The following is a 72,089-nucleotide window of genomic DNA, read 5'->3' as shown; positions in this document are numbered from 1 at the left end:
GATAAAAGTAGGAAATTTTAAAATTAGTTCAAAGTTAAGAAATGCTTTATACCAATAGAAAATCCCCCTCCCTCAGCGCTACCAAGATTTTTTATAACTCTCTTTGTGTCACTTTCTTAAAGGCAGACTTATGCTTACCATACTTACTAATGGTTATCCCAACAGGTAATGGCAGAATCACAAAAATGAAACCCTCAATTTCAAGAAATATGGAATAAATACAGTAGAGGATACAGTTTTCATCCCCTTTTCTGTTTTTAGGAGGTCCAGGCATATTCAGGAGAACTAGCTGAGCATGTTGTGATTTATTAAGCACTACTCCGTTGAGCTTCACAGCAGTGTGCATTCTTCTCACATTTGACTGATTTCTAGCATGCAAAGAAACATTTTTAAGCACTGTCATAATACTTATGTAATTGAATCATATGTTATTTATTTGAAATTACAAGTATGTAAACCAAGCTATTTTCATGGACACTAATATTTGTACATATTCAAAATAAATAAGAAAATTCAATACCTTTGACAAGAACATTTAAGTCTGAAATTCAAGCAGTTCTAAGTAATTTGTCAGAATGCACAAATCTTCCAGTTGTCAATTATCTTTTACCAAGATGAATCAAAACTTTGGTTTCAATAGAAATTAAAGTTCAGACAAGAACCACTAAGAATCCAGTTTGAGTTATATAAAAAAGTAACTGGATTTATACAAGAATTCCCAGACAATGAAATTACAGGTATGCAATGGAAAGATCACAGTATTTATGTTGTACAGTACAAGGTTTTATTCACGCTCCTTTGGAAACATTACAAAATTCTATAAGCCAGTGAAGAAAATTCAGAAACACCACAGAATTTTGAAAAAATTACTAGCTTCTCACACCGTAAGAGTAAGGCAGTAAGCAGTGAACTGAAATTGAGCCTATTCCCTTACATTATCAACATTACCTAATATTTTCCTTGATGCATCTACAAATGTAATTGTTGTAGGTTTGTGCACAGGAAGAAAAAACGGCTAGGATTTAAAAAAAAGTCCTTACTGTAGTATTTCACTTGTATGGTTTAGTTGCTTTTCAGAACAAAATAAAAGAACAGTTTCCTTACAGTTCCTGAGAAACAGCTATCTGTGTAAAGTTAGCCATGGCTGGAAATGAGTCATATGCTACAATGTGACCAAAATATTCAAACTCTAACTTAGTCCATTTATCCAAAAGATCTGCTGCCCAAAAAGAGATTTCTTTTTTTTTTTTTTTTTAATAAATAGTTAAAATGCATTTGGCCTGAAATTTAGTGGCCAGTGAAAAACAGCCCTACCAATTCAATTGATTCTCTATACTCTGCCACCCCTAATCTTCCCCCTACAAGAGAATGACATTTCTAAAACTGAGTTTATCAGTCCCTCCTGGGGGATTTTCTATCACGATGCCCATCTATCCTAAGAACCAACTGCACAAGAACCATATATGGAACAAAGGAATGCTTGAAGCTCAGTTTTTTAGAAGCAGAACTGCATTTTGAGATGACCAAACAAGAACTATGAAGAAAGGCAAGATTGTATAATTGAGATGTATAAATATTGAAGCTGAAACATTGTTAAACTAAAAATAACACGCAGGGTGTAACTTTGTGACAGTGGGCAAAAAATTCAGCACTGAAATAAAGGCTTGCATTGTGTAAAATGTGAACTGAGGCTTACTAACATCACTTATCCTTCAAACATTGGTAGAACTGAAATCATACTTAGTAGACAAAGTAAACTTCCCAAATTTTCAAAAGAAGCTCAATTTGTTAAGCAGATAAAATTAAGAAAATGCTGAACTCTAAAAAAAAGCAGAGCAGTCAAGTGAATTTCACTCAAGAGAGGTAGTATCCCATTTTTGTGTGCTGTCATATATGTCTGAACTTATGTTATTTCTACACATGCATGGGTTGGTAGAAGGCAGGCAAGAACTGACTTTTGATGAAACATGAAAGCTCCCTTTGTGAACAAATATTCCTTATTGTGCAAGTAGTTATAGCACAATGAGAGGCTATTCTTCCAGAATAAAAATATATTCAATTTTAAATGTAGTTAATTAGAACACTAAATACTATGCTGGTGCAGAGGAGTACTGTCAATATTTATATTCTTACAGAAACTAAAACACATGTTTTGTGACTTAGCTTGAATAGAAATTTGATAATACTTAAGAGAACATTAACAAGTCACAATGATGAATATTTTTTCAGCACGTGCTATATCACATTATATTAAAAAGGAACAAAAGAATAAATGCATTGCAAATTATGATTTAAAAACATGCATAAAATGTAAAAGATCACAAGAACCAGAGAACCCAGCCTATGTTGTTTAAGTGAAGTGAAATTTAGACTTACAGATTTCCCCATTCTCTATGTGAAAGGGAAGCAAATGCATAGAAAGAAAAAATTATGCCATCAGGTACATTATTAAGTCAACGATATTAATATACTGTACAGGCACACCAAGTTTGAACTGTAATTTCTACCCAACTACACATTGTAGTTTTAAAATAATAATATCTGAAATCAGTGTCTTGCACAATTCTAAAGTAGTGATAAGAACTATTTCAAAGATACTAATTTTAAAAGCCCTTAAAGATTAGAGTATAATGCAGCCCAGGACAATGCTTTAGAGCATGAGCACAATAATTTTTGGAATCTGCAGAAGGCAAACTGTTTCTAAAGAGCTCAAAGCAAATCCACAAACCAACTTAGGATTTTAGGTACTGATTTTAAATATGCTTTCTAACTGCATTGCCTAAAAGTCCTAGATTTAAGATATGTTTTCTTTAGATATTAAGATTTCCCTTGACATCCACAGTTTTGGTTTGGTCATGTGCAGAAAATAATTTAAGCTATTCTTCTAAAATCACAACATGAGGAAACAAACAAACTGATTTCCTTCTGTAATTGTTTTTGTGTCTACTACATTGGTTTGACACAAGGAGTAGCTCTTATCTATCTAAGAAGAAGACATTAGGGAATATTTAAAACAGGAAATATTTAATATAGCAAGACATACATATTTAGACAAGTTTTATATTGCTTTAATTTACAGGATGAGCACTGAATGTCCATTAAAAAGCCAACCAACCAAAAAAAACCCCCAACTCCCCCTCTCTTCCTTTGTTCAATAAAACACCCCCCACACCCAAAAAAACATGCACCCAAAATCAAAAACACAACCTAAGTGTCTTGAAAGACTATCTGCTTCTTTGGTACTCCCTCTAGTACCAAACACAACAAAAATACACTAATTTTTCACACAGAGGGAGAAAGAAGAAGTTATCATTAAGCTTTTTAACATATATGCTTTCTGGTACAATCCAGATGTTGAGTTTACAGCTTGAAGTCTGCTATATTTAAACTTCACTCAAAACATTCTCTTTACAGTCATTCGACCCATAATGTACCCATAGTACATACTATTTTTATAAGGATGCCATTTAAGTGAAGTGCATGAAAAGATTATTTTTGTATTCAAGTTTAAATAAAGCAGAATCACTTAAAAAACAAAACCCAGATAAAACAACCAACTAGAACCCCTCCCCCCATTAAAATAAACACAATGAAATAAAAAGCTCCACATACCACATGCATACTTACGGCTTCATGTTGAAAATATCTTTAAAGCCAGACACATTTGAATCCTTGTTTTTATGCTTTTCCGCTACAAACTTTTCTTTAGTCCAGGTCATTTGCACTTTCTCTGGCATAGCAGCAGCCACACTTGCTTCAACTGCTGGAGCGGAGTGTGAGGCAGTGTTTCTATCATGGATCAGCTGGGCCTGGCCACAAAACAAATAATCACCGCAAGATTCAGTCAAAACTAGCATTTTCAAATTACACATTATTAAAATTTTGAAAAGGAATTTCATAGCAGGAGAACCAAAGAGGTTAAAGAAAAATGCACCTTACTTTGTGAACAAATATGAGACTATTGTGACTTTAGCATGAAGTGAAATTGCTTGTAAAAATGTACTTAATTGTTCATATTTGCAAAACTACATCTTACCTGGAACATTACTTTTGTAATGAACTCAAGTGAATTTCAATTTCACCAGAGAGTACTTTATTAACATCAGGGCATTTTGCCAATGAAAAACTTGAAAGCCAGTACTCTCATTGTTCACGAGTTACATTATTTCACAGATACTGTTGTAAACATTGTCCATTTCCCATGCCTTTAGCTGAACTACCACATGACTCTCATGACGCCAGTATGGGACTGGCTGAATTGAAGGCTAGCTGTAGATTTAAATTATTAAATTAGATTATTTATGCCTGCAAGAGTATAACATAACAAATTATGAATATTACATAACAAATCCAACCAATCTAGCCATGAAGGGGCCTTCTCTTCCCTTTTAACAGTAGAAAGTCAAATCAACTTCAAGAACACAAAAGCGCATGTCGGAAGAATATTGTGTTTTCTATTTTCCATTCCCCTTGCTTCTTTGGAGAAAAGAAAGATTAAATATTTAGCACATTATTTACTTACTTTCCCTCATAATACTTTGTCCATAGACTTCTCTATTTCCATCAAATGCAACACAAATACAGTAACTTAAGACTCTGAAAATTATAAATGAATTGGTATTTGGGGGCAGGATTCTTTTTGTGCTTTGGAGTTTTCTGTTTCGGAGGAGGTATTTATTTTTTTCCTGTGATTGTTTGTTTGTTTGTTTGTTTGCTTTTTGTTTAACAGTTCTGAAAGCTATTCAGAGACTTGTTAAATCATGAGTTGAAGGTCCTGTTCTGTTTGGGAACCCCAATTATTCACGTTAGACATCATCATGGTCCCTCCACATATATGTTGATTAAGAATTTCATGCAGGTCAATAAAAAGCACGAATAAAACCCAAGCAGATGAGAATACTACTTTTGTCTCAGAAAAGCAATTCCTCTAGTGGTTCACAAATTGTAATTGCAGGTGGTTTTAAATGCCTTTGAGCTTCTGTATATTCCCTAAATTATTTCCTAGTCCTTATCCTCCAGGATTCCCAAATTCTTGAGTTAATTTCTGAGGTTCATATAAATATCTCTTAGTCTGATGGTCTTCCTATGTTCACAGATGATTAAACGATGATTCAAGGCCACAAATCAGAAATTCCTATGAATACAATTAATTCTATGACGAGAATGAAAAAAGCTAACAAATACATGCCAATATTATAAATACCATGGAACAATAGCTGATGGACTAAAATTTCAAAGGAACACTGTAAGATGAGTTCAGTTCAACTATACTTCAATGGAAGAAAATTTGCCATGTTTAGAAAGACAGTGAGACCAAGAGAAATTCTGGACCTATAATACACATCTATAAAAATGCAAACACAACAAAAACACATTCTTGTTAGTGCTATTTTGATACCAAATTCAATTCATGAAACACAACACTTTGCTCTCTCACTCCATGATGAAAGGGAAATACAATGGTATACAGCACTTCTACAAACTAGGCTACACATTTTAGATATGAGCAACGCTTCAAGTGCACACTAAACTCATTGATTAAATCAGTCCATTTCCTTTCACTGTCACCATGCAGAAAGCAGTAATGACATATATGGGTTAATAATGGCTTGCAAATAAGCATAGAAATCTCCTTAAAAGACCTAGTATATCAATACAGTCTCTGCGAATCTTCAGTATTTCAACAGAGAAACTATAAAGGAAGTCAATGGTTGGTGAAAACATGAAATATATTTATTAATGTAACACCCTGCTTCTGGCTCTTAAGAAAACAGGAAATCTCAGAAATGTGTTTCTTTTACGGAAAGTAAGTTTGAGAAAGAGAATATAGTTCATGTCGCAGAAGCATCATCTAGAGACAAGAAATACAGGTTAAGATAATGAATGTAGAAAAAATGACTAAAAACTCCTCCATAACAATGAATGATTAAATTGTTCATGTGTAGTTCAGTTTGCAGTAGTGGCACTTCAAATATTGCAATGGAAAATATGTCTAGTCAGCACTATGTCCAACTACCTCTTCCTCTTGGTAATCATTAGTCAGCAGTGCCTGAGCATCTTGGACAACGGACAATGGACTGGAGTAGCTGTTTCTTCTAATTGAGCCTCGAGATTCATCTGTGATGCTCTGAATCTGGGACAAAAATGTTACCAATGACAAAAAAAAAGTCTACAGAAAAAAGCAGATATCATATTCTTCTTCATTTCAGTAGATGAGATGTGGTATCAGCTTATAAGGCTCTTTTTAAAATGTTTAGTAGTTAGTTATGAAGTCCCTTTAAAAACATTTGTGAAAACATGAAGCCAGTTGAATCTTTCAGTCTCTATGGGAAGCTCAAATATTCACTTCTTTGTGAGGGTCACGTCCTTTTGTATACGTACATATTCAGGTGAATTTTTTTACTCAATTACAAACAAAAGCATGAAAAAAATTAAAGCATGTGAGAAAGCTACTTTCCAACTCTAAAAACCTAAAACCTTAAAAATCTAATGATTCACAAACTATAATTTTGCTCCTCACATGCATGCACCCAAATTTCTGCCAATGTTACCTAACAGCACAACCCAACACAATTTGGTGGGGAAAGGATTATTACCTTCTCACAGGTCCCATTACCACTGCCTGGCCCAAGAGTCATTACTGAGGGTTAACCAGAGAAAAAAGCCAAAAACCACCAAAAAGGGAAGCAAGAAAGTGAGCGAGGCTCTACATTTTCCTTTCCCTTTGTAGCATGTTGCAATGGGGTCTCCTGCAACATGCATTAGACAGCGAGGCCCGTGGAAAGAAATAGGGAGCGATTCTTGATAGAAGTTTCAGAGATCTTTATTCTCCAGCCACATGGCCGGGGGACTGCCGAAGAGCTGAGCAATCACAGGACAACCAGGGTCCTCCCTGGGCAGGGGAACACAAAATAACCAACGGGGAACAGGATTAGGGTACATGTGACCAGGAGACCCCATGCCTAGGCCATGCCTCTACCCCAGGGTCCCCTCTCCCAGGACCCCATGGCAGGGGGGAGGAACCCCAACAGTAGCGCTATTGACAAAGTCAAATAAATAAATGTTTGCCAGCTAAACTTAAGTTGCCTATCTTATGCTTTGCAGGCACATGTTATATTTACACCCAAACAGAAGCAATTTGACCAAGTTTTCCAAGAAAGTAAACAAAAATCTGATGAGTCCTCGATGCCCTGTTCTACAAGAAAACCCAGAGGGCAAGATCAAATCAGTTCTATTTTTAAAAAGTGACAGAAGAAGGAAGGGTGAGGGTGATTGCTCAGGGACAAAAGCAGGCCTATGAAACAGCAAAAGAACACTGTACAAAACCAAATGCACCTCTTTGAGAAGGTCTTGGCTTCATTTGAAGGCATCCACTTCAGGTTAAAGTGAGGTTAAAGTACTAATCTTTGTGGTAACAGGAAACCAAATTACACTCACCATTCAAAGCTGGAATACCAGGTTATATTTGAATGCCTGGAGACAGACAATAAAAAGAAAAGCAATGCTAATTTGAACTAGAGATACTAATAAATGAAATGTTTTGGAGGTCAGCAAAAACATGAAAAGAATGGCTCAGCTCATTTAAGGAAAGATGATCAGAGTAAGAATAGGCCTGAGTACATCTGATGTACACTGAGTACATCTACTCATCTTGTAGCTCCAGAGGACAAAAATTATCCACATTTTCTTATGAAAATACAAAAGAACAAGGTAGATTTAGATATCCTGATCAGAAACAATACATAGGTATGACTTTTAATCTTGGACAAGTCAGTAAATACTAGGGGTTCTTGGAATTATCAAGGGTTTTACTTCAGACCCTGAAATAAATTCAGTGATATTTTGAATGTCTCCACCAAAATTGTTGGGGTTTTGACACTGACTAGAAGCCAGGCACTCACAAAAAACTATCCACTTATTTTCCTCTGCTATAGCTGAGCAGAGGAGGGGAAATTAAAACAAAAACTTCATGAGTGAGATAAGGATTAGGGGAAAAACTAAGGCAAAACAGGTTCAAAACTCAAACAGTATAAAGAAGACTTATTGTTAACAGAATTAAAAGTAAAAAGTAATGAGAACTAAAATAAACCTTTAAAACACCTTTCCTTCCCAATCCCTCCCTCTTTCACACTGACTGTGCAAGGAGACAAAAACATGGGGTTTTGGTCAGTCTTTGTCACTTCCTAAAAATCTTCCTTCAGTACGCTTAAGGAAAGGAGTTTCCTTCTTCTGCTGTGCCGTGGGATCCTTCCCATGGGGATAGTTCTCTGTGAACTTCTCCAGCATGGTTTTAACATTCACGAATAGCAGCCCATCCGACCTGTTGTAACATGGCTCCCTCCCACGAACGGTGCAGTCTTCCCAATGCTGCACATCGTGGGTCATTTTAGTTCATGGGGTTTAGTCTTTTAAGGATAAGCTGTTCTAGTTTGGAAGCAAGGGCTCTCTATCTCTGGAAGAAAGGGTCTTCTCTCTCTCTTCGAGTTCCTCACTAGATTACAGCTTTTCAGCATCCACGTGCTCCAGCATGAGCACTTTTCCTCATGGGCTGAGCGTGGATCTCTGCATCCCCCCCCATGCACTTCATGAATTACAGGGAAATAATTTGTTGTATCATAGTCCTCACCACAGCTTGCAGAAGAATCTCAGCTCCTATGCCCGAAGCACTTCCTTCTCCTCCCTCCTTTCACTGACCTCGGTGCTGCCATGTTGGTTCTCCTCACATGTCCTCACTTTTCCTCTTCTCTGACTCAGAAGAAAATTTTTGTCCATAGGTAGTATTGTTCTCAAGTTTTATCAATTGAAAAGTTCTTATTGAGCTTCGCTATGCCAAAAAGGTTGATCTCGACTGTGTTCCATGTCGGGGAATTGTTTGCCATGTTTTTGTCGTTGGCCACGTGGTCCCTGCCGGCACCACATGGGTGGCCCTGGGCACGTTGCTCCTGCCCTCAGGAGGGCTTCGGCCTTGGGAGGGCCCCAGCCGTGCAGCCTCCCCTGGCCCCAGGAGGGCTCTGGCTGCACATTTTTGGCCATGCCACCCCAGCTGCACGGGCATTCCCAGTGCTGGTCACAGCACCTGCCCATTGTCAGAGCCTTCAGCGCTTGGCTCTGTGCCAGACATAGTAGAAGCTTTGAGCAGCTTTCTCCTGCCCACAAAAAACTAGACTGTTTTTTTAAACTAATACACTCAGGTTTTACCCTGCTTGATAAGAAGGAAGAAACTGAAGCTATAACGGTGATGGTAAAGTTCAGATAAAAGTGAGTAATAAAGAAAATTATATGGAGGGAATAGAAAGAAATAAAAACTTCCAAGCAAACAACTCTGAAGTATAGTCCAGATTCCAACCAGCTCAGAGCTGAGGAGAAATTCTTTCATCTCCTCCGCAGTTGATGTGCCATAGACTACAGAGCATTATTCATGTGGAAGTTAAATCCTTCAGAATCTCCAATAGATAAATCACTCAAACTCCACTTGAAAGATACTACTGTTCAATAAAGAAACAGTAAGACTGAATAGGATGTACAGAAAAGTTTGGTTTGTTACTGAAAATATGTTAGGCAGGCTCAAATTGAAAGAAAACTACCATGACATGGATAAGAAAGAGGATTTACAGTATCACATCATTGTAATAATAGCAGGCATCTTTAGGAATCTTTAAAAAATCCTGTGAGGTGGAAAAATGAATAGAGAGAAGAGGAGAAATAAAAGGAAAAAAACCATTAAAACCCCAAACTGCTTGGACTTGTACGATTAACATCAAAAAAGAAAAGCCACAAGAAAAACAATCTAGCTGTTTTACAAATGAGCAATTAAACACAGTAGAGTTCTCTTATTTGCCGTGGGATGGAAATAATTTTTGTGATGGCAAAGCCAGAGAATTCACTACCTTCTACATCACTAAAAAATCTTGATAATACTGAAAGAGTTAGCAGAATATATGAGGGGGTAGAAGCACAAGCCAAAAGGAAAGGACTTATAAGTTACAAATATTCATAAAATTACAGCTGAACGAAGCTTGTTACTAAATATGCAAAATAGTAAGGATAGGGGAGCAGCAAAAACAGCATTTCCATATTGATACTACAGGATTATAGTTTGTTGGCCTAAGTTTCCTTCCAGAAAGAAATCAGTTGATTCATAAAACATTCAAAATAATGCAGAAACTAAAAAAAATATTCAGTGCGATTTGAACAGATTTGTATTATATTGTGTAATATGGTGTATTTGTAAGTTATATGAGGAGTGGCTGAGGGAGGTAGGCTTCTCTAACATGGAGAAAAGGAGGCTCAGGAAGGTCTTTCTCATTCTATTCAACTACCTGGAAGACAGTTGTAGTGAGGTGGGGATTGGTCTCTTTTCCCCAGTAATAAGTAACAGGACAAGAGGAAATGGCCTTAAGTAGTACCAGAGGAAGTTTAGATAGAACATTAGGAAAAATTTCTTCACGGATAGGGTTATCAAGCATTTGAATGGGCTGTCCTGGGAGGTGGCTGAAGTTGAGGTACTGGAGGTATTTAAACAACATGTCGATATGGCACTTAGGGACATGGTTTAGTGGTGGATGTGGCAGTGTTAGGTTAAAGGTCTTTTTCAATCTAAATTATTCTATAATCCTAAAACCAAATCACAATCAAAGCTAATCAGTCCAGTTGTATAATCATGAATCTTATCTACTGATGCCAAGTTTGGAAAGGCTGTGAATATATTCCACACTGATGCTCAAATGTTTTGCTAATTAACACTTGCACTCAACAAGAACCGGAAAACTCTTCAAATCTGTTTAAATAAAAAATTATTTCTTTTCCCACGTAACTTTAACCTTGAAAGTTGTCTTGGGGTGACTTTATGATGTTGTATCCCATATCTCTGCCCTATGCCCAGAAAATAATTTCGTGCCTTTCTATGCCTTTAAACTGAGCCTGAGAGGGGGAAGAGAAAAAAAAAATGAGCAAACTCTTCAAAGCAGTTTACAGTTTGTTTCAAGGACGCAGAGATAGAGACAGTTCTCTGTGTTCAGCTGCGGCAGCAGAGGGAGAGTGGAGGGAAGCACTCTGCTTGCTTTCACAGCCAGTTTTCAGCCAGTTTTCAGCTACTTTTTCTCCAGAAAGAGAGACAGAGAGTTGAACTTTGCTTTCCTGGGACTTTGGTTTTTTTTCCCCTTCTTTTTTGGACTGTTTCAACATCAGAACACATCGGGACCTTTTCCACAGAAGTGGAGGCCCTAGAGGAGGGGGCCCCACCCTGTCCCAGCTTTGAGGAGGAAGAGAGAGTCTACCTATAGAAGGACTCTGAAATTTTCCCAGGTTTTTTTCTCCACAGTAAGAGGTTTTACTATTTAGCATTATTATCCTCTCTGGTGTGTTTGTTAAATAAATAGTTTTTATCTCTTTCACTTTCTTCGAGGAAAATTAGTTTTTTCCTGAGCCTGGTGGGGGGAGGGGTGGTTGTAACCTGCCTTCTCTCAGAGGATATATTTCCAAATTTGTCCAAACTGGCACACAAGTAAAACTGGTTGTAGAGAAACACAGAATGCAGTTACGAAAGTTCTTAACTAGTTAGAAACTGATAAGAAGCCACAGCCCAAAGATAGTACTTTCAGATTTTTCACAGAACATCTTGTCAAGTCAAAGTTCCTACCTCCCTTTCCCTCTCATTCTTTGATAGCTGCATCTGTTTTAGCATCTGAGATCGCTGTTCCATCATAAGTGTCTTCTCATACGTGAACGCAGAAATATCATTTTCAAACTGCAAAATAAATTGGCATTAGAAACACCAGAAGAAAAGTACTACTTGGAAGAACAACATTTAGACAGTGTATCTCATACCTGTATTCATTCAGTGGTCCTGGATGTTTTCATGGCAATAGAGTAATCCTAAGCATATAATTTATCAATCACTTCTGTCCTCATTCTTAAAACTTAATCTTCGAACAGCAATTTCATACAGTGACCTATCCTACTGTAACAATACTATTGTTGTTTTATCTAAATTTTAGGTACTTGGAACAGACTTTCCACTATTCTGTTCCAACTAGGCTGCCGAAGTGAGAGTTGAAAGCAGTTATTTAAACTGGGCCTGCATTGCCTCCACCTAAGCATGTGTGTACACTTGTTTGCTTAAAAACTGTCCAGAGGCACAAATAACACATTATCCTTGCATCAGTGAGAAATGTCCATAAACAGAAGCCATTAGGAAAAAATTCTGAAATATATTCTCACATTGGCTCAAAACTAAAATGCAACACAAAAATCTACAGCAGTCACCTGTGTTGTCACTGACTTGTAAGGTATCTCTTATCCTCTGGAAGATTCCCAGAATTAAATATTACCCACAGCAGAAAAGAATAAATTGTATTTCTGTAGTGGTTTAACACTAGCCAGCAACCAAGGCTCATGCAGACTCTCACTCACTCCCTCACAAGTGGATTTGGGAGAGAATCAGAGGGATAAAAGCTAGAGAACTCATTAGTTGAGATAAAGACAGTTTAATAGGAAAAGCAAAAACTGTGCACACAAGCAAAGCAAAACAAGGAATTAATTCAATGCTTCCCATGGGCAGGTCCCCATCATGCATAATGGTTACTTGGGAAGACAAACTGCATCACTGCAAACATTCCCCCCTTCCTCCCTCTTCTCCCCACCTTATATATTGAGCATGATGTCATATGGTCTGGAATATCCCTTTAGTCAGTTTGGATCATCTGTCCCAACAGTGTCTCCTCCCAACCTCCCCTAACTTCCTTGTCAGTGTGGCAGTACAAAAAGAAGAAAAGATCTTGGCTCTGTGTAATCCCTGCTCAACAATAACAAAAACATCTCTATATTACCAACCCTGACATTTAATCAAGAACAAATCCAAAACACAGCCCCATACCAGCCACCATGAAAAAAATTAACTCTACCCCAGCTGAAACCAGCACAACTTTCTATACTGTCTTCTGCTCAAAATCCAACCAAGGCTGAGCCTTTTTATGGCACTCTGTGTTCATTCAACTGTACATGCCACAGCTTTTTAGACTTTCATATTTAGTAGTCTAAGCAAAGAATAGTAAATCTTTCACATGTAAATTTTTCCTAAGTAATTAAAACAATTCCTAAAATTGTTTTATGATTAATTAGCATGATAAATCTTTTTAATAAGTTCTGGTGATTCTAGAAACTAGTGGTGGTAGAAGTTTTGAACCAGTTTACTCATCTTCATCCCACTTCAGAATGAGCAGAAGTTTTGGTTGGTTTTTTTTTTCCATGCGCCTTACTTTGGGCATTATGCTAGTCACCTTTTAGTGCTGGAAATTACATCCTTAGTTTCCAAAAAAAGTGGACCTAGACAGAGTATAGCTTTAGTCCTTTCCTCTTAAACAGTTTATGACCCATATTTAGAAAAGGAAAAAAGTTACAAAATTCATTTTGTCACTACCTTGACTTGTGAAACTGTAGCTATACTGTCTTGCTGTTCAGTGCTGGCTGAGGCTGGTGATGCCAAAAACAACTCTCATTTGAGACTAGGAATTCCTTATTCCAGAGAGGTATTCTTCCAGCAGTTAGAGACATGGACAAGTTCATCCTGTCCCATACCATCTGTCATAGCTTATTAGATTAAGCACATTCAGCCTTCCATTTCACTGCTTGCTAAAAAGTCAAGCTTTTTCCTTCCTGAATGAACCAGCTCTATGGACTAGTCCTCATAAATAAAGTAAGAATTAACACATCAAACATCTCAAACTCTGCTTGACAAACCCATTAAACTCACCACCATGTACACTAGCATTGTAACACGGTAAGACAACGATGCTTATCTTCTTGTTCTCTGTGGGTCTGGAATCTTTCAATTTCTGTATTTGGGCTAATGTCTCTTTATTTGAAAAAAGCTAAATCTGTTTTCCCAAGTTTAGTCCCAGTATCACCTTAAAAATATTTAGTAACAAACCATTTCAACAACTTCCACTTGAGCATTCAGTCTAAGATGGTATAAGAACATCTGAAGATCCTTCTTCATTTGAATACTATTATCATCCATTTGAGCGACGGTGAAGATACGCATTTTACATTTTCTCCAAACCTACCAAAAAGATACATTATAACAGTTTGTAACACGGTGATTGCTACTACCATGCATAATTTGAACAACGTGAAGGAGTATTGAATTAGATATGCTTAGAACCATTCAGTGCTAGAAAACTAAATCCCAGCCATTTTCTGTTGTCCTTGCCTTGTGCTGTCGAAGGAGAAAAGGCAGCAACATCAGCATACCACCATCATGAACAATCCACCACACATCTGTATTTCCTTCAGTAAAACGTTCTTGATTTGTTGGAAATAAGTCAATGTTTTTAGCCACCAAAAGTGCTTGTTGAGCTGCAGTTGTTTCTCGTACAGTATCTGTAAGGGAAAACAAGACATTTAATCAAGAACTCCTAGTTTTCATTTACAGATTTTGCTTTTGTTTATAATTCAAAAGTTTCAACCCTCCCAGATTTTGCTGAGGCAAAAGAGGAATATCCTAGGTGTCTTGGCAAAAGACCTGGGTGTCTTGGTTCCAGCGGTTATTCTACACCACTTCATGCCATTGCTGGAAGCAAGGGGGAGTATTTTCCCAAGAGAAGGGGTTCCTTCTGGTCAAATAAACATGGTGCTGATTCCAAGGTGGAGGGAGTGGTTGGGTGGCACCAGTTCCAAGGCAAGTAATAAACAACTTTGTTACTTCCACCAAAATAGTTGATTAGTTTAAATTCAATTTGACTCATCAATTCTATTCCTCACTTCTGTTGTGGTCTGTCTCTCCAGCAATAACACAAGTCAGTAGAATACAGAAAACAGTCTTCTAAAAGTTATAAAGAAAGAATGACTAAGCTGAAAAAATTACAGAAGTATTGCCAGACTTAAGTCTGTATGCCTGGTTTGCCCACACTTATTATCAAGTATAGATGTAAATAATTTCAAAATGGACAGTTTTGTGTATACTTTTAGTCACATACAACCTCCCAAATTCATTTTCACCCAATTTCCAAATTAGAGTTAGCTTTGACTATATCGACAGAGTGTCAATAGACCCAAGTTTGGTTTGGTACCTTTAGTTTGCTTCTTTAGTACATTGAGTTAAATTTTAAACTAAGGGAATGCTTTCTACCAGTTCTGAGCACAGCAGTCTTGTAGTTAGTCTAAATAAATAATAGCCGCTCTTTTATGTCTGAATTAACCTAAGACTCTACTTTCGCTCAAAAAACAAAATGCCATCCCAATTGCAGCTGAACATTCCAACACCTGCTTTGGCTAGAAGTAGTCACACAGTGAATCAGCTGCCTCACGGATGTCTCTGAGAAAAATATAAAAATGAATTGTTGCCAAATGCATGTATCTGGAGGGTTAGGTGTCAAACTAGTATGTAACTACGGAGCAGATTCAACAAGTTTTTTCAAAGCTAAAACTGCAACATTCCATTTTCACTCAACTCTTTGAAAGGAAAAATCATAAGCAGCTCTTACATCCTAAAATCACAGCAGCTTATCTACTAAATGCTCTAGTATTTAAGGTTATATTAGCAGTAAAATTTCTCAATAGAATTACTTTAAATTAAATTATGTACTTTTAACATACAGTTAAAAAAAAAATAAAGCAGTTTCCCAATCTTAGTTTGAAATGTTTAAACTCTTAACATAATTAAAAAAGACTAGACAAAAACCCCACACTTTCACCTTTTGTGTTATTGATCTTTACTCACTTTTTAAAAGGTTGACTTCAGTTACCAAATGCTATGTCCAAAGCATATTTTAAAACCAGTCATCACATAATCAATGAGCCAACTGATGTATATTGAAAGAGATTTTTTTTCTGTAGAAGTTTTGGGTTTGTATATTTTTTTGCACAACCAAAATCAAAATTGTCCTAACCTTCCTGAACACTTTTACCAGTTCTCCTTAAGTATATACACAATTCAGATTTTATGGTTTTTCATCCCCATTTTCACACAGAAGATCTCTTGGCTTATAAGCAGAATAAAATGTCATCCTGTAACCCCTTTCCAAACCAGCTACACTGATCATGAAAACATGTGGCTAATGTTATTACTATGGTGCTATTCCAAACACATGAAAAAAAATTATGCTCTAACTCATTTAGGTCAGAAAGGAGATTTTGTTTTATTATTGCAATAAAATCAACAATTTAGGGTGTATAGTTAGTTTTAACCCTTTTGAATGAAGAAATATTCCCTACCAGTGGTAATACTTGAAACGAGGTCTCCAGTTGGGAGTTCGCAAAAGTGTCTGAACTGCGCAAGCCAGATTTACAAACATATAGCACATAAGGAAAAACCTGTTAAGAAAGGAAGAGCATTTTCTAATAAGAAATGTACTAGACAAATGTGCTTTAAAATGTAAACAGAATCCAAAAAAGGGAAGAAATGGATCCATTTTCCTGTGCACTGTGTTTACAGTGGCCAAGAGAACACAAGACATACATTAAGATTACTTATAGAATATTAGGCCTCAAAATATGGTATCACATGTATTTTGGAAACAAATGCAGCAAATAACTGACAATCATGGTGTATCATTTTTGGCTGGGACAGAGTTGATTTTCTCTTTCTATAGTAGCTCAGATGGTATCATGTTCTGGACAATGTCAATAAAATAAAATTCTATTCATATTCTAAAATGTTGAATTGTTTTTTCTGTCTCTGTTAGATGCACTTTACTTAAATAGCAGTAATTGTTATTTGAAAATCCAAGTTTTTTTAAAAGTGGAACATACTTTTATTAGCATTCAAGACCTCTGTCATGGAAAAAATTTTTTGGGCCTAGAAATCAGTTCAACCAAAACATTTTGTTGTTTTATATTATCTGTGGGATCAAATAGAAATACAATTTGCTAGAAAACAAAGTCTAACGTATTATTTCAAAAAGAAAAATAATTACCTACTTAATTTAAAAATAAAATACTATTTAACTTAAGAACACAAAACACCGCACTCATACTTACATTGAAAGAATTGGTGCTACACTGTCCAATGAGGCTATCAAAATTCCTATTTCACAAATACCAGCAGTGAGGAGCAGAGCCCAAGTTGGTTCTCCATTTGCTTTTCCATGACCAAATATCTATTTCAATTCAAGATTAGGGAAAGCTGTTCATTATACAATTATGAGCCATGGTACAAATCATGAACTAACTTACTTAGTTCTAACTGGAACTAAAAGTAGACATTGGTTACAAAGGAAAATGATGCAATCTATACTGTGAAAAATCAAAACTAAAATTGCAGAACACATATTTCCAATATTAAATATGCTTACTAATGTAAGCAATGACTACATAACATTAAAGTACTATTGCAGCTGTTGTTGAAATATTCTTAAATAAATTAAAAACCATATGGATAAGAAATTTATGCCCAGTAAAAAGTTAATACAGTATTTTTTGTAACACAGAAATGAGGTGTCAATTCAGTCCTTATCAACATAATAACATAAGGAGGACTTGGATAAGACTATGATCCTGCACAGAGCCCTACCCAAAACCATTTTGCATGTGGCAATTTCCTTTGTGGAGAATTCTATCCAGCTATACTGGTGACAGATAGCAAAATGCTTTGCCTGAAGTTCCAGTGGTATTTATTCTCTTCTGTATTTCTCCATTCAATTACAGAAATTAAGTCCTTATTCATTCTCCATACTGTCTTCTGTAGCTTCCTGTCCTCCATCAATTTTCCTACCATTATATTAAAATCCCCCTTTTTTCTACTCATGTTTCAAGTATTTTGGTTTTTTTTCCTCAAATATGTCATACTCTTGCTTCTATAATAATCTCCTTTCATTTCCTTGATTGTCCATGCAGTAGCCATATCACTCCAAAACTGCAAGTGCATCCTCAAGTGTCAAATCCCTCTTTAAATATACTGCTTCTCTTCAATTCCCTTTCTCTCACTTCCCAAACCACAAATCTTTTCCTTTTGATTCTTCACTCCTTTCAAGTCTAACTCTGAAGACATGTAATTATAATGTCACCCTCTCTGTACCAAATTTTTTCTTCAGGCAAAAGTAAATTTTTCTTGTTTCTCTTTCTCTATACTACCCAGCACTTACAACTTATTGCATTATAACCCCTTTGTGTTGACAAATCGAACTCCACCACTACTCAGTCCCTCCACCCTAGCATACTTAGTGTATTTACTTCCCATTACAGATACTGATACTCTTGCAAGTCTTGAGGTAAGCTTTCAAACTCCAAACTTCACCATAGAGATCACAGCTTTACTCTCCAGACACTATTATCTTTCCGAGCCTTATTTACTAATTTTTAATTCAAGTGTTGTTGTTTAGGTTTTGCAGAAGCAGCCAGCAAGAATTCTCTCATCATCTTCTGTTTGCCAGCTCCCTTACTTTGAGAAAAATCTGATTTATTTCTTCTTAAAACATGCACAGAGGTGTTGGAACAAATCTTCATGTTTGGAGTAGTGGGATAGAATTCTACTGTTATATCTTTGCTGACTTCGTTTACCTTACAAAAATGAATAAAAAGTAGGTTTATATCTCCATAATATGAGAAGTATTATGCATTTCCATAGTGAGATTAAATAACTGTTCACAAATACAAGCAGTAAACACAGCGTGGAGTCTAGAATTTCAGTTATTAGTTGCTTCTTAGTTCATTTATTTCCATTTATAGAATACTATATTCTCAGTTTGGAACCACTAACTTTCATGTGTAAGAACAAACATAATTAAATTGCACTGCACAAAAGTACTGAAGCTCAAACTTTGTCCTACAATAGCCTGATCTATTATTCTACACAAATAGAACTGAGTTCCAAATCTTTTCTTCACATTCTACAGGAACAGCAGAAATAATGCCTCATATTTTTTTGTCAAAATAGAAGTCACATTGGAAGTACTGTAACAACAAGAACAAAAGAAATCTCACTTGAATAAACGGTACAATGCCATCTCTTGCAATGGCCTGCAACAGCCGGGGTGCACCAGTGAGACTCTGGAGACCAGCGCCACATGTTGAAAAGAATGAACCAATCACAATAACCCATGGAGAAGGCCAGGCCAGTGTACCAACCACCAGATTTCCATTAACTGCTTCTCCAAACCTTAGGAAAGAACAGGGGAAACAAAAATAATTAAAACAAAACAAAAAAGAATCAGTAAGCATTAAAATAACTTTTAATATAGTTTCAACACCCACATTTCAATGTTTTTGGACAACAGCACTTTTTAACAATAAACACTATGTTACAGTACACACTATAGGATTTCCCAACCAAGCAATCTCTCTTTACCGTGCTGTTTTAAAGACAGTAAAATTGCTTCACATTAAGTGCTGCCTCTAAGCAGTTATGTAGCAATTACCAAATATCTTGGCAAACTTTTCAGAATTAACAGCAATAGCAGGAGTATGTACATATGTATCTTACAGATTCTTGTGACAGCTAGGAACTAGATGGCAGAAATCTGTTCCACTAGTAATACAAGTATACCCTGGGGCATAAGCAGGAGATTCACAAAAAGTATTAGCCCTTCCTTTTAAAAGTGTGACACTGACAGACAACAAGTAAACAGAGAAATTACTAGACACAACGATTTTGAGTTTTCCACATCTTCTGGCTGTTTTGCTACCTGATGCAATTTTTAATTTACTACAGCAAACAAGTGGGTAGAAGTCAGGAAGAGGTGCTTTCATCACAGTCCTGAGTGTCCCATCCAATACTACCGCCACTATTTTTTTTGATACTTAACTTAATGTTAATTTAGGCATGACTTGAATAAACTACAAAAATGTTATTCCTTGCTCACCCCTCCTTCGAATTGACAGTTTTGTTTTAAAAGCAAGTAAGGTTCTTGTAGTTCAATCTTACTGTTGTTAGTAAGCAGCCAAAATTTATTTTAAGGCTATCTCTACCGTATATATATATATATATATATCTCACTATTATGTTTTTCCAATGAGTTCAGGTTTTCCAAAATAAAAGGAAAAGTCTACAGAAATGAAAAAAGATAAAAACTAAGAAAAATTAAGTGCTTTTTATCTTTTCAGACCTGCTATTAAAATAGGGTCAAGAAACACAGCAATAAAGTGAATAAAATAAGTCAGTGTTCAAATTCTTGCTTATGCCCAAGTTTGGATGCATGACTACATATATTTTCAGCAGAGGGGAAATGAAAATGTAAATCACACTCCTCAAAATTATAGGACAAAACCCATAGTGTGCTTCTATATCAAGATTTATATAACTACACATTTATTCTTTGTTCAAATTCTAATGCCTGTTTTTTTAACTAAACACAGGATAGGAATAACTTGAAGAGATGTAAGAAACAGAAAAATGTACAACCTACTTTTTTCCCATTGCAGACATAACAATCATAATGAAAAAAGCCTCAAAACCCAGTTTTTAAACCAGACTAAAAATCCATACACTTTACTATTCTGATGGATTTCAGCCACATAAAAACTGGCAGCAATGTAAATGAAAGTTCATGGATTCAAGGCTCTTGCTGCTATGCAACCTGCTCTAATGATAGATAACAGCTTGGAAAATTCCCTTCCCCTCTGCCCTGTAAATTTAAAAAATGTGAGTTTATAGATATTAGCTCTGCATTAATTTCTTATTTCAGAATTCATTTACTATTTCCTAGGCAGTTTGATTTGACTTTTATATTTACTTTGAAGAAACAATTACCAGGTATTTTCACTGATGCGGCAATATAATTTTAAAGTGAAAATCACAGAATCAAAGAACGAGTAAGGTTGGAAGGGACCACAGTGGGTCACCTGATCCAACCTCTCTGCTCAAGCAGAGTTATGCCAGAGCACATTGCATGGGATTGCATCCAGATAGTTCTGTAATATCTCCAATGAGGGAGACTCCACAAGCTCTCTGGACAATCTGTTTCAGTGCTCAGTCACCCGCACAGTAAAGAAGTTCATCCTTGTATTCACGTGGAACTTCCTGTGCATCAGTTTCTGCCCATTGCTTCTTGTCCTGTTGGCTGGCATCACTGACAAGAGCCCAGGTCCATCTTCTTGGCACCCCTCCTTTACTTACTTAAATACATTGATGAGGTCCCCTCTCAGTTGTGTCTTCGTAAGGCTGAACAGGCCCAGTTCCCTCAGCCTTTCCTCGTAAGAGAGATGCTCCAATTCCTTTATCATCTTCATAGCCCTCCACTGGACCTCCAGGGACTCCATGTCTCTCATGTACTGAGGAGCCCAGAAATGGACACAGCAATCCAAATACTGCCTCACCAGGGCTGAGTAGAGGGGCAGGATCACCTCCCTCGACCTGCTGGCAATGCTCTTCCTCCTAGTGCAACCCAGGATTACACTGGTCTTCTTGGCCACAAGGGCATACTACTGGTCCAGTATAGAACCCTGGGGGACACAGGCCTCCAACTAGACTCTGCCACTGACCATGACCCTCTGGGATTTGCCAGTCAGCCACTTCTCAATCCACCTTACTCTCCACACTTCTTGAGTTTACCTATGAGGATGCTGTGAGAAACAATGTCAAAAGCCTTTCATGGAAGAAACCTGCTGCTTCTTGTATTAGTTTGATTAGAAACCAGCTTTTAACTTCCGGTTTTCCTTCTAGACTAATGAAATAAGTAGTCTCAGCATCAACTTCACCACCTTTTAAACAATACCCCACTGCCACAACCAAAAGCAAACCTGGGCCTCAGTAGAAAAGAGAACCAGACACCAGCAAGAAAACAAATGTGAAACCTGACAAAAATTTCATCTTAACCAACTTCTCCTAATGGAGAAATTGATAAAAATCTGGAGATTTTCTTCATGCTCATATCCATCACATTTATTCCCTTCATCCTTCATATTATGCCTTAAATTTGTCAGGCAATTACATGCTTGAAAATCAAGATGACTCCTGATGTACAACTGAGATTTTAAAACAAAAAATAGTCATATGTCTAGAGGAAATCATGATGGTGCACTGCAGTCTTATAAAGTCCCCTTGTCACATAACTCCCAAATTTTTTAATTGGTCTTCAAAAGCCTATTACTTCTCCCAAAGTAATATCCCCTTATCCCCATGCATCAGTTCTGCAAATACTAATTATGAGTTTCTTTGTCAAGGACATTTTATTAGGCTGGTTCAACTTCAAACATTTATCTTAGGTTCTGCTTCTGCTTCTTGAAGGCATACAGTCTGGTAACCTGACCAGTTTTTGCAGCCATCTCAGTTTAACAGACAAGCTTTCCCTCCAGTTTTAACCTAAGCAAAATAAATATATACCATATGCATATTTCACAGAAGAGCCATTAATAAGTCCTATTAATGTAACTTATGATTATACTCCCTGTAATATTAGAAGTTGAATACGACTTACTTATCTCTTAATATCACACCTTCTATACAGGCACCAAACAACACTATACAGGAGAGATCTGTTACTGAGACTGAAGGAAGATTACTCTCTAAAAAAATCACATAGAAAAAACCCCACCACTTTTCACCTAGGTATGAAATGAAAACATCCACAACAATGAAAGTATGTGTGTGCATTTCCTGGTTGCTTTTTGTTTGTTTTTTTTCGTTCTTCCATGCTACAATTTTTTAGTTTATGTTCTTCATGACTGTATTCGACTCATAGCGATTTGTGAAGTATTGGAAGTAGCCAGTTCATATATCATGCAACAGAACAGGTATTTTCTCATACAAATAAGCAAGTACTTGTGTACATTAGGTTTTTGAAGGACCGACAATTTCAATTGCTGGTTGTTTGGTTTAAGATCTGGTTATACTGAGTATAACAACCACCTGCCAACTGAAACATAATGCTAAAAACTGTTGGATCGCTTGACTAAAACCATCAATTATATATTGGAATTTGAAGCACTAGTAGAATATAGAATACATATATTTGTTAATAAATTTTGACATATTTTAATAATATTTATAAATAATACTGATATTTTAGACAAATATAAAATATTTCTTTTCAGTTTAGATTTCATTCATTTTATACTCAGGGAACTCTAACGACTTTCCGGTAAAAATTCTGTTGCACCTACAAAATGTAGACTAGAAAAAAGGATACAAATAAAAGATGTAGTTGAAATAGCCAAAATCGTTCCAGTAGGAATAGATTTCTGAGCATCCTTTAGATCTCCAGATCTGTTTGAACCTGCCATAATACCTTAAAAAGAGACAAAATTTATGTCATAAAAACAATTAGCAATAACTCCCTGTTACTAACTAATAGAATATGAACATCTAATTTTAAGCCAAATTTAACTCAGGGATTACCAATGGAGCAGGCTACAAAAGTATAATATAATCCTTCACAAATAGTCAATTTATAGCTTCATTTTATTCAGAAATCTGTGTTACTACCCACTTGAATAAGCAAATCCTATAAAGGTTAGTAAAAAGACAGATTAAAAAAAATATTTTTCAAGCATAACCTCAGAATAATTCTTGAAATGAAGGAGTAGCAAAATACTGGGGATGGATGTTATAAATTAATAGGGATTTAGCAATTTTAGCCAGTGTGACCTAAGGCACTGACTTTCTACTAAACAGACCATCAAAATAGCATATGCAAGCAAATCAATAAACTAACAAAAAAAAGCTTAGAAGCAAAAAAGAAAAGAGCAGGCAAGAAAAAGAATGGTTAGAAAAATCACATGTACACATGTATGTGAATCTAAAAAGAGAACAGAAGTACTTTGTAGAACATACTGTCATAGGAGGGAAAGAAACCCATACAATAACTATTTCTGCCATCTCTCCTAGAACTGACCTGACCACTGGAAGCAAAAACATAGAAGCTAATGTCAAGATGCTCCAGTGCAAAAACACTGTCAAACTCCATGGAATGAAACATTAACCATGGGTTCAGATATGATGAAATGTTGGTAAGCATCTGAAGTAAAGAAATGGGAGCAGTGGGGTTCAAACAATGAATACAAAGGGACACTTCCACTTGATAATACTAGCAAACAGTGCTGCAGCTTCTTATTGGAGTTCTGTTCTGTTACTTGATATTACTTCAGCTGGGACTTGAGAAGAAAAACATGTCTGGCTGTTTCAGTCAAGCGTGAGCTGAGGAAAATGAAATACAACTAGTTTAAGCTTGACAAAAAAGTCTACACAGTTAGTGTAGCAAAAAAATATTGGACGTTTAAACAAAGCCCAGGCAGTTAACCAGGCAGCTTGAATACCTGCAGAATCATTTGAATATTAAACTGTTCTCATGCCTTTGAAGATTAAAGTATTATAAAGGTATGCATCTTATTTTGAATAAGCATTTAGTAACCCATAAGGATTTTGCCTTCTTTTCAGACATAGAAATGGCCCTTAAACAGATTTCCTGTTTAAGTCCTATAACCTCCAAAAGTCATCAGCCATGACCCATGTCTCCCTAGCACCAGAAGGTTTTAGGTATATAAACTTGGACACAGAAACTAGCAACAGAATGAGTCACCAATAAGATTGGTGAAAATGAAAAATTTTCACATGAAATTTTTTTTTCCAGGTATAAGTACACATTCTCAGGCAAGAAAAATAATTGTATCTACCTGTCACAGATGGGAAATAAATCCCTACAAGCATTGTGAAGTAGGTCATGATGTCTGTAAAAACATAAGGAAGTCCACCCATTTTTGACTCTTCTGATCCAGCAACTGATGGCTGATCTTTTTTCTCAACTATTGATCCTTTTTCTGAATAGGCACTCCAGAGATTATCTACAAGGTCGAGGAAAAAACAAAAATCAGTGTCATCTCTCTGTTTCAGGATATCGACTAGTGAGAATGCAATAATCCTAGGAATCAGATGCCTTTTTCTTACACAAAAATCATTACATTTCCCAGTATGATTAATACCAATAGTAACTGGTGGGCATTCCAGTCCATGCCAGTAAAAATGCAGTAGTGTGAGATGCGTCCTGCAAAATTTTCTCCTCCTTTAAAGGAAAATATAGAATTAAATTCTAATATATTTGTAGAACATACATTTCCATTGCGCAGGCACACAGATGTACTATTGTGAAAAAATAAGGAAACTTACTGTTTCTCAGGAACTGTAAGGAAACTGTTCTTTTATTTTGTTCTGAAAAGCAACTAAACCATACAAGTGAAATACTACAGTAAGGACTTTTTTTTAAATCCTAGCCGTTTTTTCTTCCTGTGCACAAACCTACAACAATTACATTTGTAGATGCATCAAGGAAAATATTAGGTAATGTTGATAATGTAAGGGAATAGGCTCAATTTCAGTTCACTGCTTACTGCCTTACTCTTACGGTGTGAGAAGCTAGTAATTTTTTCAAAATTCTGTGGTGTTTCTGAATTTTCTTCACTGGCTTATAGAATTTTGTAATGTTTCCAAAGGAGCGTGAATAAAACCTTGTACTGTACAACATAAATACTGTGATCTTTCCATTGCATACCTGTAATTTCATTGTCTGGGAATTCTTGTATAAATCCAGTTACTTTTTTATATAACTCAAACTGGATTCTTAGTGGTTCTTGTCTGAACTTTAATTTCTATTGAAACCAAAGTTTTGATTCATCTTGGTAAAAGATAATTGACAACTGGAAGATTTGTGCATTCTGACAAATTACTTAGAACTGCTTGAATTTCAGACTTAAATGTTCTTGTCAAAGGTATTGAATTTTCTTATTTATTTTGAATATGTACAAATATTAGTGTCCATGAAAATAGCTTGGTTTACATACTTGTAATTTCAAATAAATAACATATGATTCAATTACATAAGTATTATGACAGTGCTTAAAAATGTTTCTTTGCATGCTAGAAATCAGTCAAATGTGAGAAGAATGCACACTGCTGTGAAGCTCAACGGAGTAGTGCTTAATAAATCACAACATGCTCAGCTAGTTCTCCTGAATATGCCTGGACCTCCTAAAAACAGAAAAGGGGATGAAAACTGTATCCTCTACTGTATTTATTCCATATTTCTTGAAATTGAGGGTTTCATTTTTGTGATTCTGCCATTACCTGTTGGGATAACCATTAGTAAGTATGGTAAGCATAAGTCTGCCTTTAAGAAAGTGACACAAAGAGAGTTATAAAAAATCTTGGTAGCGCTGAGGGAGGGGGATTTTCTATTGGTATAAAGCATTTCTTAACTTTGAACTAATTTTAAAATTTCCTACTTTTATCTTTTTTTGTAGGTGACTAGGGAAAAACTAGGAATTTCCCCCAAGTTAGGCCTCACTTCCACTTGAATAACCAGTAATGGGACAGTAAAGGGTGACACATAAAAACTCTTTGATGAAATTGTTGAACTCTATTTTCGCATTATATGTCAGACTTTTTGAGAGATTACTAGCTATTTTGTTTCTCTTCTGAATAAATTCCTTGACCAGATGGTATTTCAGACATGGAATTTCTGGAAGTTCTGACAGAAGGTCTGGATAGAGTTCTCCTAGTCCGAGGCAGTGGACGTGAAGTGATCACCATTTATTCTTAATCTGTTTGCATGTGTTTTTCAAACACCATACACCACCACCATAAGAAGACAAAGTTTTTTGCTATAATTTGAGCAACTTCATTGTGTTCTAGTGCGTTGAAAATTACCTGCAAACTGAATCTTATGATGATGTATTCTTTTTTTCCTAGTAAGATGTTATATTTAAATAATATTTTAAGCAAATTTATGTAGAAAATATTTCTATGGGGAATTGATAAATGGTGGATGGGTTAGGATATTTATGTGTGTGTAGCATATTCTGACACTTCTTAAGCTGTGGTAAAACAAAAAAATTGGTAATGCAATCATATTTTTAAAGATATAGAAATATAAGCAACTTCTGATTATTTTAATCTTTGTTCTGCATCATAATAAAAGGGAAGGGTTGTAGGAAAGGTTGTCTTCTTTCTTTACCAAAATGCTGCTGTGTTGCTTCTGTTGGAATTAGTCCTGGTTCAGGAACCTTCCTTCAGAGAGATATATATATAGCCAGTCAAATTTGTCTATGACATGCATAGAGTGTTTCCCTGAAGTTCATGATTTGCCATACCTGTTAAAAATAATATTTCTGTATTTAAAATACTTAGGTAGCTGAAACCACCAGGTGATAGCAAATAGACAAGCTGTGTGGGTTCTTTTCTATGAGGTACTGGCAGTTAACCATTATCTTACACCATTATACCAATGATGAAACATGAGAGCATCCAACTCATAGGAAGGCGATGGTGCAGAAACTTCACCCGGTTCCAAATATAATTTAACAGTTGATAAACCACAGCAAGGTGGTTAATGAAATGCAGTCTCTTGTTTTCAGATATGTATATTTTGAAAATGTTGTATGTATGCTGCTGTTTGAAATAAAATCTGCTTTTCTCAACTGAACTAGCTCCTAAGTGTTTTTCACTTGAAATTTTTGAACAGTTTAGCTTAGGTGTTCAATAGAAACTTTTTGCTTCTTTTATAATTCTGTTCCTTTCAGGCACTCTTTAGCTTTGTAAATGTTGTTTAAGATCTAAAGTGTATCAGAAGATTGTCCTGCTGTAAAAAGAATGGGTCTATTTAGACATATAAACACTTATTTTGGTTTTTCTTTTTCTTATTCCTTTGTAATACAATCAAGACATCTGTTGCTCAGCCTAGAACAGCAGTGATGCAGTGCCCAAGTACCTGGCTAGGCTCAAGGCCAGGGTTTTTATCATAACACTCTCAGCTGAAGTAAGACAAAGCTATAAACAGCAAAAGCTGAAAACAGCCATTACCTGTCCCTGTGGTTTGATGCACAGGAACAGAGGGAACAAAAAGGTAATCAGATGACCCAGTGAATTCCTGATGACTCAAAAACACTGCTGGGTTACATCAAAAGGCACTTGGAAAGGCATGCTGCACACCAGAATGCCCCCATATACCACTGAGTGTGACTGCAGCTGTGTGCCTTGAGTTTGGAATAGGTTTATGCATAGTCGCTCAGAGGTACCTTGGGGGTGCACCAAAGACACTGCAGGGGCTCTTAGGTGCAATGAAAGGCACATGGAGGCCCTGTGGACAGATGAGAAGGCATATGAAGGTTCTAGATTTGCACAGCAGATCAATTGAATTAAAAAGCATTCTCAGACCAGTGAGGAGAAGAAAAACATCAGCAGATGCCCCTACTGCACTCCAGGTGGCTGTAGGCTTTTCATGGGACATATTAAAAGGCACTCCATGGGCTGTTGTGCAGGGCCATCAGCAGGCATTTATAGACAACTGTAGATGGCTTATAGTAAAAGTAATGATAAAAATTTAGAGATAAGCTTTCAGAGCCATCAGGGACCTACCAAAGGCTCTATGAGTGCCCTTAGGTGCAAGGCAAGACTGACAGGGGTTTCTGTGGGCATAACAGAAGGTATTTGATAAACTTACGGAAGCGGTAGAGAACAAACCTTCAAGCTGGAAAGTACAAAACATCAACTTAGAAAGGAAGCTTTCAATGATCCAACAGCAGATGGGCTTCTGAGACTTTTATACATCCTTATGTGTTACAGGGACCACCCATGCTGTGATGGAGGAGGATGTACGAACACTTCCATGTCAGCTTCATTTTTTTGAGATTTGCTTGTAGGTGCACAGTATTAAGAATTATGGGCTATAAGTTATCAAACACTATGATTTAAAGTGGTGGATAGGTGAATTCATGTGCAAGACTAGTCAGGGCAAAATGCCATTGAGGCCTTATTTCTGGTGATAGTTTGTTATATTTCTTAATGACCTCATAAGAAAAAGCTACAGGACAATTTTGCACCTGTTCTCACCTGCAAATTGCTGTCTCCTGCAGCCTTTAAATATGTTAGGAAGTTAGGTAAAAATCCATTAACTTATGGCAGTAAACATAGACTGCAGATCCAACAGCTGCTGAACTCCTGAGGCTTTCATGCTTTTTGGTGTCAGGTAGTAAATGCACCCATGATGCAGGAGGACGTATGAGTGCACTTGTCTGTTGGGTACGTAATTCTTTTGGATTTTGGTCATAGGTGCACAATATTAAACCTTACGTGTTATAAGCTATGAAATACCATTACTTAAGTGGTGAATAGTTAAATTCACACGCTAGAATGGTCTAGAGAAAGAGATTGTGCCCATCTTTGTCATTTGCTTTTTGTGGTATTTCTTAATGAGTTTGTGAAGTTAAAGCATAGAGTAGGTTGTCCTGTAAATTTGAGAGATGCAAAGGACAGTGGCATAAGATTTAGGTAGTAGAGCAAGCTCAGAGTTCCTGTGATGCTAGGATTCTAAATGGGCTGCCAAGAAGCTTTTGGATCTTCAAAAATTAGAGCTAGAAACACCTTTAACTCCTGCTCACTCCTGGAGCTGGTCTCTCTCAAGAGTCAGGGTTAACTGCTGGTGAAGCTTAGGTGGTAGAGCAAGTGCCGAGTTGCAGTGTTTGGTCAGCAGCTGAACTAGGCCATTGATGTAGGTTTATTCCAAAACAGCTTCCCTCTCTCTTTACCTCAGAACTCAATGACATTGAGTAACAATGAGACCATTATTTGCCTGAAATACCAGGGGGTTTTCAGTTCTAAAAACTCTTTTAAGGACACAAATCAAAAAAGGTTGCAAATGGAAACAGGATTATATTTTATGGTGGGGGTTTTGTTCTTTTTTTTTCCTGTATCTTTTTCAGAACCAATGCTCACAAGCATTAACACAATGCACACATGTAGGCAGGAGCAGGCTGATGTGTTCGTCAGTTTAGCTTGAAAAAATACCCTTGCGGTCTGGCAAAGAAAAGCCACTAAGACTAGCAGCAGGAGTACAGGCCAAGCAGTCCCTGTTTCCTGAAGAGTGAGGATGTGGAGAATGAGGATCAGTATTGAACAAACACAAATGTAGAAGAGGTATGTAGTACTGTAGAATATTTTCAAAAGTATGACACAAGTCAATGACAAGCACACCTTGTACTTTTCAAAACTTGCCCAGCTGTGCTTCTTGGCCAGGGATGTATGAGAAGTGCATGCAGGGACAGCTGAGAAGCAATAGATCCAGATAGTGCAGCAAACCTGGAGTCCTTTTAAAGCACAGGCTCTTTTGCATAAGCAAGATCCCCTGAGGAAATGGAGCTAAGGGTAGTGCAGTGCTCGCTCCCTCTCTAAACTTCCACTGAACAAGAGAAACAGGACATAAGTGGTGCCTTGATAGTGCAAGAGCAGCAGGCATGCACTTGCCTATCCACAGTGGAATTGGTGCTGTTGAAAGCCTGCAAGAGCAAGGTGAGGTCTGCCCTGGCACTTTCTGTATGGGAGAAAGACTCTGGGGAGAGTGAGAGAATGCACTGGCACAGTTCATTGGTAAGACAAGCACATAGCCTCCGGGTTGGTGGTTCTGTTGAAAGGCTGGCAGGAGAAGATAAGGGTCAGCTTTCTGTCCTGACTCCTTTTGTGTCAGAACAGGTGCTGGACGTTTTCAATTTTGGAGTTGCATTTGAAATGCGTTTGTGTGATGGTACCTTTAGCTGGCAAGGCAAGGACATAGCTCTATCTAGTGGTGCTGTTGAACAGTGACAGGGAGGAGGTAAAAGCAACAGCTTTTTGTCCTGGCTCCTTTTGTGTAGGGTCCATTGCTGGATATTTTCAATTTCACAGCTGGGCACTGTGGAGACTGAGAGATAGTGATGGTGCCTTTAGTTTGCAAGAGAAGTGAATAGCAGTAGTATTGGTTATGCTATGGAAAGCCCTGCCAGAGGAACATCAACAGCTCTCTATCCTGGCACATTTTGTGTGGGAGGAGTTACTGGCCATTTTCAGTTTTGGAGCTGGACTCCCCCAAGAATCTGATGGTACCTTTAGTTGATAAGGTAAGTGTACAGCACCAGTGTTGGTGGTGCTATTGAAAGGCTGCCAAGGGAAAGTGAATGCTCTTCAGAAAGCTCTTTTACGTTTTTTACAAAGGGTGTTTAAAAATTTGCTGGTGTCTACTAACATTTGTGTATGTCAAGTTTGGGGGTTTACCTGTGATACTACCACTGTTTATCCTCAATGACACACTTTTCTTATTGCTGCTTAATTTTGTGCTGTTAACAGATAAATAAAATGCTTGGATCCCAATTTGCTTTAAGATGCATGGAGTGGGTTTTCCTGGCAACACTCAAGCAAAATGACAAAATTGTTTCGATCAGTTGAAAAAAAACCAACTCCATTAAATATCGCTAAAGGAAAGGGTAATGTATTGAGTGTAGAAATTGTCAATAGATCACTCCAGCAAGTTTGTTTGTATCCTTGGAATGCCAAAGGCTTTCTCTCTCCCGTAAGATTTATTTCTGGAATTATCTATCAGGGTAAAAGGGAAAACCACACAGTTTGGAGATATTGCTGTAGGCTGAAGTAGACAGCCCTGGCTGTGTTCCTCACTGAAATGAAGAAAATTTTATGTCTATCTGAACTCTTTTTTGCCAAAACTATTATTCACATTGGGCACAACAGTACAAAACGCCACTACCTCTGCCCTCTGTTACCAAGTGAACATAATCACCTCTTAGAAACAACTGGGAAAAAATAACATGCACACATATCTATACCACTACCTATATGTATGCCTATAGGCCTGTATTTATTCCTAGCTCTTTATGTATCTCTATACCCACTTCCTGGGTTAGTGCAAACAAACCTCACATCACAGCTGACACAGATCCGTGCCGTAAATCAAATCTCTCCTGATGGGAGAGAGTTTTTAAAGTCCTTGCCAGGAGTTAGTTCGAGAGACAAACGGAGACTTTCAGCCTTCACTGCTGCTAGATAGTTGTTTATTAAGTCTTATCAGAGAAACAGAGTCACTAGCGTGACCCAGAGCACAGAGCAGAGAATGCAGGAGAAAGCATAATTATCAAGATTTACACAGCTTTTTAAAGATAATTTAACCAATAGTTACTAAAAATGTATATTATTTTCACTTTTCTACCAATTATTCAGTAACACAGCCAGGAACTGCAGAATTTTTGTCCAATCATCCCAAATTACTTTTACTGCAGAATATGGAGTAGTAGAAGAAGAAGGTTTAGAGAGCAACAACAATCCTCCATTTTGATGGGTTTTGCTCTTATCTATTTACTACAAAGAGAAGCCCAAAACCTCTAAGTTTTTCACCCTGTGGCAATCTTACATAGTAGTCTATCACCTAATTCACACCACTGTATTTTCTAGTTCTTGTCCAATAGTTGGCAATTTTTTCCATGGTCGAAGGTCAAAACAGTGTTGTTCAGGGGGGTAAAAACCCTTCAAAACAGGCAGAGAAATATTCTCTGCACTCTGGGTTCCTACAACAGCTGTACTTGTAAGTCCAGTGGAGGGCCTGTACGGAAGGTAGCAGTTGGAAACAGCAGAGCTGCATCCAGGGTAAACAGACTCAAGCTGGAGGGAACAGCAGCAGCAATGCTCTTGCAAGAGCTGCTCATAAGCTGAGGCAGGAAACTGTGAAGGGACAACTTGTTGCTGATTCATGGAATGACCTGAGTTGGTACTGAAAGGGAGGGATCCGTTCTAGAAGTAAAAGCTCAAGAAATAGTGACCTCCTTACTCAGGAAAAGAGGCAGGTCATGAGGAAGAAGAGGCATCTCTTTTCTGTGTTAGAGAAACTTGTGGTGTGTGGCATAGGCTGCCTTTCAGAGAACTTTTCAGGCATCATCTCTTTTCCTGACCATGTAAACCACCTCTCTTCTTGCTATGCCTCCCAACATCTCTGTTAACATTGATGCCACACACCGATATATGCTGATAATGCGTTGAATTGCTACAAATCGTTCCCATTATGCTTGATTGTAAATCACTGGTTTTACTTGTCAAGCTAGTGAGAAATTGGGATACAAATATTTTCTCTGCCTATGTTCTTCCACAAAAAAACCTCTCCAGCAAGACCTGAACCATAAGCTTTAAGCATATAAATGCGGAAGGAAAATCACAAGCTTGTCAGTATTTGAGCATATTAAGAACAATCGGCTCTCTTGCTCCTTAGAGACTTTGTACTTGGAGAAATTCTGTGTACAGTGGCCAAACCCAATTCTGATGAGAGAGAAACTAATTTGCCTGCAAGATAATATGTCCTGTGAAGCATCTAAAAAGGATCAAGTGAAGGAAAGTGAGCCTTGAAAGGTCTGCAATTTCAGCCTGAGAAAGCTTGCAGGAAGGACAAACTTTAGTTTTGAATCTGCTGAGTGTGAAAAATAGAGCTGTGACTCACAGAAGCGTGCTCCTGTGAGACTTCTCTTCCTTATTCTCCCCCCTTCAGGTAGAAACATTGTGAGAGAAAATTTCACAAGATAAGGTAGAGAAGCAGTGTTCCTGTATAAAAAATACTCATTCAGCACATCAGTTTGTTTCAATAGACATGCTGTGGACTCTATAAACCTCATCACATAATCTCACAGCACTGCAGAAAACGACAACAAAAGGATTACACTTCTACTAAGCATCCATTAAGCTTATAATTCTGCTTCCTTAGGAGCAGGTTAGCTGGTGCTCAAAATGAAAATGGAAATAATAAGGAGGACAACCAAGGTTGTCTTTCAGCCTGTGAAAATCCCAACAAAGAAAGAGCTCTAAGTAAAACTGAGGCTGTGTGATGGATCTCAGGCTCAAGAGAAACCTTCAGTCCAATGAAGCAGAGGATGGAAAAAGACAAGTCAGTGGCTCTATGCATAATTTCCCACAACACACAGCAGAAACATTAGCAGAAAGCAGAAAGAAACCATTTCTGACTGAAAGCATTTATTCTAGAAATGATGGAGAAGGAAAAATAAAGATCACCACCATCATCTTTTCATCACAACTTCACAGAACAGATGTGCCTTTAAAAGTGTAAACAAATATTCTCAGTTCTGGAATTGGGAATAAGGTGGAGATTTGGTCATCTACAGAGAGGCATAATTCATCTTCCTGGGGTCAGTTCCATTTAATACTTTTAACCAATGATCTGGACTCTTTCCCAAGATTGCAAAATTGGGTGACTTCAGCAGCCACAGCCCAAAGGAAGGCTAAAGTGTAACCAGAGCCATAGACTAGGAAGGACAGTGACAATAGATCACCATGGAAATAACATCAGCTTTGAAAAACAAGGGGACATAGTTTACGCTGGTGTAATGGAACGGCTAGTCATTTTCAGATCCAGTGTGGGATAATAATGGAAGATTGATGTAGAGGATTATAGACATGCTCCAGTGACATGCAGCTGGGGTGTAGAAAAAGATGTGTATCATACAAATCTTTCTTTAGCTTCCTATATTTGACAAGTAGAACATCTCTGTTTAGATAACACAGGCCTTTGGTAGATTCAGTGGTGCTCTGCTGCACATGATTGAGATTACTATATTACCACAGGCCTGGGCCCTAGGGTATATCACCGTGTCCCGCAGCCATAGGGAGGAGGAGGAGAGAAGATCCAACATGCAGGAATTGTGCACCAAGATTTATTCATTTAATTATTTCACAAACTCTTTTACAGACTTTTTTCTTCATAGTCTAATTGGACAAAGGATCAGCCACCCCTTGGGGTGATTGGCTAAAATCCTAAAACATCCATTGTCAAAATATTTTTCTACTATACCATAAACAAGACTTTTTCAAGGTTGCAGGTGGCTTGGTTGTTTACATACTCTGCTACCTCTTCTGTGAGAGAGAGAAGTCTCTCATGGACTTAGAAAATAGCAAGAAAATCCTTGCTAGCAGCATTTTTGTATCTACATTACTGCCCTGCTCCAGAGAAGCTCAAAGCACAGTAATAAAATACGCCTGCACAAATCGCTGACAAAGAGATGAAAACAGCAGGGTTGGTGATCCCCTAGCATGAACTGAACTCAGAGGTACCTGTATCCCTGGATGTCTCTTGTCTGGGTGTTGTTTTGGGGATGTCCCAGATGGTAATAAAAACGGATTCACTCTTTGCATTCCATCTGAGGTTTTCTGGTGGTTCCAGTGTCCTGCCTGTGCTGACTCATGCAGCCATTATAACTATCCCAGCTATCACTTCACAAACCCTCTGCTCAAGGGAGTGGCAGCAGCCCTGCAGTGAGTCCATCCAGCATTACATCTCTGCTCTGCAAAGGACTCCTGTGTGGAGTCCAGTGGGGCAGCAATATCTGCTGATTTCAGAAGCTGCATTTTACTTGGGAAGGTCCAGGTGTTAGGAGATACTTAACAACTTAGCACAGCAACTTAGCACTTAGCAACTAACCAAATTTAAGAACTGAGTTAGCAGCCCTGTGATACCTGTGTATGTTACACCTCTGGAGGCAGCACCACATTCCTCCTAAGAGAGATGCTTCAGTCCCCTAATCATTCTTGTAGATCTCTGCATGGAGCTTCAGGAGCTCCATGTCTCTTTTGTACTGAGGAGCCCAGAACTGGACACAATAATCCAGATGTGGCTCACCAGGGCTGAGCAGAGGGTCAGGATCACCTCCGTCGGCCTCCTGGCAGAGCTCTTCCTAATGTACCCCAGGACACCATTGGCCTTCTTGGCCACAAGGACACACTGCTGGCTCATGGGTAGTTTTTTGTCCACCAGGACCCCTAGGTCCTTTTCTCAGAGCTGCTTTCCAGCAGGTCAGCACCCAGCCTGTACTAGTGTTTGGGTTATTCCTCCTCAGGTGCAGGACCCTGCATTTGCCCTTGTTGAAATTCAGAAGGTTCTTCTCTGCCATCTCTCCAACATGTCGAGGTCCCTCTGAAGGCCCACACACCCCTTTGAGGTGTCATCCACTTCTCAGTTTTGTATCATCAGCGAACTTGCTGAGGAGGTATCTGCCCCCTCATCCAAGTCATTGATGAACAAGTTAAACAATACTAGACCCAGTATAGAACCCTAGGTGACAGGCCTCCAACCAGACTGTGCAATGGATCATGACCATCTAGGATTTGCCATTCAACCAGTTCCCAGTCCACCTCACTGTCCACTCCAACCCACACTTCTTGACTTTGCCCATGAGGATGTTGTGAGACACAGTGTTGAAAGTCTTGCTGAAACTGAGGCAGACAATATCCGCTGCTCTCCTTTCATCCAGCCAGGTGGTTGTTTCATTGTAGAAGGTCATCAGGTTGGTCAAACATGACTTACATTTAGTGAACCCATGCTGACTACTCCCTGATCACCTTCTTGTCATCCACATAGATGAAGATGGCCTTCAGAATGAGGCACTCCATCACCTTTGCAGGGATCAAGGCAAGGCTGGCTGGCCGGTCAGCTGACTGGTCCTGGGTCCTCCTTCTGGCCCTTTTTGAAGACAGGGGTGACATTTGCTATCACTGAACGTTTCCAGTCCACAGGCACCTCTCCTAATCGTCATGACCTTTCAAAGATGATCATGAGCAGCCTGGCTATGATGTCCACCAGCTCTCTTAGCGCTCAAGGATGCATCCTGTCAGGGCCCAAGGACTTGTGGATGTTGACTTTGTTTAGGTATTCTCTGACCCAATCCTCCTTAACCAAGGGAAGGTGCTTCTCCCAAAATTCATTTACCCTGGGTCTCCTGGGTCAGAGATTCCTGAGGGCTGCTCTTATCAGTGAATATTGATGCAAAGAAAACATTCAATACCTCTTCCTTCTCTGCATCCTCTGTTACCAGGGTCCCCTTCCCATTAAATAATGGGCCCACATGATCCTTTGTTTTCCTTTTGTTATTGATGTATTTGAAAAAGACTCTGGGCATCCTTGGCCAGATTTACTTCCAGGTGGGCCTTGGCCTTTCTAGCCTCATTTCTACTTACTCTGACCATTGCCCTATATCCACTGCAAGTAGCCTGACCCCCCTTCCATCTCCTGTGTATTTCTTTCTTGTACTTTAGTCATGACAGTAGTTCTTTATACATCCACAGAGATTTCGTGTGCCCTTAGACTGATTTCTTCCTCACTGGGATTGTCATTGAGCCTGAAGAAAGAGAACCTTGAATATCAATCAGCTCTCTTGATACTTCTTCCCTGCAGGGGCTGCTCCCATGGAATTCTTCCAAGATCCCTAAAGATGCTAAAGTTAGCTCTCCTGAAGTCTGTGGTCATAATCTTGCTCTCTCTCCTGCTACTTTGTTCAGTACTGAACTCTACAATCCCATGGTCACTACAGCAAAGGCTGCCTGCAAACTTCATGTCATCAAGGCCTTCCTTGTTGGTTAGTATAAGGTCAAGCAGCACACCATTCCTTCTGGGAATCTCCACTACTTGTGACAAGAAGTTATCAGTGCTTTCCAGGAACCTCCTAAACTGTTCATGCTTGTCTATGTTGCTTCTCCAGCAGATGTCAGAGTAGTTAAAGTCCCCCACAAGAACCAGGGCTTGAGACTTTGAGGCTGCCCCAAGCTGCCACACACTTCCTGCTTAGGTGGCCTGTAGCAAACATCCACAACAGCATCACCCTTACTATTCTAACCCTTTTATCCTAATTCTCTGTTCTGGGTTTGTTTCTTTCAGTGATTTTTTTCCCCATCTGCTACCTGGAAGAAGGACAATGGAGTGGGGGTGTGGGGGTGTGATGGTATTGCCTAAGAGACAAATGGGGCAATTAGGAAAAAATTATGTAGCTAGGTGTCACAACATTCCATTGAAATGGCTCTGGCTGGGGGCAAGAAAAAGGTGAGGGGGGTACCCCGCAGGTTTTGGCCAGGGTTTTGCTGAGTGTGGTTTCTGAGTTCAGGGGAGGAAGGGGCTGTTTGCCTGCTTCCCTGCCACCTGACTACTCAGCGCTCAGAACCAGCGTGTGTGGTGCCGAAACATTGGAACCGGCTCTTGCCAAACCCTCTGCCCACGATACATTGCCGCAGCCACTCCTGTGTGTTGGACTCCAAGATCCCGGTCTGCTGTGGTTTTCCTGCACTGCAAGTCTGCTTAATTTTTTGGTTGGTTGGTTGGTTGGTTTTTTGTTTTCCAGCTGTTGGGAGAGGGTCCAGAGCCAACGTGTGGGGTGACCCCTTATGGGCCACCTCTGCAGGGTAACCCTGCAATCATGACCAACTGGCACCCATGACTTCCCAGCTCAGCCAAGCTGCCATTTAACCTCGTGGTCTCCTATCGTGCACCGGAGCACCCCCTGCAGCTGCAGGGGAATCATCGCACCTGCCCTGCCCAGACGGGAGCCAACAGCGCCCCTGCCAGCTGTGGCCGCAACTATAGCAAAGGGGAAATGGCTTAAAGAACAGGAAGAGACTGTTTATTGGGGTTTCTGGTTTTCTTGGTTTGTTGTTGCTGCCACTGTTGTTGTTTGCTTGCCTTGTTATACACATACATACTAGTAAAGAACTGTTATTCCTTTTCCCATATCTTTGCCTGAAAGCCCCTTAATTTCAAAGTTACAATAATTTGGAGGAAAGGGGTCACATTTTCCATTCCAAGGGAGGTTCCCACCTTCCTTGGCAGACACCTGTCTTTTAAACCAAGACACTCTCTCAACCTGCTAATCATCCAACCCAAGACAGAGGTCAATACATTCTGTAGGAACCCAGGGTGCTGAGAATATTTCTCTGCCTATTTTTAAGGGGTTTTACCCCCCTGGACACCACTGGTATAGCTTTAAACCTTGGAAAAAATTACCAACAGTCAGACAACAGCTAGAAAAACACAGTGGTGTGAATTAGGTTATAGACTACTATGTAAGATTGTCACAGGGTGAAAAATTTATAGAGGTTTTGGGCTTCTCTTTGTAGTAAATAGATAAGAGTAAAAAATATCAAAATGGAGGATTGTTGTTCTCTAAATCTTCTCCTTCTTTTGCAGTAAAAGTAGTTTGGATTGATTGGATAGAAAATTCGCAGTTCCTAGTCATGTTACTGAATAACTGGTAAGAAAGTAAAAATAATGTACGTTTTTAGTAACTATTGGTTAAAATGTCTTTAAAAGGCTGTGTAAATCTTGATAATTGCTCTCACTTCTACTTTTCCTCCTTCCATGCTGTACCTGGGTCATGCTAGTGGCTCAGTTTCTCTGATAAGACTTAATAAATAACTATCTAGAAGCATTGAAACTACAGAAGACGTCTCGTTTTATCTTTTAAGCGCCTTGCAAGGACTCTCAGCAAATTCTCTCCCATCAGGAGAGACTCGACTTATGGCACAATAAAGTGTCACATTCTAAGTGTTGCCTGATGTAAAAAGCAACTCCATGACCACACCTTCCTGGTTTGAAGTTTGAGTTTATTCAGATTCAATTCTTCTGGATTCTGCCGTGTTACAAAATGTACATCGACACAAGAAATTGATATAACAGTTTTATTTAATGCTGCAGCATTAAGCAAGCAAAGCATGTTTGAACAGCCAGTGTTTTTTCAGCTCCAAGCCAGCTGTCTGTGCAAAAAGGCTTCCAAAGAGCCTTCATGCAACAGCACTCTTGTGAACAAATAAGAAAACCCGGGGGGTGGAAATCCACACAGGAAATAGCTATGACATACAGCGAATAAAATACTTCCACATCACAAAAACGGTGACTTACATGACGGGATGATTAACACTGGTGCTGCTGGGCTGTTCCACTACTGGTTGTACTGGCTAGAGGAGAACAGGGAGGAAAAAAGGAAGAAAAACTGAGCCGGCAGAGGGCATTGGTGGGGCAGGGGTGGGGTTAGAGGGTAGAGGCGGAAGAGGAGGAGCAACAGCTCTGATACTGCTTGTCAGGCCTGCTGGGGAGCGCAGCAATTGGATGGGACTGGATATAGTATGGTGGCCAACATGACCACCAACACCTCAGCTCCTGCCGCTTGGTAACCAGTGTCACCGCGATGTTCCCACACTCACTCAGTGTCTGGTGGGCAGGGAAGAGAAGGGGGAAGAAAAAACAAAGAGGCTGTGTGTGGGTACCTTTGGGTGGTGTGAACGGTGCTGAAGCTCAGTGGGAGGTTCCTCGCCTGGCCCCTGCCATAGGGCAGGGGCAGTGGACAGGAAGGTGGCTTTGGCCATGGCTGGGGCTGAGTGCTGGTACTTGGCCATGTGGTCATTAGCCACAAACTGGCAACAGTAAGTGCTCTCACTGAAGTGTACATGATCCTTTCATGTTAAAATCATTGTCCGAGAAATTTGTCTACGTACTAGCAGCAGCAGAGTGTGCAAAGAAACTTCTTCCTTAACATATATCTTTTTGTGTCTTTTTGATTTTATTTTTTTTACCCGTGACTGTGGGAGTTACTTTTTGTCATCACAATGTCAAGGTTTTTGTTCTAAAAATAGGTACACTCTATAAAAAGCATCTTTTGGTTTTGTTTACAGAGCTTGTGGACAAATGCATGAGTTCATGCATTCATATTGTGATGAGTGATAAAAAAATTTTTGGAACACTCCTAGGATCTGATGATTTTGTCAGTAACCTTTGATGGAAAGAGTTAAAGCCATCCACTTTATGCTTTGGCTCAATTCACTAAATGCCTTTGACATATTTGAGTACATTAGCTAGAAGCTTTTTGTATGGCTTAGTTGTAATTTTCTGATATTTTTATTTTATGGAAAAATTCACAGTGCAGTGTAAAACTAAAATAACTAAATGTTTTTACTTTAAAGTGCTGGGCCTTATTTTCCCCGGAACTGGATTTTCAGATATTGTATTAGAAGATGTTACAGAATTTTAAGTATTACTTCTGCCTCTTGATGCTATTTAATGCTTGGTTTGCTGAGGAAAATGATTGTGTAAGACCTATAAGAAAGGTGGACTTATATTTTTTGAATACTTACTAGCTGAATAGTTTATGCTTTGGACATAAATTACAGAGGGGGATCTCTTCAGCCATGCCACAGAGTACTTGTTGCATGATTTATATGTGTAATCAGGTTCCTAATTTGTAGCCTTGATTTTGCATGGGTTATGTGTTGAATTTTCCAGCAGTTTGTTTGCTTTTGAAACTTCCCTTAAAGTCTAGGCAAAGATTTAAAAGGTAGCAGACTTAAAGAGTATTACCTTGGTAAGACGTGTTGCTATTGAAAACATATTTTGTGTACCACTGGTATTCAAGAAATTTCCAGGATTTAGCGGGTGAATCTGTATGTTTGCGTACTGAGACAAAAAGTGCTTTTTAGTTGCTAGGTAAGCTTTTTTTTACTCAGGTGGTCCATTTATCAAGATTATGCTGCAGTATGGCTAATTTATTTGTTAGTTCCAATAGCTGTGATCTTAGAGATTTGTTTTACTTCTGTAATACAAACTGGGATCATTGTACCTGATTATGTGTTCTTACTTTTTCTAATGCTACTTCAGTGAATATCACCTGAGGGCAGAAGAATAACAAAGCTAGTCAAGATTTTACTAAATGGAAATAACATAACAAAGTTAAGTCATCACTGTTAAAAGACTGTGCATTCATTTTCTGTACCTGTAAATTGAACAGTAACTGAGTTCAACTACTTCAAGATGAGCTTTCCAGACAGTTTTGTTACATAAGCTATTTTCAAGTAGCTTCCAGGGCATATGATTCTATGAATTATCCTGAAAACTGACCTTGTTGCCTTACTTGGTAGATTTTACAGTTAAAAAAAAAAAGGGAAAAAAAAAAAAAAAAAGGGAAAAAAGAAAGGAGCATAGCCCTAATTTCATTTTATTGAATGTTTTTCAGGTTTTCAGATGTGCAGGGAATCACTGATCTCACCCACTCGGGTGCTTCATACAGCAGCTTCTAACTGCTGTTTGCCTGCATAAGTATGTAGATGGAATACATCTACATTTCATTTGTTATCTTATGTATAAATGTGTTTGTAGCAGTTTGGGTGCTTACAAGCTTGTCAAGTCATTTGGTGATTATGATACCATGTGATACCCAGAGAGCTGAATCTCTACATACTCTGAAAAAATAAAAAAACTAAAGTTCTGTTGATTATACCAAATCAGAAGCATTATGATTTTTAGTTTATCATGTGCTGCTGTATGTAGATCAATACTGAAATAGTAATTAAATATTGCAATTTTGCAATTGCTGAATTCTGCAATTTCCTAAATGCCACAGAAGCAAAACCACAGTAGTTTTTTTCTTGTTTGCATAGATGGCTTAAAGTCTGGACTTCCTAAATAACAGCATTCCTGATTTGTGGGCAGAAGAAAACTGTCTTGAGTCAAAGTCAGCTCTGTGCAAATGATTTTGTTCTCTTACCTATCTTGTACCTCTACACAGTGTGTCTGAGCAAGTGCCATCTTGACTTAATTTCTGAGCCATTTTCTGCTTTGTTTATTGTTCCCCATCCATGAAGGATAGTGCATGTTCCGGTTTCTTGTGTGGGGTAAAATTGCATTAGACTTTTTCTTACTTTGGTCCCAAAAGTAGCAAATCTTTGCCTCAAAATGTTCAGCTGATTATTAAAAACGTATCAGTAAAAGGAATGGTTATCTTTTTTTCCCTTATTCATTGTTTTTCTTTTGTATTTCTGTTCAGTTCTTTACTTTCTTCACTGGAAAAGTTTGTGCTTACTGCCTGCTGCCTGTAGAAGGGTTCAGGCTCTTAGTTTTTGGGCCCTGCTTTACAACAGAAGTTGGAAAGAGGAAACCAGCTTCTCAGTATAGCAAGTTTGGGGAAGAATCAGCAGTAGGAGAAATTCTTTGTGAAAGGAAATGTGTTCTTTGTTGTTTTGAAAATTATCTGTGGTATTTCCAGATATAATTGTATCCTTGGAGTGAATAGCAAAGAGAAAAACAAAAATGTGTGTTTCCTAGGATCTCCTTTGTGTTTTGTTAAACTTCCTCTGTATTTTGAAGATTCTTTTTGGTATGTGCTTCTCTGGAAGTGGCTGACTTCCTCTGTTGTGATAAGAAGATAATGCTGAATCTAAAACCCAGTTCTGTGGTCCACTCTAGTCTTCATCTCCTAAAGTGTTGTAAAGCAAGAATGTATGGAGTTTGTAAAGCTCAAATCTATGGCACTAATGTAAAATTGTCTTATTCTTTTATAGCTGGTTCCTGGAGGAGAAGCACCTGAAGTATAAACTGATAGAGTTGTCATCTATGAAGATGTGGTTTTTAATATGTAAATCTAAATAGAGCTTCTGTGGTGTGGGTTTTGGCGTGGATTGTTTGTTTATTTTATTTACACATTTTGCAGTTGACATTTGATAAACAACAAGGATTTCCTCTTCAGGAAAGGTGAATTGGTAATGCTGACTTTTTAAGTTGAAATTGTGACTCTCTTGGAAAGACACATTAATCTGTTCTGAATAAAAGACTTTATTACTTACTTACTGTGTTCTGTTGTGTAAGTGCACAAGTTGAATAGTTTTATAACTGGTGGATGAAAAGGAAAAATAATAGTTATGTTTCAGTTGCTGTCAGTTTTCAATTTTTCTACATCTGTTGCATTTGATTATAGCCCAAGTCTATATAAATGAGCCAAGAGATCACTGTTCTCTGGAGGGCAGACAGATAATCTGAATCATTTGTTTAAATGCAGCTCCAAGCTATGTCAGCTCTGGTTCTGCCAGCCGAGAGATTGAGCCGTCTTGGGCTTCTTTTGCTTGGTAGAGGTACTTTCTAATAGTAAAGGCACTTCAGTGGTATTTGGCAAGTGAGGACAAACAGGCTAGACCTAGTTCTTGTTCAGAAGGTTAAAAACTACAAAAGGCTGGTATTCAAATTTCTCATTTCTGTCAGTGGTGACTCAGCTTTCACCACTAAGTGGTGTTGGGTATACTTAATTAAATTGGGAGATGCCTGTGCCCACTTGCCTAGTTTGGAGTACTCCTTTTAGTGTGAACTTTTTTCCCGCTGTGTCCTCCTGTGATATAAATTGGACATACCAACTACTATTTTAGGAGAATTTCAATAAAGTGAGGAATGGCCGTTTTTACTTTGTCATGATTGACAAAAAATAACAGGTTCTAAATCACATCCATTGGAGCTTATGCTTCCACAATACACTGCTCAAGTGATTTCTGTATGTAAATACCTTTGCAGAGGAATCCCAGCTGCCTGCTGGCAAGGGGAGTAACAGCATGGACTCAGAGACAGGATGTTCTATCTCTTGCCTTCCCATCAGCAGCAGAAGAAAGAAGAGTGGTCCATTACAGAGCACACACTGAAGCTATGCACTTTGATTCCTGTCTGAGTGTACCATCATACTCTTTCACTGTCACAGAGTCCACTTGCAAATCTTAAGATGCTCAGCATTTGCTGCAGAAAAATAAGAACTTATTACAAAAAAAGATTGTGCTGGGTATCACCTTTTTCCAGGCAGCCTGTAAAAACCCATATTAGTGCTAAGGCTTTTTTCTTTTAAAGCTGTGTGCAGCCTCATTTTTTTGCACACTCCCAGCAACCATTGCCTTTATTACAATCCCTCCACAAAACACAGCAAAGAGAAATCAGTTGCTAGATTTTACATTCAGAGAGGAGGATAGCAACTGCCCCATGCACACCAGGGCAATGAGCTTTCCTTTCAAACTCTATGTACCTTCATATTCTTTCAATCTCGCAGAGATCTTGTGCCCTTCCTAAAAATATCCTGTAAAAATCTCCATCACAATTGACGTCAACTGAGAAAACTCATTCTGTCTGTATTTTTAACTCACACCCCTTGAATTGCACCACACACCCTGTTCTCTGCCTTCCTTCTCATTTGCAGCTGTGTGTTCTGTAGATAACAGGCTGTGAGGAAAAAGAGTAGTCCAGCCACTGTCAACAGTCCTGAAATAATTTCTTTGTGAGCTGTACCTGCACACTCTTCTGTTTAGCTTTTACTCTCTGTGAGATTGAAAGAATGTGATCATACATGTATTTTAGAACTCTGGCAGTGCTTTGGAGCTATGCACTTCTCAGCTGAGTGTACCATCATAATCTCACTGTCATACAGTCCACCTAGCAAAACTGAAAATGCTCAGCAACTGCAGTAGAAAAAAGCACCTTGTATAGTCTCAAGTAAGGACAGTAAATGGTCATGATTTGCAGCTGAAAAAATTCTTACTTGCAAAATTTAGTGTCTTAAATATGAGTGAATGGTATAATTTGAACAGTTTCATTTATACAAGAGGAATTTGACAGATAAATTTTATCTTCTGCTAAGATTAAGGTAACATTTCCTGAAGACAATGAGTCTCTCCTTCATTGAGGAAATGAAACACATTGATTTTGTATACAATATTAAAACTTCTGTAAAACTTTCAAAATCATAATGGCTTGTCAGTTTATGGTTGTTGAGCCTGACACATTAGGTGATGTCCTGTGCATTTTGCATGCTTTAAAGTCACGCACAAGTAATTTTATTGTTTCCTTTTTATTTCTAAAACACCTGTTCATCAAACCATATAAGCACAGAACTAAATCTCATCTTCTGTCTTGTTGCTATAAACTATTGTGTTGCTGTAAAATATTTTAGCTGACAGAAACTCAAGCCAACAGCTTTGTACTCCTACTTGTATATGTGATTATTATGCAGTTGCTCAGAACAAGTTAACAGGCAAATGCATGCTCTAGCTACACAGAAGGCACAAAGCACCTGGCATTTTCCTATCAGTCACTGGAAGAGGACAGATTCTCCCAAGTAACTCTGTCTAATATAGAGATAAGAGAACTTGGACCCCTCTCCCAGTAGGAGCAACACTCTGTGTTTCTGCAGTGAGTGAAAACTGCTTTAACAAGATCCTTTTCTTTCTACAATACTTGAAAAAAAACTCAAAACACAATTTTAAAGCTAATAAAATTGATACCTTGCATTCGGACCGCATTCAGGTAGCAGTCACACTCCTCTTGCAGCCCACGACCTGTACTCACACCATGGTGCTCTACACGCTCATTGTCTGTCAGCTCTCTGTACTGTTCCTGCACTTTCAGTCCAGCAGTGGTTACAGTGTCCCTGTGTCACAGAGAAAGGCTCCAGGAGAGAAGAACTTCTTCTGTTACCCCTTCTCACAGCAGCCTTTTGTTTGAAGGCACGTTCCCTCCAAGCGGTATGGACCGTCCCATTTTTTCACTCTCGCAGAGACCAGTTCCAAACCTTAGAACCACTGCCAGCTGCTCCCAAGCAACAGGGCTAAGAACAGAAGCCCACCGACGGCATTCACCTTGCCCTTCGTAGCCTGTATTCTGCACTCACCCTGGGTGAGTTCTGCACTTCACTTTTCCCCTCGGCTATGTATGAGAACCCAATACCCTTTCAGTCTCACGCAGTCCGAAGTGGCCGTCTGGCTCTCACTTAGAGAAACGCGCCAGCACAGAAACGGTCACTGCACTAGTGCTCTTGTCTCCAAACTTTCCAGCAAAGCGCCACAAGCTGGACCTCTGCAAGACTGAGGTTAAAAACTGAGTGCTTTAAAGTCCAGACCATCACACTACGTGTGAGGTTTCCAGATTGTTAAAAGGACAGTGAGTGGCACCTCTTTGTGGTGCCAATGGAAGTTTTTAAATGTCAGGAAGAGAGTAAGGTCAGTGAACACACTCTCTCTCTCTCCCTCTCTCCATTTCTCTGTGTGAGCCGTGGCTGGAAACTCTTCAGTTTAGATTCAGGCTGCCAGAGTGCCCAAAGGCCATAGTAGGTAGAGCTGTGACGGAAAGCGCATAGCACCAGTCTCTCGTAGGACTGGCGGTGCTGTCAGCTGAGAATGATTTTCCTTGCTCAAGCCTTACCTGGCACCTGCTGAGCGGCTTCACCCAGCCTGGAAACCAGTGCCTTCCCTTGTTACAGTGGGGATACTGCAACACGCCTATATCAAACCAGGAGTCCCGTGGAAAAGAAACATATATATGGACAGATTCTTGCTAGATGTTTCAGAGATGTTTATTTCCCCAGCCGCATGGCCGGGCTCTGCCGAGGAACTGCTACAGTCAGGACCCGAGCTCCTTTTGCCCGCGCAGGGAAACACAAACCAACCACTGGGGAACGAGGCTGACCAGGGGCAGGGAAACCCCGTGTGTGTGTGCCCTCAGGGCCCCTCTTCCCAGGGCTACATGGCGGGGGAGGGACCCCGACATTCCCTCAAGCTCTAGTTACCAGTGCAGTCTCTCACTCTCGCAAATCCCCAAAAGCTTAAAACATTCAGCAGCTGCATCCACGCAATAAGTCCTACGGACTCTGCAAGGCGCGCAGGTGATTCTCCCTTTTCTGCTGCACCACACGTCATCTCAATGCCGCAGAGACCACAGCAAAATGGCACATTTCCACTTGGAAAAGCAAAACACGCCAAGGCAGAAAGCATTAGCTAACAAGCCTCCTTGGGTTTTCCTCTCAGCTTTTCATCTTTGGAGCAAGCCCTGAATCTACGAACTTTGATTCTAAGCCAAATGCCTTGGCATATTCTCAGAGCCTGATATGGTCACCGCTTCACAAAAAAAAATGTGTCAGAAAAAACAAAATGTGTCTGTCGAAACATGCCGATGCACTGCGCATTCCTTCACAGTCCATCGTACCACACTATACTCTGTCGCACTTTCTGACACTATCTATACCGAAGTTTCCTGACATGTCTCGGACAGAGAACCGTGCCGAACACTCGTGGCAACTTGCCCTTGCACCACCTGCCAGGGCCAGTCCTCTTTCCTTTACGAAGCTGCAAAGCGCTGTCAGATGGCGGTGCTGTCTGCCCAGTCCTGGCGGCAGCTCCAAGCACCACGGCGTGCACTGCAAGTCTCGCAAGGAGCAAAGATCCCAATGGACGTCTCGCACAGAAGAAGGTGCCAGCACAAAAGCATGCTCTTCACCACCCCTGCTCGTGGCCCAGCCTGTGGCTGCTGCGTTAAACGTCTTGCACTTTGAAAGACTCCTCCAAGCAAGGGCTTCTCCCCGGGCAAAGTTCGCTGAGCAAGAGCTACACGGACAGCGTGCACTCTGCGAAACCAAAAGGCTTTATCCCTGGACCTTGAGCTGAGGAAAAACCATGCACAGCACACGGTGGCTCTGTGTGCAGTGTGCACGCTGAGAAGCGGCAAAGTGGATTGCCGTGGCTGGGCTTCTCTTGCGTCCACACAAAGCAAGGCAAAGAACGAAGCCGCAGAGCACCGGGCTTGTGTGTGCAGCGCACCGAATTGCAGAAGTCCAGCGAAAAGGAAAGGGTGTCCTTGTAGCTCGAGCTGAGCAAAGAAACCGTGCACGGTGCACCGTGGGTGGGTGCAGCATACATGCGGAAAGGCAGCAAAGTTCACTGCCGTCGCTGGGCTTCTCTTCAGTCCAGACTACTTAAGGCAAAGAATGAAGCCGCAGAGCACCGGGCTTGCGTGTGCAGTGCACCGAATTGCCCAAGTCCAGCAAGGGCTCGTTCACAATCCGAGTCAGCTGAGAGCATTCTCACTGCTCCAGAAAGGAAGGCACAGCCGTAACTCTTCATCCCACAGCATGGACATAGGCACTTTCCTAGTTGTTCAGCATTGCAGAGTCCCTGCAGCTAGAGCTCACCCAGGAGCAGGCGTCAAAGCAGAAGGCTTTCCTAAAGCACGCCTCTCCAAGCAGCCTTCGGAAATCTCAAATCACACTGTGGCTCCGTGACTTTCTTCTAAGACAGACACCCGCCTTGCTTTCACTCTCGCAGCTCCCTTGGCAGCCTCCAGCAGCTGCTGTCCTGGAGAACGGCCTGAGAAGTAGAAGCCAGTGCTGGGCTGCACCTTCGCCTTCCGCACGTAAGCACCCCCAGACTCACCGGTACACTCTGTTCTTCCCTCCTCCACTGCACGCTACCATCGTGTTCTCCGAAACTCGGAGACTGAAGGGAAGTGCAATTGCTTCCACAGAGAGCTGCAAGAGGACTGGACAGCAGCAGCAGCACGGGTAACTGCCGTGGAACTTCCTCCTTCCCAAGGCTATAACGTGAATTCTGCAGGCAGGAGAGTGGCAGCCACGCTTACCTTGCAGCCTGTACGACGAGCACGCGAGCCTGGCGCTCTGCAGCTTCGTTCTTTGCCTTTTCGAACACGCTGTACCTTCATTCTCCCGGAGGCGGATGGTCATCTGCTTCTCGCCCCAAGCACTGTGCCCAGCAGCGAAGGGCTGCAGTGCACTGCTTCTGTCAAAACTTGCGTGGGCCATGCCCCTTTGCTTCTAAGCGCTACGTACCACTGCATTGTCAGTTTCTTAACATTTGTAATTTAAGAATTTATACATATTTGAAATCATACAAATATGTTCTAACCTTCCCAGTTCTGCCTCAGAAGACTTCAAAATTATTATAATTCAGCTATTTTTTTTATTTACTATTTAGTGAATTAAAGAATGTTGACAAAACACAAGCAAATGCTACATAAGGAATTATTAAATCCCCCTTCCTAAACCAGGAGGGGTTTTTGCAGCCATAGACTGCAAATAGGACATGAATAAAATGCAGAAAAGCCCTCTACCAGCTCTCAAACTAAAGTGCTGCTCAATCTCATGCCATATGTCTTAAGAAGGTATTTTATCTTTGCCTCACTCCACCTATTTATAGCACATTCTGCAATCTCAGACGGGGGTGCAGAATGTGATGAAGGCAATTTAGTCACTAAAATTCAAAGAAAAAAAAAAGGCTACTTGGATTAATGGAACTAATTTTGAAAGAGAATTAATTTCTTTTTAATCCCACCAACAGTAAAGCCCCAGTTTCTAGTGTGTGTCAAGATTACATTACAACAGTGCTGTAATCTGTCTCCTAGAAAACAGAGCATAGCCCTGATGTAAAGATATGTTTGCATGAGAACATTTTGTATGGAAATGTTTTGTGTGTTGATTTGTATCCTAAAAACTAATCCTTCATAATGGATAAAATTATCCAGCAGAGTAAAAATATTAATGTAACAAAAACTGTCTAAAGGAGCTACAACCAAAGAAGCCTCCCCGAAGATACCTGACTAAGACTTGAAAGTTTAAGTTAAACCACTAAGATTGGATAAAAAGAAAACCCATTCCTTAATCATCTCAGGCCTAGGAAAACAAACAAACAAACAAACAAGGCTGAAAGAGGAGAAATACCCATAGGTAATGAAATAACAGATCAAGTAGGAGATGTTGAAATTCCAAAGAAATCAAAATGGGCTTCCCCACTGATTATTGAACGCCTGGAAGGGGCACAACCAGAGTCAGTTAAGCAATATCCTCTCAAGCATGAAGCACCAGTAGAAATAAAACCAGTAATTGCCACATTTATTGATCAAGAGTTGTTAAGAGAGTCTAGGTCTCCCTACAATACCCCAATTCTACCAATACAAAAGCCAAATGGAAATTATCAATTAGCTCAAGACCTGAGAATGATAAATACAATATCAAGAACACTGTATCCTGTACTAGCCAATCTTTGCACTTTACTTACAAAATTACAAAGTGACTGGGTGTGGTTTTCAGTTCTAGATTTAAAAGGTGCTTTCTTTTGTCTGCCATTAGTTGAAAGCAGTCAGGAAATTTATGCCTTTGAATGGGAAAAACCCCAAAACAGGGAAAAAAGCCAGCTTACATGGACCCTATTGCCACAAGGATTCCAAAAATAGCCCCACAAGAATTGGAGATCATTAGCTAAAGAACTGGAAGCCTGGACACCGCCACTCTGGGAAGGTACACTTCTGCAGTACATTGATGACCTACTAATAACAACAAGAACCCATGAAGACTGCAAAGAATGAGCTGTAAGTCTTTTAAATGTTCTGGGACTAAGTGGATATAGGCTCTCCCCTGAAAAGGCTCAGCTAGTCCTCCAAAAAGTAAAATATGAACTGGCAGGAGGAGAGAGAGCCTTGGAAAATAACAAGAAAGAGACAATTTGTCAGATGCCCCAGACAACTACAATAAAAAAAACCAAAACTAAGAACTTTTCTGGGAATGACAAGACAGTGTAAGTTATGGATCTACAGCTATGGACTAATTGTGAAACTCCCCTAAAAGAAACTGAGGGGACCCACCTATACTGGACACCAGAGACTAATAATGCATTTGTAACTCTGAAACGTGAGTTAATGCAAGCTCTGACATTGGGCATACTGGATGTCATTAAATCTTTTCTGTTGTTTTCACATGAAAGGCAAGGACCGGTGTTGGGACTTTTGGCACAGAAGCTAGGACCGTACAAAAGGCCAGTGGCTTATTTCTCCAAGCAGCTGGATGTGGTCAGCCAAAGACAGTCCGCCTGCCTGTGTGCAGTGGCAGCTGGGACCCTGAACATAGAGGAAGCCCTCAAGTTCACAATGGGCCAGCAGATAACCGTTTTTGTCTCACATACAAAGTCAGCAGTGCTCACACAGAAAGGAAATCACTGGTTGACCCCATCTCACTTTCTCAAACACCAAGCTGTCCTAACAGAAACAGAGGATGTGAGTATCCAAGTAACTAACATCTTCAATCCAGCAGCTTAACTCCAAGGCAAGGCCGCTGAGGAGCCTGTACAGCATGACTGCATTGAAACCATGGAGGCAGTTTAGCTGCCCAGACTTGAAGGACTCTCCACTAGAAAACACAGACAACTGGTTCACTGATGAAAGCAGCTATGTCAAGAATGGTAAGCCGTTTGCTGGCCATGCAATTACAAGCACAGACGTTGTCATTGAAGCAAATCTGTTACCTGTGCGGACATCAGCTCATAAGGCTGAAATAATAGCCCTAACTGGAGCCTTAGTATCAGCTGAAGGAAAACCTATCAACATTTGGACTGATTCAAAATATGCTTTTGGAGTAGTACACACTCCCGGAGCTATTTGCTGTCGAGAAGGGCCCCGGCCCTGGCCGCGCTGGTGGCGAGGTGGCTCTGCAGCCCGCAGGCAGCCCCAGGGCTGTGCAGCCATCTGTAACGTGCGCTGGGAGCCGCCGGGAACTATTTTACACCTCCCGGGGGGCTGGGGAGGCGCACGGAGACCACGCAGCAGGTCGCTGCCGTTAGGAAAAATTAATCCACAATGCCTCAGGTTTATGTCCGAAAAGGAGACAGAAGAGTCCTGCAACATTCTTCGACTACAGGGAGAGTCCATGGGGCTTTTCCCATGGGGTCTCTCAAACAGTTGTGGGATACAGCCCCCTTTTGATGCCAAGTACCTGGCCAAAACGCCCTCTTCCTTTTTCCCACTGGCTGAGGTATTCGGGAGGTACAGACTTCCCGAACTGCCTACTCTATGCCCGCCTCTAATATGCACCCCTCTTTTGGCATCAAAAAGAAAGAAAAAGAAACCATTCCTAATTCTATTAAGTCTTTGTTGCCTTGCTCTAGGTTCAGGAATTTAACACGGCCTTGATTAATCAACAGTCTCTGATGATTAGTAACAGTTCTAGAGAACTAATAGTTTCTTCTGTTACTTCACTACCCATAAGTTCCTAGCCTTGTCTACAGGCAGATTCATACAGTCTGTTTGCAAAGACTCATCCATCTCATTCCTCTTAATCCCTCCTCTTTTTATTTGATCTGTATAGGAGAAAGTTTCACGAAGCATGTCTGGACGTCAGGCGGCTCTCTTGAAAGCTGCTTATTGCATAGGCGAAGTTACAGCATTTCAGGGAGTGGGTATCCAGAGCCAGCCATAGACTTCCTTCTTTGGCCCAAAGTCCCGTCCTATTATGGACGTCACGTCGGGTGTTGACCCACCACTTAGGTTCAGCTGGGCTAGCCAACCATAGCCACTCTTCAGATCCTCCTGGCCCTCCACAGAGCCAGCAATTGCTAAGGTTAAAAACTTTTGCTACTTCTTCTCCTAAGGCCGCAAATTGATTCTCCCACTCCTGGCCTAAACTTAGCTGACCATATAAAAGTAGAACTATTAAGGAAAATATTTTAATAATGTGATCTAATTAGCTAGTCTAATTTTCCCATTGTCTTCTGCACCACCTGTGGCAATTGAAGACACAGAAACTACTTAACATAAAATAATCCAGCAAGTATTAGCCCCCCAGTGAGTGGAGATTCTAGAGGAGGGATGCCCACAGAGACTATTTCAGCAGATGGTTTGTGGGTAGGCACGCAGGGCTTCCATGGATGTCGAAGCACTGGCTACTGCTCCGGCCCACTCTTGCAGAGTGTCAGTTACAGCCTCCCAGCCTTCTCCTCCAGCTGAGATGTCCAAATCTCCGAGGCTTCAGAGACCTTGACCCAAGTGTTCAGCTGTCTTGATGGCTGTTTCTGTCGTCAGTGACGCTTGGAATGGGCCACGCCATTTCACTGCCACTGGCGCTTCTTTCTACTCCTTAACTAGGACTCAATCTCCTGGTTGGATGTTACAAGCAGCAAAGTCCAAAGGCGGGGCTTGTGCCAGCTGAGCTTCCTGTTGAAGGGGTTTCACAAGAAGCAGCATCCTGGCCACAGATGGTTTTAAATATACATCACTTACCTCTACCCCCCAACTAGGTTGAGATTTACCAGGGTAATTCATAACAACAACTGCAAAGGAGATAACCGAATCTCTCTTCTAAGTCGGGCCCTCATACTCGCCAAAGCCAATGGCCAAAGCCCTACCCATGGCATCTTGGTTTCTATTACCAGCTTCAAAAGGTGTTTATTTCTCTCTTCATTGTTTTCTACCCGAGCCGAGCTCTGGGGGTGCCAGGGCCTATGGAGGTTCCATTGTATTCCTAAAGAAGCCAAAACCCCTTGAAGGATCTTTCCTGTAAAATGAGTTCCCCTATCTGAGTCTATTGCTTCTACAATGCCGTATCGTGGAATTATTTGTTCCAAAAATGCCTTAATAACTGATCCTGTCCTTGCTGAAGCAGTTGGAAATGCTTCTGGCCACCTTGCTAGCTGACTTACCGGAAGATATTAAGCCTTCCCACTTGAGGCATCTCAGGAAAATCCTCCTGGCATCTTTGGAAGGGACATGCAGCCCAAGGCCTCCCTCCCCTGGCAAGTTACTTTGTAACTTGGCTGTTTGCTCTAGCACAGATCAAGCAACCTTCGAAGCTCATTTTGCCAGTCTAAAAAGACCCACAGCAACATGTATCATGAGGAAGGCTTCTGCCAATACTCAGGAAGTGAAAGGACTCTCTTCACGGAGTTGTTTTAATATTGGTATGGCCAAAGGTTCTGGTATCTCTTGTTTGCCATCCTTTGTAAACCAATTATTGCCTTTTTTCTCTGCCACATGACTTCTAACTGTATCTCAAACTCCTCTTGTAGAAAAGACAGCTTCCCGGGCAGTGATGGAGTCACTGGGAGCAAAGGGGGCATCGTGGAGAGTTCTGGCAAAAGTGTTGCTTTCTGAGTTTCTTCATCCACCAAAAAGGAGACAGAGGCGTCCTGTAACATTCTTCAACTCCAGGGAGAGGCCATGGGGCTTTTGCCATGGAGTCTCTCAAGTGATTGCGGGATGCAGCCCCCTTTTTATGCTAAGTTCCTGGCTACAGCACCCTCTGAGGTACTCGGGAATTACAGACTTCTGGAACTGCCTACTCTATGCTCCCCTCTAATATGCACCCCCCTTTTGGTATGGAAAAGGAAGAAAATGAAGCTATTCCTAATGCTATGAAGTCTTTGCTGCCTTGCTCTGGGTTCAGGAATTTAGTAGGGCCTTGGCTGAGCAACAGTCTCTGTTGATTAGTAACAGTTTCTAGAACTAATACTTTCTTCTGTTACTTCCCTCCCTGTAAATTCCTAGCCTTGTCTAAGGACAGATTCCCACGGTCTCTTTGTAAAGACACATCTATCTTACTCCTTTCACTCCCACACCTTCTTGGTGGTGGGACGGCTCCCCCCGGCACAGCACCTGGCACAAAACCCCCGTATGCACACACACCTCACACACACACACACCTGCACTTACCCTGCACTCCGCTGCACACACGCTCCCCCGCACACTAACACCCCCCTCCACATCCCCACCATGCTATTTGCAGTGGCCCCGCCCCTGCCATCCAGGCCGGCTGGCAGCACCCACTCCTCGCATGCTTCCCCATGCCTTGCATTTCCTTGCTGCCCCCTCTGTAGCCTTCCCTCAACCTGCCTTTTCTCCCCTGCCTTGCATTGACCATCTCACCCATCCCCCATCTGACTTCCTTTCACATTCATCTAGGCCTGGCCTCACCTTTCCTTTTCCTTCTAGGACCCTCATTGCCTTGCTTTGCCTTGCCTCGCAAAGCCACCACTTGCCTTGCCTTGCCCTTGAACCCCTCCCTTGCCTTGCATGACCTTGCTCACCTCTCCCCCACCTGGAATGCAAGACCCCTTTTCAATGACATTTCCTGGCCTTGCCCTGCCCTTTCTGCTCCTCCTAGGAATCTCAACGCTCTCAAGCAATCTCTGGTGTTTCAGGATCCCATGAGAGGAAGACCAGGGGAGGACGCATGTTGCCACACTCATCTCTATAGGCAGCCTTTGTCTGGGAGCAATCCTTGCATGTCTTGAATCTTGGAAGGGCAATTCACATTTTGCCCTTGAGCTCCAGGATCAGAATGAGAGTTCTTTTGCATACAAAGGAAAGCAGGTAGCTCAAGTCTTTTAGGTGCAGAGGAGAGATGACCCACGCGGGATCAAGGCCACACAGAGCACTTGGTCCGGGCCACTTTTGTGTACCAGCAGTCCTTGAATGTACTTCTCACCTGCCTTGCCTGGCCTTGGCAACGTAACAGTTTCCTTGCCTTGCCCTGCTGGCTCTCTGTAGCCTTGCATTCCTTTGCACGGCCATGCCCCGCCCTTGACCTGCCTGCTGCTTTCCTCCAGGGCCTTGGCTTGCCGAGCCCTTCTTGTTCTGCCTGGCCTAACCATCAGTGGACTTTCCTTCCCACGGCCAGCCTTGCCTCTAACTTCTGGACCTTCTCTTGCCTACCACTCCATTTGCTTTCCCCTCGCTGCCCTGGCCTTGCCTACCTCTCCCTTGACTTACCCACAATTGCATGCACTTGGTTTGCAGCACCTTGCCTGCATAGAAGGCAAGGGAAAGAGTGGTAGGCAGGGCAAAGCAAAGCCAGCAAGTTGGAGGTAGTGTGAGGCAAGGCAGACGTAGGCAAAGGAAGCAGAGCAAGGATAGCTTAAGAAGAACTAGACAAGGTACTGAAGGCAAGGCAAAGCCAAGAGACTCAGAGTGCCTTTCCTTGGGAAGGCAAGGACATAGTGCCAGTGTTGCTGGAGCAGATGTTAAGGTACCATGGGGAGGAACAGTCCAGCAAGACATTTCTCTTCTGGCCCCTGTGCGTGTAGGGGCAATTGTTGGACATACTCAATACTGGAGGTGGATCAGTCGCTGGATGTGTTGTATTTTGGAGGAGGGGATGCCGTTTCTTTGGAGATGGGCTTTCAGTTGCTCTCTTTGGCAAGGAAAGCAGGTTTGCATGTGCACATCAGGTGCTCTTAGGGATTTTAAAGGCTTTTCCCAACAGGCAGAGCTCTCTCTGGGTTAGAGCTGTTGAGCTGTCGGTGGGAATGCAAAGGCCAAGCTCGTGAGCCTTTTGTCCTGGTGCCTTCAGTGTGTGAGCAGTCCCTGGTGCCGGTGTCTTTGGATCCTGACTCTGGGAGAGGGAAGGCTTAGGATGGTACCTAGAGCTGAGAAGGAAAGTGCTGAGAACAGCGTGTGTGCTGCTAGTTTGAGGGGTGCAGGTGAAGTTGTAGGCAGCAAGAGCTTCCTCAAGCTGGCACTGTTTTGAGCTCTGTTTTTGCCAGATGGTTTCAAGTTGGTGGGCAGAATCTGCGAGAGGGAAAAGATTTGTTTAGGCCAAAGAGGTTTGTCTGCCTCTTGGAGTGTGGTGTAAAGAAGAGTGTGCTCTTGGAAGGGGAAGATGAGGGCAATCTTTTTGTCCTGACACCGTTGATTTGTGTGCAGGGCCGTTTGCAAGTTGCCTCTGCCCTTGGGGTGGTTTCGAGCTGCGCCAGGTGCTTGGCCTTCTTTTGCAAGTCGTCAGCGCCATCGTGTGGTTGTTTCGATGAGCGCTGACAGTGCCCGGCAAAAAGCCAAGCGCTTGGCTGGCGCGGCCCCAGTCGTGTGGGAGCAGTTGGTGGAAGAGCTTCGCTGTGCATCCTGCCTCTTGGAGACATAAAAGAATGTGATCCCGGGCGTAGCGGGGAAGCAAGAGGAATCTTTTCACTGTTGGCCGTGCAGTTTCTAAGCGGCAAAAGTAAAGGCAGTTCCAGCACGGCCTCTTTCTTTCAGAACCTTTTCTGGGCCATCATGAACATGCCCAACATGTAACTCGCACCCACTGAACTGCATCAAAGGCCCTGGAGATAGGCACTTTCCTTCAAGCTCTATGTAGCATCCTACCCTCCACCTCTCGCGGATCCCAAAGCCCTTCCAAACATTCAGCAGCAGCACACAAAGAACAAGTGCTAGAACAAGGTGTTGGCATTCATACTCCTTTTAAAGTCCGTAAACTAGGCGAAACATTCCAGTGACCAGCACTTTCCTTCGCAACTATATATAGAGCATCATCACAATCTCTCCAAGTGGGTAAGTCCACCCTTGCAGCACAGAGTTTCCAGCCAAAGTTCGGACTGAGAGATGGGCCAGGTGACAAAGCATTTGTTGACTATCTCTCTTCTCCGGAACACTTGATACTCACAGCGCAATCAAGTCCACACACCTTCAGTGTGGCCAAGTTCAAGCAGCTAGAGCTCACAGAGATGGGAGAGTGAGGACAGAACACGTTCCAAAAGTACCGTGTACTTACAGAAGCATTAAAACTGTGCACAGCAGTCTGCAGCACTGTAGCTTCCTTCTCCGACAGATGTGCCATCCCATTGTTGGCTCTCGCATCCCAGTTGCTAGCTGCTCTCCTGAAGAAAAGAACTAGAAGAAAAAGCCAATCCTGGGCTGCGTCTTCCCCTTGCCTCACGTAATGCCACCCAAACAAACCGTGGCACGCTCGACTTCCCCACTCCTTGGCATAGACTCCTTCGCATGTGTTCTGTGCATCTCGGAACCTAAATGAAAGCGCCAGTGCTTCCAGGGATGGTTGGAAGAAGAGAAAGCAGAAGCACAAGTAAGTAGCAGTCGTTGAACTCCCTCCTTCTCAATGCTATGGTGAATTTGGCAGAGAGGTGAGTGCCACCTACTCTCCTTTCTCAGTTTGTATGCTGCGGACAAGAGCCCAGCGCTCTGCTCCATCGTTCGGCCTCTTAAGTAACCATGTGGCACATTCATTCTGCCGGAGTCGAGCCGTCGTCCACGACTTCCACAGAGCACATTGCCGGCAGCGAAATGCTCCAGCCGACTGCTTCTGCCGTAACACGCCTGGCCTATGCACTTTCCCTCGCAGCGACGTACACCAGCACATGGGGTCTTTCCTGTCGTCCAAATGTAAAGGGTCTCAGCTGCGTCTGGCACAGAGAACAGCTTTAGGTCAACAAGCTCAGCCGGAGCTTGCCCTGGACGCGTGGAAAGCTGTAGATTTGCACCACCTTCCGGCGGCAGCCCTCTCTCTTTTACAGCCCGCACAGCGCCGTCAGATCGCGGTGCTCTCTGCACCTTCCTTCTCGGGTCCAAGTAGCACGGCGAACCTTACAGCCTTGCAGGGAGGGAAGACGCGGATAGGCGTCTCGCAAAGAAGAAGGTGCCAGGACGCAAAGATGTTCTGCCTTTCTCCTCCTCCTTGCCCGAATTGCCGTGCTGCGTGGAAAGTCTCGGCCAGCGAAAAGCTAATCCAGCAAGTGTTTCTCTCCTGACGCATTTCGCTGAGCGAGAGCTCCACGGACACTTTCGACGCTGGGAAACGGCAAGACAACGACTGTACGTGGAGCTGAGGGAAATCCGTGCACAGCACACTGTGGCTGCGTTGCAGTGTTCACGCTGAAGAGCGGCAAAGCTCCAAGCCATCGCGGCGCTTCAGTTCTGTCCGGACCACAGAAGGCGAAGAACGAAGCAGCTGGGCACCGGGCTAATGTACTCAGTGGAGCGAATTTCAAATGTCCAGCCAAGAGCTGCTTCACAAGCCGATTCAGCTGAGAATGCTCTGCCTGCTTCACAAAGTAAGGCGCAGCCCTTGCACTCCAGCACACAACCTGGCCAGAAACAGGTTCTTCAGCCTTCAGGGCTGCAACGTCCGTGCAGCTTGAGCACGCCCAGAAGGACGCGTCCAGAAAGAAGGCTTTCTTCTGGGACCCCCCTCCTCCAAGCAGCCTCGAAACTGAGCACAACACACTGCGGCTCGCCGGCTTCCTTCTCAGATAGACGTACCGTCACGCTATGTACACTCTCGCAGCTCCGTCGCCCACTTGCAGCAGCTGCTGCTACCAAAGCAAAAGGCTTCAGAAGTAACAGCCACTGCTGGGCTGCACTTTCGCCTTGCCTCACGTGAAGCAGCAGAAACTGTCCGCTGCACTCGGTATTTCCAGTCTCTGCCGCATCTACCACTCGTCACCTCTGCATCTCCAAGCACGAAGCTGGGCACGACTCTTTCCAGGGAAAGCTGGAAGAGAAATGGGTAGCAGCACCAGTAGCTGCAAGTTGAACTTTCTGTTTCCAGCTGCTAACGTGAATCCGCAAAGAAGCGAGTGCCAGCCACGCTTCCTCTGGCAGCCTGTGCGATGCGCACAGCAGCTCGGTGCCCTGCCGTCATTCTTATGCTCTTCGTACCACGATGTCGCGCTTTCCTTTCTGCCGGAGTCGAGCCGTCGTCTCACTTGTCGCACAGAGCACTGCGCCGGCAGCCAAACGCTGCAGCCGACTGCTTCTGCCGTAACACGCCTGGCCTATGCACTTTCCCTCGCAGCGACGTACACCAGCACATGGGGTCTTTCCTGTCGTCCAAATGTAAAGGGTCTCAGCTGCGTCTGGCACAGAGAACAGCTTTAGGTCAACAAGCTCAGCCGGAGCTTGCCCTGGACGCGTGGAAAGCTGTAGATTTGCACCACCTTCCGGCGGCAGCCCTCTCTCTTTTACAGCCCGCACAGCGCCGTCAGATCGCGGTGCTCTCTGCACCTTCCTTCTCGGGTCCAAGTAGCACGGCGAACCTTACAGCCTTGCAGGGAGGGAAGACGCGGATAGGCGTCTCGCAAAGAAGAAGGTGCCAGGACGCAAAGATGTTCTGCCTTTCTCCTCCTCCTTGCCCGAATTGCCGTGCTGCGTGGAAAGTCTCGGCCAGCGAAAAGCTAATCCAGCAAGTGTTTCTCTCCTGACGCATTTCGCTGAGCGAGAGCTCCACGGACACTTTCGACGCTGGGAAACGGCAAGACAACGACTGTACGTGGAGCTGAGGGAAATCCGTGCACAGCACACTGTGGCTGCGTTGCAGTGTTCACGCTGAAGAGCGGCAAAGCTCCAAGCCATCGCGGCGCTTCAGTTCTGTCCGGACCACAGAAGGCGAAGAACGAAGCAGCTGGGCACCGGGCTAATGTACTCAGTGGAGCGAATTTCAAATGTCCAGCCAAGAGCTGCTTCACAAGCCGATTCAGCTGAGAATGCTCTGCCTGCTTCACAAAGTAAGGCGCAGCCCTTGCACTCCAGCACACAACCTGGCCAGAAACAGGTTCTTCAGCCTTCAGGGCTGCAACGTCCGTGCAGCTTGAGCACGCCCAGAAGGACGCGTCCAGAAAGAAGGCTTTCTTCTGGGACCCCCCTCCTCCAAGCAGCCTCGAAACTGAGCACAACACACTGCGGCTCGCCGGCTTCCTTCTCAGATAGACGTACCGTCACGCTATGTACACTCTCGCAGCTCCGTCGCCCACTTGCAGCAGCTGCTGCTACCAAAGCAAAAGGCTTCAGAAGTAACAGCCACTGCTGGGCTGCACTTTCGCCTTGCCTCACGTGAAGCAGCAGAAACTGTCCGCTGCACTCGGTATTTCCAGTCTCTGCCGCATCTACCACTCGTCACCTCTGCATCTCCAAGCACGAAGCTGGGCACGACTCTTTCCAGGGAAAGCTGGAAGAGAAATGGGTAGCAGCACCAGTAGCTGCAAGTTGAACTTTCTGTTTCCAGCTGCTAACGTGAATCCGCAAAGAAGCGAGTGCCAGCCACGCTTCCTCTGGCAGCCTGTGCGATGCGCACAGCAGCTCGGTGCCCTGCCGTCATTCTTATGCTCTTCGTACCACGATGTCGCGCTTTCCTTTCTGCCGGAGTCGAGCCGTCGTCTCACTTGTCGCACAGAGCACTGCGCCGGCAGCCAAACGCTGCAGCCGACTGCTTCTGCCGTAACACGCCTGGCCTATGCACTTTCCCTCGCAGCGACGTACACCAGCACATGGGGTCTTTCCTGTCGTCCAAATGTAAAGGGTCTCAGCTGCGTCTGGCACAGAGAACAGCTTTAGGTCAACAAGCTCAGCCGGAGCTTGCCCTGGACGCGTGGAAAGCTGTAGATTTGCACCACCTTCCGGCGGCAGCCCTCTCTCTTTTACAGCCCGCACAGCGCCGTCAGATCGCGGTGCTCTCTGCACCTTCCTTCTCGGGTCCAAGTAGCACGGCGAACCTTACAGCCTTGCAGGGAGGGAAGACGCGGATAGGCGTCTCGCAAAGAAGAAGGTGCCAGGACGCAAAGATGTTCTGCCTTTCTCCTCCTCCTTGCCCGAATTGCCGTGCTGCGTGGAAAGTCTCGGCCAGCGAAAAGCTAATCCAGCAAGTGTTTCTCTCCTGACGCATTTCGCTGAGCGAGAGCTCCACGGACACTTTCGACGCTGGGAAACGGCAAGACAACGACTGTACGTCGAGCTGAGGGAAATCCGTGCACAGCACACTGTGGCTGCGTTGCAGTGTTCACGCTGAAGAGCGGCAAAGCTCCAAGCCATCGCGGCGCTTCAGTTCTGTCCGGACCACAGAAGGCGAAGAACGAAGCAGCTGGGCACCGGGCTAATGTACTCAGTGGAGCGAATTTCAAATGTCCAGCCAAGAGCTGCTTCACAAGCCGATTCAGCTGAGAATGCTCTGCCTGCTTCACAAAGTAAGGCGCAGCCCTTGCACTCCAGCACACAACCTGGCCAGAAACAGGTTCTTCAGCCTTCAGGGCTGCAACGTCCGTGCAGCTTGAGCACGCCCAGAAGGACGCGTCCAGAAAGAAGGCTTTCTTCTGGGACCCCCCTCCTCCAAGCAGCCTCGAAACTGAGCACAACACACTGCGGCTCGCCGGCTTCCTTCTCAGATAGACGTACCGTCACGCTATGTACACTCTCGCAGCTCCGTCGCCCACTTGCAGCAGCTGCTGCTACCAAAGCAAAAGGCTTCAGAAGTAACAGCCACTGCTGGGCTGCACTTTCGCCTTGCCTCACGTGAAGCAGCAGAAACTGTCCGCTGCACTCGGTATTTCCAGTCTCTGCCGCATCTACCACTCGTCACCTCTGCATCTCCAAGCACGAAGCTGGGCACGACTCTTTCCAGGGAAAGCTGGAAGAGAAATGGGTAGCAGCACCAGTAGCTGCAAGTTGAACTTTCTGTTTCCAGCTGCTAACGTGAATCCGCAAAGAAGCGAGTGCCAGCCACGCTTCCTCTGGCAGCCTGTGCGATGCGCACAGCAGCTCGGTGCCCTGCCGTCATTCTTATGCTCTTCGTACCACGATGTCGCGCTTTCCTTTCTGCCGGAGTCGAGCCGTCGTCTCACTTGTCGCACAGAGCACTGCGCCGGCAGCCAAACGCTGCAGCCGACTGCTTCTGCCGTAACACGCCTGGCCTATGCACTTTCCCTCGCAGCGACGTACACCAGCACATGGGGTCTTTCCTGTCGTCCAAATGTAAAGGGTCTCAGCTGCGTCTGGCACAGAGAACAGCTTTAGGTCAACAAGCTCAGCCGGAGCTTGCCCTGGACGCGTGGAAAGCTGTAGATTTGCACCACCTTCCGGCGGCAGCCCTCTCTCTTTTACAGCCCGCACAGCGCCGTCAGATCGCGGTGCTCTCTGCACCTTCCTTCTCGGGTCCAAGTAGCACGGCGAACCTTACAGCCTTGCAGGGAGGGAAGACGCGGATAGGCGTCTCGCAAAGAAGAAGGTGCCAGGACGCAAAGATGTTCTGCCTTTCTCCTCCTCCTTGCCCGAATTGCCGTGCTGCGTGGAAAGTCTCGGCCAGCGAAAAGCTAATCCAGCAAGTGTTTCTCTCCTGACGCATTTCGCTGAGCGAGAGCTCCACGGACACTTTCGACGCTGGGAAACGGCAAGACAACGACTGTACGTGGAGCTGAGGGAAATCCGTGCACAGCACACTGTGGCTGCGTTGCAGTGTTCACGCTGAAGAGCGGCAAAGCTCCAAGCCATCGCGGCGCTTCAGTTCTGTCCGGACCACAGAAGGCGAAGAACGAAGCAGCTGGGCACCGGGCTAATGTACTCAGTGGAGCGAATTTCAAATGTCCAGCCAAGAGCTGCTTCACAAGCCGATTCAGCTGAGAATGCTCTGCCTGCTTCACAAAGTAAGGCGCAGCCCTTGCACTCCAGCACACAACCTGGCCAGAAACAGGTTCTTCAGCCTTCAGGGCTGCAACGTCCGTGCAGCTTGAGCACGCCCAGAAGGACGCGTCCAGAAAGAAGGCTTTCTTCTGGGACCCCCCTCCTCCAAGCAGCCTCGAAACTGAGCACAACACACTGCGGCTCGCCGGCTTCCTTCTCAGATAGACGTACCGTCACGCTATGTACACTCTCGCAGCTCCGTCGCCCACTTGCAGCAGCTGCTGCTACCAAAGCAAAAGGCTTCAGAAGTAACAGCCACTGCTGGGCTGCACTTTCGCCTTGCCTCACGTGAAGCAGCAGAAACTGTCCGCTGCACTCGGTATTTCCAGTCTCTGCCGCATCTACCACTCGTCACCTCTGCATCTCCAAGCACGAAGCTGGGCACGACTCTTTCCAGGGAAAGCTGGAAGAGAAATGGGTAGCAGCACCAGTAGCTGCAAGTTGAACTTTCTGTTTCCAGCTGCTAACGTGAATCCGCAAAGAAGCGAGTGCCAGCCACGCTTCCTCTGGCAGCCTGTGCGATGCGCACAGCAGCTCGCTGCCCTGCTCAAGCTTGGAGCTTTGCCGCTCTTCAGCGTGAACACTGCAACGCAGCCACAGTGTGCTGTGCACGGATTTCCCTCAGCTCCACGTACAGTCGTTGTCTTGCCGTTTCCCAGCGTCGAAAGTGTCCGTGGAGCTCTCGCTCAGCGAAATGCGTCAGGAGAGAAACACTTGCTGGATTAGCTTTTCGCTGGCCGAGACTTTCCACGCAGCACGGCAATTCGGGCAAGGAGGAGGAGAAAGGCAGAACATCTTTGCGTCCTGGCACCTTCTTCTTTGCGAGACGCCTATCCGCGTCTTCCCTCCCTGCAAGGCTGTAAGGTTCGCCGTGCTACTTGGACCCGAGAAGGAAGGTGCAGAGAGCACCGCGATCTGACGGCGCTGTGCGGGCTGTAAAAGAGAGAGGGCTGCCGCCGGAAGGTGGTGCAAATCTACAGCTTTCCACGCGTCCAGGGCAAGCTCCGGCTGAGCTTGTTGACCTAAAGCTGTTCTCTGTGCCAGACGCAGCTGAGACCCTTTACATTTGGACGACAGGAAAGACCCCATGTGCTGGTGTACGTCGCTGCGAGGGAAAGTGCATAGGCCAGGCGTGTTACGGCAGAAGCAGTCGGCTGCAGCGTTTGGCTGCCGGCGCAGTGCTCTGTGCGACAAGTGAGACGACGGCTCGACTCCGGCAGAAAGGAAAGCGCGACATCGTGGTACGAAGAGCATAAGAATGACGGCAGGGCACCGAGCTGCTGTGCGCATCGCACAGGCTGCCAGAGGAAGCGTGGCTGGCACTCGCTTCTTTGCGGATTCACGTTAGCAGCTGGAAACAGAAAGTTCAACTTGCAGCTACTGGTGCTGCTACCCATTTCTCTTCCAGCTTTCCCTGGAAAGAGTCGTGCCCAGCTTCGTGCTTGGAGATGCAGAGGTGACGAGTGGTAGATGCGGCAGAGACTGGAAATACCGAGTGCAGCGGACAGTTTCTGCTGCTTCACGTGAGGCAAGGCGAAAGTGCAGCCCAGCAGTGGCTGTTACTTCTGAAGCCTTTTGCTTTGGTAGCAGCAGCTGCTGCAAGTGGGCGACGGAGCTGCGAGAGTGTACATAGCGTGACGGTACGTCTACCTGAGAAGGAAGCCGGCGAGCCGCAGTGTGTTGTGCTCAGTTTCGAGGCTGCTTGGAGGAGGGGGGTCCCAGAAGAAAGCCTTCTTTCTGGACGCGTCCTTCTGGGCGTGCTCAAGCTGCACGGACGTTGCAGCCCTGAAGGCTGAAGAACCTGTTTCTGGCCAGGTTGTGTGCTGGAGTGCAAGGGCTGCGCCTTACTTTGTGAAGCAGGCAGAGCATTCTCAGCTGAATCGGCTTGTGAAGCAGCTCTTGGCTGGACATTTGAAATTCGCTCCACTGAGTACATTAGCCCGGTGCCCAGCTGCTTCGTTCTTCGCCTTCTGTGGTCCGGACAGAACTGAAGCGCCGCGATGGCTTGGAGCTTTGCCGCTCTTCAGCGTGAACACTGCAACGCAGCCACAGTGTGCTGTGCACGGATTTCCCTCAGCTCCACGTACAGTCGTTGTCTTGCCGTTTCCCAGCGTCGAAAGTGTCCGTGGAGCTCTCGCTCAGCGAAATGCGTCAGGAGAGAAACACTTGCTGGATTAGCTTTTCGCTGGCCGAGACTTTCCACGCAGCACGGCAATTCGGGCAAGGAGGAGGAGAAAGGCAGAACATCTTTGCGTCCTGGCACCTTCTTCTTTGCGAGACGCCTATCCGCGTCTTCCCTCCCTGCAAGGCTGTAAGGTTCGCCGTGCTACTTGGACCCGAGAAGGAAGGTGCAGAGAGCACCGCGATCTGACGGCGCTGTGCGGGCTGTAAAAGAGAGAGGGCTGCCGCCGGAAGGTGGTGCAAATCTACAGCTTTCCACGCGTCCAGGGCAAGCTCCGGCTGAGCTTGTTGACCTAAAGCTGTTCTCTGTGCCAGACGCAGCTGAGACCCTTTACATTTGGACGACAGGAAAGACCCCATGTGCTGGTGTACGTCGCTGCGAGGGAAAGTGCATAGGCCAGGCGTGTTACGGCAGAAGCAGTCGGCTGGAGCATTTCGCTGCCGGCAATGTGCTCTGTGGAAGTCGTGGACGACGGCTCGACTCCGGCAGAATGAATGTGCCACATGGTTACTTAAGAGGCCGAACGAAGGAGCAGAGCGCTGGGCTCTTGTCCGCAGCATACAAACTGAGAAAGGAGAGTAGGTGGCACTCACCTCTGCCAAATTCACCATAGCATTGAGAAGGAGGGAGTTCAACGACTGCTACTTACTTGTGCTTCTGCTTTCTCTTCTTCCAACCACCCCTGGAAGCACTGGCGCTTTCATTTAGGTTCCGAGATGCACAGAACACATGCGAAGGAGTCTATGCCAAGGAGTGGGGAAGTCGAGCGTGCCACGGTTTGTTTAGGTGGCATTACGTGAGGCAAGGGGAAGACGCAGCCCAGGATTGGCTTTTTCTTCTAGTTCTTTTCTTCAGGAGAGCAGCTAGCAACTGGGATGCGAGAGCCAACAATGGGATGGCACATCTGTCGGAGAAGGAAGCTACAGTGCTGCAGACTGCTGTGCACAGTTTTAATGCTTCTGTAAGTACACGGTACTTTTGGAACGTGTTCTGTCCTCACTCTCCCATCTCTGTGAGCTCTAGCTGCTTGAACTTGGCCACACTGAAGGTGTGTGGACTTGATTGCGCTGTGAGTATCAAGTGTTCCGGAGAAGAGAGATAGTCAACAAATGCTTTGTCACCTGGCCCATCTCTCAGTCCGAACTTTGGCTGGAAACTCTGTGCTGCAAGGGTGGACTTACCCACTTGGAGAGATTGTGATGATGCTCTATATATAGTTGCGAAGGAAAGTGCTGGTCACTGGAATGTTTCGCCTAGTTTACGGACTTTAAAAGGAGTATGAATGCCAACACCTTGTTCTAGCACTTGTTCTTTGTGTGCTGCTGCTGAATGTTTGGAAGGGCTTTGGGATCCGCGAGAGGTGGAGGGTAGGATGCTACATAGAGCTTGAAGGAAAGTGCCTATCTCCAGGGCCTTTGATGCAGTTCAGTGGGTGCGAGTTACATGTTGGGCATGTTCATGATGGCCCAGAAAAGGTTCTGAAAGAAAGAGGCCGTGCTGGAACTGCCTTTACTTTTGCCGCTTAGAAACTGCACGGCCAACAGTGAAAAGATTCCTCTTGCTTCCCCGCTACGCCCGGGATCACATTCTTTTATGTCTCCAAGAGGCAGGATGCACAGCGAAGCTCTTCCACCAACTGCTCCCACACGACTGGGGCCGCGCCAGCCAAGCGCTTGGCTTTTTGCCGGGCACTGTCAGCGCTCATCGAAACAACCACACGATGGCGCTGACGACTTGCAAAAGAAGGCCAAGCACCTGGCGCAGCTCGAAACCACCCCAAGGGCAGAGGCAACTTGCAAACGGCCCTGCACACAAATCAACGGTGTCAGGACAAAAAGATTGCCCTCATCTTCCCCTTCCAAGAGCACACTCTTCTTTACACCACACTCCAAGAGGCAGACAAACCTCTTTGGCCTAAACAAATCTTTTCCCTCTCGCAGATTCTGCCCACCAACTTGAAACCATCTGGCAAAAACAGAGCTCAAAACAGTGCCAGCTTGAGGAAGCTCTTGCTGCCTACAACTTCACCTGCACCCCTCAAACTAGCAGCACACACGCTGTTCTCAGCACTTTCCTTCTCAGCTCTAGGTACCATCCTAAGCCTTCCCTCTCCCAGAGTCAGGATCCAAAGACACCGGCACCAGGGACTGCTCGCACACTGAAGGCACCAGGACAAAAGGCTCACGAGCTTGGCCTTTGCATTCCCACCGACAGCTCAACAGCTCTAACCCAGAGAGAGCTCTGCCTGTTGGGAAAAGCCTTTAAAATCCCTAAGAGCACCTGATGTGCACATGCAAACCTGCTTTCCTTGCCAAAGAGAGCAACTAAAAGCCCATCTCCAAAGAAACGGCATCCCCTCCTCCAAAATACAACACATCCAGCGACTGATCCACCTCCAGTATTGAGTATGTCCAACAACTGCCCCTACACGCACAGGGGCCAGAAGAGAAATGTCTTGCTGGACTGTTCCTCCCCATGGTACCTTAACATCTGCTCCAGCAACACTGGCACTATGTCCTTGCCTTCCCAAGGAAAGGCACTCTGAGTCTCTTGGCTTTGCCTTGCCTTCAGTACCTTGTCTAGTTCTTCTTAAGCTATCCTTGCTCTGCTTCCTTTGCCTACGTCTGCCTTGCCTCACACTACCTCCAACTTGCTGGCTTTGCTTTGCCCTGCCTACCACTCTTTCCCTTGCCTTCTATGCAGGCAAGGTGCTGCAAACCAAGTGCATGCAATTGTGGGTAAGTCAAGGGAGAGGTAGGCAAGGCCAGGGCAGCGAGGGGAAAGCAAATGGAGTGGTAGGCAAGAGAAGGTCCAGAAGTTAGAGGCAAGGCTGGCCGTGGGAAGGAAAGTCCACTGATGGTTAGGCCAGGCAGAACAAGAAGGGCTCGGCAAGCCAAGGCCCTGGAGGAAAGCAGCAGGCAGGTCAAGGGCGGGGCATGGCCGTGCAAAGGAATGCAAGGCTACAGAGAGCCAGCAGGGCAAGGCAAGGAAACTGTTACGTTGCCAAGGCCAGGCAAGGCAGGTGAGAAGTACATTCAAGGACTGCTGGTACACAAAAGTGGCCCGGACCAAGTGCTCTGTGTGGCCTTGATCCCGCGTGGGTCATCTCTCCTCTGCACCTAAAAGACTTGAGCTACCTGCTTTCCTTTGTATGCAAAAGAACTCTCATTCTGATCCTGGAGCTCAAGGGCAAAATGTGAATTGCCCTTCCAAGATTCAAGACATGCAAGGATTGCTCCCAGACAAAGGCTGCCTATAGAGATGAGTGTGGCAACATGCGTCCTCCCCTGGTCTTCCTCTCATGGGATCCTGAAACACCGGAGATTGCTTGAGAGCGTTGAGATTCCTAGGAGGAGCAGAAAGGGCAGGGCAAGGCCAGGAAATGTCATTGAAAAGGGGTCTTGCATTCCAGGTGGGGGAGAGGTGAGCAAGGTCATGCAAGGCAAGGGAGGGGTTCAAGGGCAAGGCAAGGCAAGTGGTGGCTTTGCGAGGCAAGGCAAAGCAAGGCAATGAGGGTCCTAGAAGGAAAAGGAAAGGTGAGGCCAGGCCTAGATGAATGTGAAAGGAAGTCAGATGGGGGATGGGTGAGATGGTCAATGCAAGGCAGGGGAGAAAAGGCAGGTTGAGGGAAGGCTACAGAGGGGGCAGCAAGGAAATGCAAGGCATGGGGAAGCATGCGAGGAGTGGGTGCTGCCAGCCAGCCTGGATGGCAGGGGCGGGGCCACTGCAAATAGCATGGTGGGGATGTGGAGGGGGGTGTTAGTGTGCGGGGGAGCGTGTGTGCAGCGGAGTGCAGGGTAAGTGCAGGTGTGTGTGTGTGTGAGGTGTGTGTGCATACGGGGGTTTTGTGCCAGGTGCTGTGCCGGGGGGAGCCGTCCCACCACCAAGAAGGTGTGGGAGTGAAAGGAGTAAGATAGATGTGTCTTTACAAAGAGACCGTGGGAATCTGTCCTTAGACAAGGCTAGGAATTTACAGGGAGGGAAGTAACAGAAGAAAGTATTAGTTCTAGAAACTGTTACTAATCAACAGAGACTGTTGCTCAGCCAAGGCCCTACTAAATTCCTGAACCCAGAGCAAGGCAGCAAAGACTTCATAGCATTAGGAATAGCTTCATTTTCTTCCTTTTCCATACCAAAAGGGGGGTGCATATTAGAGGGGAGCATAGAGTAGGCAGTTCCGGAAGTCTGTAATTCCCGAGTACCTCAGAGGGTGCTGTAGCCAGGAACTTAGCATAAAAAGGGGGCTGCATCCCGCAATCACTTGAGAGACTCCATGGCAAAAGCCCCATGGCCTCTCCCTGGAGTTGAAGAATGTTACAGGACGCCTCTGTCTCCTTTTTGGTGGATGAAGAAACTCAGAAAGCAACACTTTTGCCAGAACTCTCCACGATGCCCCCTTTGCTCCCAGTGACTCCATCACTGCCCGGGAAGCTGTCTTTTCTACAAGAGGAGTTTGAGATACAGTTAGAAGTCATGTGGCAGAGAAAAAAGGCAATAATTGGTTTACAAAGGATGGCAAACAAGAGATACCAGAACCTTTGGCCATACCAATATTAAAACAACTCCGTGAAGAGAGTCCTTTCACTTCCTGAGTATTGGCAGAAGCCTTCCTCATGATACATGTTGCTGTGGGTCTTTTTAGACTGGCAAAATGAGCTTCGAAGTTGCTTGATCTGTGCTAGAGCAAACAGCCAAGTTACAAAGTAACTTGCCAGGGGAGGGAGGCCTTGGGCTGCATGTCCCTTCCAAAGATGCCAGGAGGATTTTCCTGAGATGCCTCAAGTGGGAAGGCTTAATATCTTCCGGTAAGTCAGCTAGCAAGGTGGCCAGAAGCATTTCCAACTGCTTCAGCAAGGACAGGATCAGTTATTAAGGCATTTTTGGAACAAATAATTCCACGATACGGCATTGTAGAAGCAATAGACTCAGATAGGGGAACTCATTTTACAGGAAAGATCCTTCAAGGGGTTTTGGCTTCTTTAGGAATACAATGGAACCTCCATAGGCCCTGGCACCCCCAGAGCTCGGCTCGGGTAGAAAACAATGAAGAGAGAAATAAACACCTTTTGAAGCTGGTAATAGAAACCAAGATGCCATGGGTAGGGCTTTGGCCATTGGCTTTGGCGAGTATGAGGGCCCGACTTAGAAGAGAGATTCAGTTATCTCCTTTGCAGTTGTTGTTATGAATTACCCTGGTAAATCTCAACCTAGTTGGGGGGTAGAGGTAAGTGATGTATATTTAAAACCATCTGTGGCCAGGATGCTGCTTCTTGTGAAACCCCTTCAACAGGAAGCTCAGCTGGCACAAGCCCCGCCTTTGGACTTTGCTGCTTGTAACATCCAACCAGGAGATTGAGTCCTAGTTAAGGAGTAGAAAGAAGCGCCAGTGGCAGTGAAATGGCGTGGCCCATTCCAAGCGTCACTGACGACAGAAACAGCCATCAAGACAGCTGAACACCTGGGTCAAGGTCTCTGAAGCCTCGGAGATTTGGACATCTCAGCTGGAGGAGAAGGCTGGGAGGCTGTAACTGACACTCTGCAAGAGTGGGCCGGAGCAGTAGCCAGTGCTTCGACATCCATGGAAGCCCTGCGTGCCTACCCACAAACCATCTGCTGAAATAGTCTCTGTGGGCATCCCTCCTCTAGAATCTCCACTCACTGGGGGGCTAATACTTGCTGGATTATTTTATGTTAAGTAGTTTCTGTGTCTTCAATTGCCATAGGTGGTGCAGAAGACAATGGGAAAATTAGACTAGCTAATTAGATCACATTATTAAAATATTTTCCTTAATAGTTCTACTTTTATATGGTCAGCTAAGTTTAGGCCAGGAGTGGGAGAATCAATTTGCGGCCTTAGGAGAAGAAGTAGCAAAAGTTTTTAACCTTAGCAATTGCTGGCTCTGTGGAGGGCCAGGAGGATCTGAAGAGTGGCTATGGTTGGCTAGCCCAGCTGAACCTAAGTGGTGGGTCAACACCCGACGTGAGGTCCATAATAGGACGGGATTTTGGGCCAAAGAAGGAAGTCTATGGCTGGCTCTGGATACCCACTCCCTGAAATGCTGTAACTTCTCCTATGCAATAAGCAGCTTTCAAGAGAGCCGCCTGAAGTCCAGACATGCTTCGTGAAACTTTCTCCTATACAGATCAAATAAAAAGAGGAGGGATTAAAAGGAATGAGATGGATGAGTCTTTGCAAACAGACTGTATGAATCTGCCTGTAGACAAGGCTAGGAACTTATGGGTAGTGAAGTAACAGAAGAAACTATTAGTTCTCTAGAACTGTTACTAATCATCAGAGACTGTTGATTAATCAAGGCCGTGTTAAATTCCTGAGCCTAGAGCAAGGCAACAAAGACTTAATAGAATTAGGAATGGTTTCTTTTTCTTTCTTTTTGATGCCAAAAGAGGGGTGCATATTAGAGGCGGGCATAGAGTAGGCAGTTCGGGAAGTCTGTACCTCCCGAATACCTCAGCCAGTGGGAAAAGGAAGAGGGCGTTTTGGCCAGGTACTTGGCATCAAAAGGGGGCTGTATCCCACAACTGTTTGAGAGACCCCATGGGAAAAGCCCCATGGACTCTCCCTGTAGTTGAAGAATGTTGCAGGACTCTTCTGTCTCCTTTTCGGACATAAACCTGAGGCATTGTGGATTAATTTTTCGTAACGGCAGCGACCTGCTGCGTGGTCTCCGTGCGCCTCCCCAGCCCCCCGGGAGGTGTAAAATAGTTCCCGGCGGCTCCCAGCGCACGTTACAGATGGCTGCACAGCCCTGGGGCTGCCTGCGGGCTGCAGAGCCACCTCGCCACCAGCGCGGCCAGGGCCGGGGCCCTTCTCGACAGCAAAT

General features: G+C 43.2%; 1 protein-coding gene across 1 annotated transcript; it reads right to left on the bottom strand.

Annotated features, from left to right (window-relative positions):
• Positions 1 to 15,737: 15,737 nt before the first annotated feature.
• Positions 15,738 to 48,870, bottom strand: LOC138105162 (solute carrier family 12 member 7-like). Its single transcript, XM_069004843.1, has 9 exons — positions 48,690 to 48,870; positions 47,301 to 47,472; positions 45,566 to 45,711; positions 24,544 to 24,711; positions 23,061 to 23,159; positions 22,350 to 22,407; positions 18,919 to 19,093; positions 16,978 to 17,096; positions 15,738 to 16,311 (listed from the first exon to the last, which is right to left on the bottom strand). The coding sequence occupies exons 1-9, from the start codon at positions 48,868 to 48,870 to the stop codon at positions 16,209 to 16,211; spliced, it is 1,221 nt and encodes a 406-aa protein (XP_068860944.1). The 3' UTR covers positions 15,738 to 16,208.
• Positions 48,871 to 72,089: the final 23,219 nt, after the last annotated feature.

Source organism: Aphelocoma coerulescens, chromosome 2, assembly GCF_041296385.1.
Source record: "Aphelocoma coerulescens isolate FSJ_1873_10779 chromosome 2, UR_Acoe_1.0, whole genome shotgun sequence".
Classification (NCBI taxonomy): domain Eukaryota; kingdom Metazoa; phylum Chordata; class Aves; order Passeriformes; family Corvidae; genus Aphelocoma; species Aphelocoma coerulescens.
The sequence above is the reverse complement of the archived record's forward strand: the minus strand, read 5'-3'. Positions and strand labels throughout refer to the sequence as shown.

Bases quoted from the DNA above. Each gene is read 5' to 3' on its own strand.
- LOC138105162 (XM_069004843.1), bottom strand. From the start codon at position 48,870: ATGGCCCACGCAAGTTTTGACAGAAGCAGTGCACTGCAGCCCTTCGCT. The intron at 17,097-18,918 runs GTGAGATTTCTT...GAATTGAAATAG, and splicing joins GCATTGTACCGTTTATTCAA to ATATTTGGTCATGGAAAAGC. The intron at 16,312-16,977 runs GTAAGTATGAGT...CTTTCTTAACAG, and splicing joins GTAGCACCAATTCTTTCAAT to GTTTTTCCTTATGTGCTATA.